The sequence below is a fragment of the Pinus tabuliformis genome, chromosome 2_1, assembly GCF_031772625.1.
Source record: "Pinus tabuliformis cultivar Carrire ecotype Pingquan chromosome 2_1, CPIR1, whole genome shotgun sequence".
In the NCBI taxonomy this organism is placed as follows: Eukaryota; Viridiplantae; Streptophyta; class Pinopsida; order Pinales; family Pinaceae; genus Pinus; species Pinus tabuliformis.
In genome coordinates, this window is record NC_142299.1 from 312,789,138 (window position 1) to 312,861,226 (window position 72,089).

The 72,089-nt window shown below is 37.8% G+C and overlaps 1 protein-coding gene across 1 annotated transcript; it reads left to right on the top strand.

Moving 5' to 3' along the window:
- Positions 1-29,525: 29,525 nt before the first annotated feature.
- On the top strand, positions 29,526-33,139 carry LOC149200100 (uncharacterized). The gene is made up of 2 exons (XM_089400845.1): positions 29,526-29,857; positions 30,193-33,139. Exon 2 carries the CDS (start codon positions 30,215-30,217, stop codon positions 33,137-33,139), a length of 2,925 nt encoding a protein of 974 aa, XP_089256971.1. The 5' UTR covers positions 29,526-29,857; positions 30,193-30,214.
- The last annotated feature ends 38,950 nt before the right edge of the window (positions 33,140-72,089 follow it).

Below are 72,089 nucleotides of genomic sequence, written 5' to 3' on the forward strand. Positions count from 1 at the left end.
TCAAAGAATCAGCAGAGCTGAAGATGATTGAAGTTACGAAGTGATCCCATGATTCAGGCAGAGAACACAGCAAGGTTATGGCTTTATCTTCTTCCTGTATTTTGACTTCCATATCTGTTAATTGACAAATTAGTGCATTAAAAACATTCAAATGTTCTGCAACGCTTGAACCTTCTTTCATTCGAAGACTGTATAACTGTCGTTTCAGATAAATTCTGTTGGTTAATGATTTTGTCATATAGAGGTTTTCAAGTTTTTCCCACAACCCTGACGCCGTAGTCTCTTCAACAATGTTGAAGAGAACTTCATCCGCTAGACATAACCGGATGGTACTGAGAGCTCGGGCATCCAAGTCCTCCCAGTCTGAAGTAGTCATGGTTGCAGGTTTCTTAGTTACCCCATCCAATGCCTTGTGCAACCCTTGTTGCACAAGCAGATCCTTAACCTTCAATTTCCAAAGAGCAAAATTGCTCTTTCTGGTGAATTTCTCCACCTCGAATTTTGCATTCGACATCTTGGCCATTTTTTAAGACTTTCAATCTTCAGTCTAGGGTTTAAAAAAAAATATATTTCAATTTCCTTCTTCCCCAAAAAAAATATCCAATGCCAACAAAGGATTTCCAAGTTTTAAACTCTCCCTACTTCAGTTGCTGAATAATTTTTCCAGGGAAAAACCTTTGTTTTTTTAATTTTCCAGGGAAAAACCTCTGTTTTTTTTTTTAAATTAAAAGAAAAAACCCTTTTTTAAGAAAAAACTTCTTTTCTCCTTTCCAAAAAAAATTGTCTTCTTTTCTCCTATTTTTCTCACATTCACCCCCTTATTCAAAAACTTTCTGAAACAAAATTTCTTAAAAAAAATATACTTGGATTTTAACAGCAACTTCGGCTCAGTCACGCAGCAATCTGGCTCTATTTTCCTTGCTGAACTGCAATGTCTTCACACAGTCACACAGCAAACTGGCTCTGCGTTTGCGTGAAGGAGAAATGTTGTCTACATTCTGTGCGTTGAAGGTTGTGCATTTACGGCTGAGAAAGAACATGGCTATGCGTTGAAGGACAGCTGTGCAAAGGCGTGAGGTTGAAGGCTGTGCGTTCTGTGCGTTGGAGGACCAGCGTGTTTTCTGTGCTGTGAGCGTTGAAAGACCAGCGAATAATCTGCGTGTTGTTGTCCAGGAGCCCATCTCAAAGAGCGCGTGAAAGACTGAGGGGAGGCATTGAAGTGCGTTGAAAGGACCAGCATGTTTTTTGTGCTGTGACCTCTGACGTGGCTGTACATAAGCCCATACGGTGTGCTCTACTCTCTGCGTTGTAGAATATGCGTGTTGAATGTCCAGAGGTGTGCTGAATGTCCAGAGGTGACTTGAAGCTGCGTTGAAGACGTTGCAGTTCAGCCTGCGTAGTGGAGTTGTTGTGTGTTGCAGTTCAGCAAGGAATGCAGAGCACTGTCCAGCGAGAAACGCAGAGCCAGTTTGCTGTGTGACTGTGTGAAGAGTTGCAGTTCAGCAAGGAACGTAGAGCCAGATTGTTGTGTGACTGAGCCGAAGTTGCTGTTAAAATCTGGGTATTTTTTTTTAAGAAATTTTGTTTCAGAAAGTTTTTGAATAAGGGGGTGAATGTGAGAATTTGAAGAGAAGAAGACAGGGTTTTTTTCTTTGAGGAAAGGAGAAAAAAAGGTTTTTTTAAAAAGGGTTTTTTTTTTAATCGAAAAAACAAAGGTTTTTTCCTGGAAAAATTATTCAGCAATTTTTTAAAAAAAATGAAGTAGGTGTTAGGATATTCCGACACATAGGAAATAGTTAAGTACAACTTGGTCTAGTATAGAGTTAGGTATAGAGTTAGGTAAAGTGTGTTTCTTTACCGTTGTACATTTTGTAACTCACAATCCGACGGTCACGATATGTAGTGATCCGACGGTTCATTCTCTCCTCGGTATTACCGACACTTGATCTGTGGCTTGACACCCGATTGGTCCATGAATTCTATTTAAAGCGCATGGAGGGTCATTTGTAGGGTAATCCGTGCATGAGAGAAGCTTATGTAAATTTTCATTCTTTGATTAATAAATTGCCTGAAGTGGCCGCGTTGGCTCAAGCCGTGGACTGTTTCCCTCTTTGAGGGTTTTAACCACGTCAAAAATACTAGTGTATTGATCTGTGATCTGGTTGTGAGCGGTGTCCTTTTGGTGTTCTTTCTGAGGAACTTACCCTGTAAATTCCTACATGGTATCAGAGCTATTTGAGGGCCGCGTCCGTTGGTGATCCAAATCTGAAGCCGGTAGAACTGCATCCGACTGCCGTTTCCTAGATCTGCTGTTTCTGACTGCTTTCGGGCCGAGAGGACTGCTCTGTTGTGTTGGGAGCATCTGTTCCAGTGAGGAACCCCTTTCGTTTCACGCGAAAAGGTTTCCGGTAGCCCTAGCTGCGTCATTTTTAAGATCTGGAGGTATACAGTGTTTATTTGCAGTTTACTGTTATTTTCTCTCTGCTTATTTCGGTTTCGGTTTATTTAGCTTTTTTTTAACTGGATCTATACCTTTCATTTCTGCGTATTCTCTTTGCCCTGCGACTCTGTGCGATCTGGGCAAATCAGAAACAGAAAGGAAGGATTTTTCTCATGCGTATGCTCTTTTCCCTGCACCTTAGTGTGATCTCGGAAAATCAGAAACATTGAGAAAAATATTTAGTTTTTCGGCTAAAGCTAACTTTGAGCCGCAAGGTTCATTTTTGAAAATATTTAGTTTTTCGGCTAAAGCTAACCTCGAGCCGTAAGGTTCGTTTTCTTTGCATGTCCGTGTTGGGTTTTGTGTTTTTTGTTTTGTAGGGAAAAAGAGCTTTCTCAAAGCAAGCACGCAACCCAAAGCCCCCCCCCCCCTCTCTCTCTCTCTCTCTCTCTCAAATTTTTTGTATAGATCAATTGGTTCAAAGCTATTTTAAGAGAGTAGAGGTCTTGGGTTCAAGTCTCCATTTTGTGGGGGCGGACTTTTTCATTTCCGCACATTCCCGCACTTCGTCGGCAACTTCAACAACTTTTTTTTTAAAAGCCATAACTTCTTCATCCGGAAGCCTTTTTCAGAGCCATTTTTTTTAAACCAGCCTAATTTTTTGAGATCTATCCATTGGAACACTTACTTTCAGCATCTTCAGCTTCAGTTTCTGTTGAAATGGAAAGTCAATACCAAGTTACCCTTGACAGCACCAACTACTTCCAATGGTTGTCCTACATTGAGGATTTACTTAGAAGTAAAGGTCTCTACAGAATAGCCACAGGCCAAGAAAAGAAACCGAAGGATGAAGATAAGGTTGCTAAATGGGAAAATAGACAAGATCAAGCACGTGGTTTGATAGGGATGTCTATTTCTCCTGATCTTAGATTCCATATTGCAGAACTTGATACTCCTAATGAAGCATTGGAACAAATCACTAAAGTTTTTGGGATTAAAAATGAAATTAGAGCCCATCAACTTGAAAATGAGTTGCTCACATTGGACCCTAATAATTTTTCTTGCATTGAAGATTTCTTGTCCAAGTTCAAGACCCTTAGATATCTCTTGGAAAGTGTTAAGGTTAAGAAAGAAGATAGTAACCTTATTTATTCCATCCTTACTAAGTTGGGACCAGCCTACTCTGTATTTGTTTCCACCTTCCATTCTACAAGAGAAGCCTTCATTTCTCAAGGAAAAGACTACAAGCCCCTTTCCTTTGACTCTTTTTGTGATTCTTTAATAAGAGAACAAGAAAAACTCTTACACCTTGGTCTTCTTAATCTTGGAAACTCTTCCAAGAAAGCGTTAGCCGCCCAGCAGCAACCAAATTCAAAGAATCCTAAGAAGTCATATCCTCAAAAGAATGGTCCTAAACCAAACAAGGGTCCTAAGCAATTTCAGCCCCAAAATGAAAAATCATTTCAACAAAATGATAAGACAAATAAAAACAAAGGGAAGAAGACTGATAGACATTGCAATTTTTGTAATCGAGATGGCCACTTAGAATCAAAATGCTTTAAAAAGATGGAAGCCTTGGAAGCAGCAATGAAGAAGCATAACATCCATTTGGGGCAATCTTCAACTTCAACTTCATCTTCAGGAATGGCACTTTCTGCATGTGGTTGTCAAGCATCTCGGTCTGGCTATGCATTAAATGTATCTTCTTCTTCTCATTCTCATGAGTGGCTCATCGATTCTGGAGCTTCTTATCACATGGCCAAAAACAAAGCCATGTTTTCTTCTTTAAATGATTGTAACACCAAAAATATATATGTTGGTGATGATAGATCTCTTAATGTTGTAGGGACTGGAACTGTTCATCTAGACAATGGTCGGTTTAATGATGTATTATGTGTTCCAACCTTATCCTGCAACCTTCTATCTGTATATCAGATAACTCATTCAGGTGAAGGTAAAATCGTTGAATTTTCACCTCATGATGTTGTAATCAAGGACTTAAAAGATCCTAAACAGATTTTGGCTACTGGCATTGCTGATGATTCTACAAGGTTGTATAAGTTTCACAACTTTGGGTCATCAAATCTTCCCTCAGTATTTGTTGCTCATAACGATGAAGTGAGCAAACTTTGGCATGAGCGATTTGGTCACTTAAACTATCGCTCCCTTCAGCATCTATGTAAAGAAAATACCGTGACAGGTCTTCCTATGGTATCTTGCAGAGATGGTGTTTGTTCCGGATGTGTACTCGGAAAACATCATCGGGACAGTTTTGAAAAACGTGCCTCTTGGCACGCCTCAGCCCCTTTACAGCTTGTGCATAGTGATTTATGTGGTCCACTTCCAGTTGTGTCATTCTCTGGCTGCAAGTATTTCTTAACTTTCATTGATGATTTCTCCAGACGCACTTGGGTATACTTCTTAAAACTCAAGAGTGAAGTATTTAACACTTTTTTGGCCTTTAAGGCCTTTGTTGAAAAACAATCTGGACATCAAATTCTTAAGTTAAGATCTGATAATGGCGGAGAATATGTTAAAAACACATTCATCAACTATTGCACTGAGAATGGAATTCAAATGCAACATACTGTTCCATATACTCCACAACAAAATGGTGTAGCTGAAAGGAAGAATCGCACCTTAAAGGAAATGGCTAATTGTATGCTACAATCTAAAGGACTTGGTCTTAGTTTTTGGGCAGAAGCAATTAACTGTGAAAATTACATAATAAATCGCACTCCTACTAAGGCTTTAAAGAATATCACTCCAGAAGAAGCATGGAGCTCAATCAAACCAGATGTAAGTCACTTTCGTGTTTTTGGAAGTGAAGCATGGGCACATATTCCAGATGAAAAGCATAAAGCTTTAGAACCTAAGAGTGAAAAATGTACTTTTGTTGGATATTCTGAAGATGTCAAAGGCTATAGACTTATTCCATTTAAGTCCAAAAATGTTATCATTAGAAGAGATGTAAAATTTGATGAAAATATATCGGCCTGCGAGCCTAGTCCGGCGGATGTGCCACCTCTCCCTATCTCTTCTACCTTTGAAAAAATTTCTTCTTCAGATGATGAAAGTGAGGATGACAATCCTCCCCCACCATCTCAGGATCCTCCTTCAGCTCCTGAGCTTCCAAAATGGGTTCGTGCTACTCGAGATGCAGCAGGTGATCTTGCCGGTGATCCTACAGATCAGCGACGCACACGTTCTCAGTTCGAGAGAGCCTCTTCTTTACTGACTCAAGCTCCAGTAAATTATGATCCTGACACCTTTGCAGAAGCTTCAGGCCATCCAGATTGGGAAGCAGCTATGAATGAAGAATATCATTCATTATTGGCAAATGATACATGGGATCTTGTTCCTTTACCAAAGGGACGAAAACTTGTTAGATGCAAATGGGTTTACAGAACCAAGTATGGACCAGATGGGAAAGTTGATAAACATAAAGCTCGTCTTGTTGCTAAGGGCTTTTCACAGGTTGAAGGGATTGACTACACTGAAACCTTCTCCCCTGTTGCCAAAATGAACTCTATCCGCCTTGTTCTTTCCCTTGCTGCCTCTTTCAAATGGGAAGTCCATCAGATGGATGTTAAATCTGCCTTCTTGCATGGGGACTTGCATGAAGAAATCTATATGGAACAACCCATTGGCTTCATACAAACAGACTCCAGCCTTGTTTTTCGACTTAAGAAATCCCTTTATGGTCTCAAGCAAGCTCCTCGGGCTTGGTATGCCAAAATGGATAGCTTTCTTTTAGAATCTGGCTTTTCTAGGTGTCATTCTGACAATACTGTCTACACCAAGAAAGTGGGCAACTCTCTTATCATCCTTGTTCTTTATGTTGATGATCTTATCCTTACTGGTAGTGATCCCAACCTTATAAACCATGTGAAGTATAGCCTCAAAAGGAAATTTGAAATGACAGACTTAGGACACTTACACTGTTTTCTCGGTCTTCAAGTCTTGCAATCCAAGGAGGGTATTTCCCTTTCCCAGTCCAAGTATGCTTGTGATATTCTACGCCATTTTCACATGGAAGACTGTAAGCCAGCCCCTTCTCCCTTTCAGTCTGGAGTCAAACTCTCAGTCACTTGTACTTCTCCTGAAGTTGATGCTACCTTATACCGTCAACTTGTAGGAAAACTTTTGTATCTAACCCATACTCGTCCTGACCTTTCCTTTGCTGTTGGCCTTGTTGCTCGGTTCATGCAAAACCCCCGTGAAAGTCATTGGAAAGCAGCTAAAAGAATACTTCGTTATGTTCGAGGTACAGTTCAGTTTGGGATTCATTACAGTGCCAAAGCATCTCCTCTATTGGTTGGTTTCACTGATTCCGATTGGGCTGGTGACCCTGATGATCGGAAGTCTACTGCCGGTTATGTGTTCACTCTTGGTTCAGGACCTATTACATGGGCTTGCAAGAAACAGGGTGCCATTTCTCTTTCATCAGCAGAAGCAGAGTATCGTGGTGCCGTAGAAGCTAGTAAGGAAGCCTTGTGGCTTCGTCAGATCCTGTCAGAATTTGGCTTTCAGCAGCAGCATTCGACTACACTTTGGTGTGATAATCAAAGTGCCATTCAGCTATGCAAAGATCCAGTTCAACATCAGCGCAGCAAACACATTGAACTGCACATGCACTTCATCAGAAAGCTCATTCACGACCATGTTCTTGAAGTGCAATATTGTTCAACAGATGATCAAGTTGCAGACATCTTCACAAAGGCTCTCACAGAGGCGAAGTTCACTAAACTTCGATTTATGGTTGGAGTTCAGGAAGTTGTCACTAAGGGGGGATAGGCTCTAGTGCCTCCTTCCTTCTCCTATTGTGTCATATTTGTAAATCCTTCAATCCTATCCCAAGTTGTTCTTAAGGGGGGATGTTAGGATATTCCGACACATAGGAAATAGTTAAGTACAACTTGGTCTAGTATAGAGTTAGGTAAAGTGTGTTTCTTTACCGTTGTACATTTTGTAACTCACAATCCGACGGTCACGATATGTAGTGATCCGACGGTTCATTCTCTCCTCGGTATTACCGACACATGATCCGTGGCTTGACACCCAATTGGTCCATGAATTCTATTTAAAGCGCATGGAGGGTCATTTGTAGGGTAATCCGTGCATGAGAGAAGCTGATGTAAATTTTCATTCTTTGATTAATAAATTGCCTGAAGTGGCCGCGTTGGCTCAGGCCGTGGACTGTTTCCCTCTTTGAGGGTTTTAACCACGTCAAAAATACTGGTGTATTGATCTGTGATCTGGTTGTGAGCGGTGTCCTTTTGGTGTTCTTTCTGAGGAACTTACCCTGTAAATTCCTACAGTAGGGAGAGTTAAAACTTGGAAATCCTTTGTTGACATTGGAAATTTTTTTTGGAAGAAGAAAATTGAAATTTTTTTTTTAAAAACCCTAGACTGAAGATTGAAAGTCTTAGAAAATGGCCAAGATGTCGAATGCAAAATTCGAGGTGGAGAAATTCACCGGAAAGAGCAATTTTTCTCTTTGGAAACTGAAGGTTAAGGATCTGCTTGTGCAACAAGGGTTGCACGAGGCATTGGATGGGGCAACTAAGAAACCTGCAACCATGACTACTTCAAACTGGGAGGACTTGGATGCCCGAGCTCTCAGTACCATCCGCTTATGCCTAGCGGATGAAGTTCTCTTCAACATTGTTGAAGGGACTACGGCGTCAGGATTATGGGAAAAACTTGAAAACCTCTATATGACAAAATCTTTAACCAACAGAATTTATCTGAAACGACAGTTATACAGTCTTCGAATGAAAGAAGGTTCAAGCGTTGCAGAACATTTGAATGTTTTTAATACACTAATTTGTCAATTAACAGATATGGAATTCAAAATACAGGAAGAAGATAAAGCCATAACCTTGCTATGTTCTCTGCGTGAATCATGGGATCACTTCGTAACTTCAATCAGCTTCAGCTCTGCTGATTCTTTGAAGTTTGAATCAGTCGTGGGAGCTCTTCTGTCTGAGGAAGTACGAAGGAAATCCAGCACTGAAACGGCTGCATCAGAAGCCATGGTCGCTAGAGGACGCTCAAAGGAAAGAGGAGAAAAACCAAGGGGGTCTTCCAGGTCGAAATCGAAGGGCAAGAAGTGTAAGGCAAAATGTTGGAACTGTGGTAAAGTTGGACACTTGAAGAAGGACTGTTGGAAACGGAAGGAATCTGAAAACCCGAAGAACGAAGTGAATCAGGTCGATTCAGGTATGATAGACGAAGTTTTATCTGCTGAAGAATTATGTATGGTACATGAAACTTCACCTGAATGTAATGTCTCTCGAGATTTTGATAGCTGGCTGTTAGACTCTGGTGCTTCGCATCACATGTGCCCACATAGAAATTGGTTTACTTCGTATAAAAATGTAAATGGTAGTTCTGTGTTTATGGGTAACAATGTGTCATGTCAGACTGTTGGGATGGGAGATATTAGGATTAAGATGTATGATAACACAGTTAGGATATTAACTAGTATTAGACATGTACCTGATTTGAAGAAAAATTTAATCTCTTTGGGAGTGTTGGATTCAGATGGTTATAAGTTTATAGGTCAGGATGGCGTCTCGAAAGTCTTTAAAGGAGCCCTTGTGGTTATGAAGGCAGAAAAGGTCGGAAATCTTTACAGGTTAAGAGGAAGTACTCAGATCAGTGAAGCAGCTGTTGTGTTAGAAAAGGAAGAAGCAGGTACTCGTCTATGGCATCAGCATTTGGGTCATATGAGCGAGAAAGGTCTTCAGATATTGATGAAACGTAAATCTCTTTCCGGTCTTAAATCCTTAAATTTAGATTTCTGTAAACATTGTGTGTATGGCAAACAGTGTAAATAGAGATTTAAAGTTGGAATTCATAATAGTAAAGATGTTTTAGACTACATTCATTCTGATCTGTGGGGGCCTTCCCCTGTTGTGTCATATGGAGGTGCATTGTATTTTTTAACGTTCATTGATGATTACTCCCGTAGAGTTTGGGTCTATATGCTAAAAAGGAAAGTTGATGTATTAAATGTCTTTAAACAATTTAAAGTAATGGAGGTGCATTGTATTTTTTAACGTTCATTGATGATTACTCCCGTAGAGTTTGGGTCTATATGCTAAAAAGGAAAGTTGATGTATTAAATGTCTTTGAACAATTTAAAGTAATGGTAGAGAAAAGAACAGGCAAATCTATTAAATGTCTAAGAACTGACAATGGTGGTGAGTTCACTTCTGTTGAATTTGAACAATACTGTAAGGATGAGGGCATTGTTAAACACAAAACTGTTGTTTATACTCCTCGGCAAAATGGTGTTGCTAAGCGTATGAATCAGACTCTTATGGAAAGAGCCAGAAGCATGATCAGCAATGCTAACTTGCAAAAGGAGTTTTGGGCAGAAGCAATATCTACTGCTTGTTATTTAGTTAACAAATCACCTTTAGTAGCAATTGATTGTAAAATTCCTGAAGAAGTTTGGACACGTCAGTCTTGTGACTATTCTCATTTGAGGATATTTGGCTGTGATGCTTATTCTCTTATTCCGAAAAATCAGCGTTCAAAATTAGAGCCAAAGTCGAAATGTTATGTCTTTGTTGGGTATGACTATGCAGTGAAAGGATATAGGTTGTGGGATCCTACATTGCGGAAGATAGTCATTAGTAGAGACGTAACATTTGATGAATCCTCTTTGTTAAAGTCAAACGTTGAAAGAATTGAACAGGAACAGGTATCGCTAAGTCAACGAGTTCAGTTGGAAGCTAGATCTTTCGGTGACAGTCGAAAGGAAGGAGAGACTTCTGGAGAAAAAGGTGTTGAAGACACAAAGGAAGCCGTTGAAGCTTCTGAACCAGTGCAAGTTTCTGAACCAGTTCAGCAACCAGTCGCTCTGAGAAGGTCTACAAGGGAAAGGAAAACTCCCAAAAGGTATGAAGATTCTGCTTCATCTTTTGCTTTGATTACTGAAGATGGGGAACCTTCTTGTTATCAGGAAGCAGTAGATGATACAGATAGCAAGAAATGGAAAATGGCTATGGAAGAAGAAATGGACTCCTTAGCCCAGAACAATACCTGGGACTCCTTAGCCCAGAACAATACCTGGGATCTTGTAGAGCTTCCTGAAGGGAGAAGTGTTGTTGGATGTAAATGGGTCTTCAAGCTGAAACGGAAAGTTGATGGTAGTATTGAAAGGTATAAGGCGCGACTGGTAGCAAAAGGGTATTCTCAGGTTGAAGGTATAGACTTTCATGAGATTTTTTCTCCAGTTGTAAAACTTGTTTCTATACGTACTGTGTTGGCACTAACTGCGTTTCTTAATCTTGAGTTAGAACAGTTAGATGTTAAAACAACTTTTCTACATGGTGATTTGAACGAAGAGATATATATGGAACAACCATAAGGTTTTGTACGAGGTCGCAGTAGAAGATTAGTTTGCAAGCTCAGGAAATCATTGTATGGTCTGAGGCAGTCTCCCAGACAATGGTACAAGAAGTTTGATTCCTTCATGGTGACCCAGAAATTTATAAGAAGTGAGTATGATCATTGTGTGTACTTCAAAAGTTTCAATGGCATATTCATTATCTTAGCTTTGTATGTTGATGATATGCTTATTGCAAGCAAAAACATGGAAGAAATCAACAGGTTAAAGGCTCAACTCTTTAGGACGTTTGATATGAAGGATCTTGGAGCAGCAAAACATATCTTGGGCATGGAGATACACAGAGACAGGAAAAATGGTAAGCTTTGGTTGTCACAGCAGAAGTATGTGGAGAAGGTACTTGAAAAGTTCTCTATGAATAATGTGAAACCTGTTAATGTTCCTTTAGCTTCCCATTTTAAGCTTTCTTCGGTTTTGAGTCCTAGAGCTGATGAAGAAAAGCAGTATATGTCTCATGTACCATATGCAAATGCGGTAGGCAACTTAATGTATGCGATGGTATCTAAAAGACCTGACATTTCACATGCAGTTGGAGTTGTCAGTAGGTTCATGGCAAATCCAGGTAAAGAACATTGGCAAGCAGTGAAATGGGTGCTTCGATATCTAAGAGGCACAAGTGATCATTGCATCGTCTTTAATGGTAGTGAAGGATCAGTCTGTGGATATGTAGATGCTGACTATGCAGGTGATTTGGAAAAAAGAAGATCTACTACAGGTTATGTCTTTACTCTTGCAGGTGGAGCAATTAGTTGGATGTCAAAGCTTCAAGACACGGTTGCATTATCCACTACCGAAGCCGAATATATAGCTGCTTCAGATGCCAGTAAAGAAGCAATCTGGTTAAAGGGTCCGCTCAATGAGATTGGAAGGATGCAAGAGAAAGTGAATGTACTTTGTGACAGTCAAAGCACTAATCACTTGGCTACAAACCCTGCCTATCACAGTAGAACCAAGCACATTGATGTAAGGTATCATTTTCTGAGACATGTGATCGATGGCGGAAAAGTAGCTCTTAAAAAGGTCCATACACGAGAAAATTGTGCAGACATATTCACAAAGCCAGTTACAGTAGAGAAGCTGCGGTGGTGTTTAGCTTCTCTTGGCTTGCAGGAAAGATGATGAATGGGAAAATTGTTGTCAAGGTGGAGTTTGTTAGTTTGACAACGAATTAGTAACTTTAGGTAAAATGTAAATAGACAGTTTTATACCGAATAATTAGTTATGTAATGATGGTCGACGATATAAAACTATCAATTGCCCATGAAATGTATCTCGGAGAATCATTGATGAATAACAAATTCAGTTTCTAATTCAGTTTCTTATCTTGGTCCGAGGGAGGTAGCCTGGGCGTGAAGGAGAAATGTTGTCTACGTTCTGTGCGTTGACGGCTGAGAAAGAATGTGGCTATGCGTTGAAGGACGGTTGTGCGTTGAAGGAAAATGCGTGAGGTTGAAGGCTGTGCATTCTGTGCGTTGGAGGACCAGCGTGTTTTCTGTGCTGTGAGCGTTGAAAGACCAACGAATAATCTGCGTGTTGTTGTCCAGGAGCCCATCTCAAAGAGCGCGTGAAAGACTGAGGGGAGGCATTGAAGTGCGTTGAAAGGACCAGCGTGTTTTCTGTGCTGTGACCTCTGACGTGGCTGTACATAAGCCCATACGGTGTGCTCTGCTCTTTGCGTTGTAGAATATGCGTGCTGAATGTCCAGAGGTGTGCTGAATGTCCAGAGGTGACTTGAATCTGTGTTGAAGACGTTGCAGTTCAGCCTGCGTAGTGGAGTTGTTGTGTGTTGTAGTTCAGCAAGGAACGCAGAGCACTGTCCAGCGAGAAACGCAGAGCCTGTTTGTTGTGTGACTGTGTGAAGACGTTGTAGTTCAGCAAGGAACGCAGAGCCAGATTGCTACGTGACTGAGCCGAAGTTGCTGTTAAAATTTGGGTTTTTTTTTTTTAAGAAATTTTGTTTCAGAAAGTTTTTGAATAAGGGGGTGAATGTGAGAATTTGAAGAGAAGAAGACAGGGTTTTTTTCTTTGAGGAAAGGAGAAAAAAAAAGTTTTTTTAAAAAGGGTTTTTTTTTAAATCGAAAAAACAAAGGTTTTTTCCTGGAAAAATTATTCAGCAATTTTTAAAAAAAAATGAAGTAGGGAGAGTTAAAACTTGGAAATCCTTTGTTGGCATTGGAAATTTTTTTTGGAAGAAGAAAATTGAAATTTTTTTTTTAAAAACCCTAGACTGAAGATTGAAAGTCTTAGAAAATGGCCAAGATGTCGAATGCAAAATTCGAGGTGGAGAAATTCACCGGAAAGAGCAATTTTGCTCTTTGGAAACTGAAGGTTAAGGATCTGCTTGTGCAACAAGGGTTGCACAAGGCATTGGATGGGGCAACTAAGAAACCTGCAACCATGACTACTTCAGACTGGGAGGACTTGGATGCCTGAGCTCTCAGTACCATCCGCTTATGCCTAGCGGATGAAGTTCTCTTCAACATTGTTGAAGAGACTACGGCGTCAGGATTGTGGGAAAAACTTGAAAACCTCTATATGACAAAATCATTAACCAACAGAATTTATCTGAAACGATAGTTATACAGTCTTCGAATGAAAGAAGGTTCAAGCGTTGCAGAACATTTGAATGTTTTTAATACACTAATTTGTCAATTAACAGATATGGAAGTCAAAATACAGGAAGAAGATAAAGCCATAACCTTGTTGTGTTCTCTGCCTGAATCATGGGATCACTTCGTAACTTCAATCAGCTTCAGCTCTACTGATTCTTTGAAGTTTGAATCAGTCGTGGGAGCTCTTCTGTCTGAGGAAGTACGAAGGAAATCCAACACTGAAACAGCTGCATCAAAAGCCATGGTCGCTAGAGGACGCTCAAAGGAAAGAGGAGAAAAACCAAGGGGGTCTTCCAGGTCGTAATCTAAGGGCAAGAAGTGTAAGGCAAAATGTTGGAACTGCGGTAAAGTTGGACACTTGAAGAAGGACTGTTGGAAACGGGAATCTGAAAACCCAAAGAACTAAGTGAATCAGGTCGATTCAGGTATGATAGACGAAGTTTTATCTATTGAAGAATTATGTATGGTAGATGAAACTTCACCTGAATGTAATGTCTCTCAGGATTTTGATAGCTGGCTGTTAGACTCTGGTGCTTCGCATCACATGTGCCCACATAGAAATTGGTTTACTTCGTATAAAAATGTAAACGGTAGTTCTGTGTTTATGGGTAACAATGTGTCATGTCAGACTGTTGGGATGGGAGATATCAGGATTAAGATGTATGATAACACAGTTAGGACATTAACTAGTGTTAGACATGTACCTGATTTGAAGAAAAATTTAATCTCTTTGGGAGTGTTGGATTCAGATGGTTATAAGTTTACAGGTTAGGATGGCGTCTTGAAAGTCTTTACAGGAGCCCTTGTGGTTATGAAGGCAAAAAAGGTCGGAAATCTTTACAGGTTAAGAGGAAGTACTCAGATCAGTGAAGCAGCAGTTGCGTCAGAAAAGGAAGAAGCAGGTACTCGTCTATGGCATCAGCGTTTGGGTCATATGAGCGAGAAAGGTCTTCAGATATTGATGAAACGTAAATCTCTTTCCGGTCTGAAATCCTTAAATTTAGATTTCTGTAAACATTGTGTGTATGGAAAACAGTGTAAACAGAGATTTAAAGTTGGAATTCATAATAGTAAAGATGTTTTAGACTACATTCATTCTGATCTGTGGGGGCCTTCCCCTGTTGTGTCATATGGAGGTGCATTGTATTTTTTAACGTTCATTGATGATTACTCCCGTAGAGTTTGGGTCTATATGCTAAAAAGGAAAGTTGATGTATTAAATGTCTTTAAACAATTTAAAGTAATGGAGGTGCATTGTATTTTTTAACGTTCATTGATGATTACTCCCGTAGAGTTTGGGTCTATATGCTAAAAAGGAAAGCTGATGTATTAAATGTCTTTAAACAATTTAAAGTAATGGTAGAGAAAAGAACAGGCAAATCTATTAAATGTCTAAGAACTGACAATGGTGGTGAGTTCACTTCTGTTGAATTTGAACAATACTGTAAGGATGAGGGCATTGTTAGACACAAAACTGTTGTTTATACTCCTCAACAAAATGGTGTTGCTGAGCGTATGAATCGGACTCTTATGGAAAGAGCCAGAAGCATGATCAGCAATGCTAACTTGCAAAAGGAGTTGTGGGAGAAGCAATATCTACTGCTTGTTATTTAGTTAACAGATCACCTTCAGTAGCAATTGATTGTAAAATTCCTGAAGAAGTTTGGACAGGTTAGTCTTGTGACTATTCTCATTTGAGGATATTTGGCTGTGATGCTTATTCTCTTATTCCGAAAAATCAGAGTTCAAAATTAGATCCAAAGTCGAAATGTTATGTCTTTGTTGGGTATGACTATGCAGTGAAAGGATATAGGCTGTGGGATCCTACATTGCGGAAGATAGTCATTAGTAGAGACGTAACATTTGATGAATCCTCTTTGTTAAAATCAAACGTTGAAATAATTGAACAGGAACAGGTATCGCCGAGTCAACGAGTTCAGTTGGAAGCTAGATCTTTCGGTGACAGTCGAAAGGAAGGAGAGACTTCTGGAGAAAAAGGTGTTGAAGACACAAAGGAAGCCGTTGAAGCTTCTGAACCAGTGCAAGCTTCTGAACCAGTTCAGCAACCAGTCGCTCTGAGAAGGTCTACAAGGGAAAGGAAAACTCCCAAAAGGTATGAAGATTCTGCTTCATCTTTTGCTTTGATTACTGAAGATGGGGAACCTTCTTGTTATCAGGAAGCAGTAGATGATACAGATAGCGAGAAATGGAAAATGGCTATGGAAGAAGAAATGGACTCCTTAGCCAAGAACAATACCTGGGATCTTGTAGAGCTTCCTGAAGGGAGAAGTGTTGTTGGATGTAAATGGGTCTTCAAGCTGAAACGGAAAGTTGATGGTAGTATTGAAAGGTATAAGGCGCGACTGGTAGCAAAAGGGTATTCTCAGGTTGAAGGTATAGACTTTCATGAGATTTTTTCTCCAGTTGTAAAACTTGTTTCTATACGTACTGTGTTGGCACTAACTGCGTTGCTTAATCTTGAGTTAGAACAGTTAGATGTTGAAACAGCTTTTCTACTTGGTGATTTGAACGAAGAGATATATATTGAACAACCATAAGGTTTTGTACGAGGTCGCAGTAGAAGATTAGTTTGCAAGCTCAGGAAATCATTGTATGGTCTGAGGCAGTCTCCCAGATAATGGTACAAGAAGTTTGATTCCTTCATGGTGAGCCAGAACTTTATAAGAAGTGAGTATGATCATTGTGTGTACTTCAAAAGTTTCAATGGCATATTCATTATCTTAGCTTTGTATGTTGACGATATGCTTATTGCAAGAAAAAGCATGGAAGAGATCAACAAGTTAAAGGCTCAGCTCTCTAGGACGTTTGATATGAAGGATCTTGGAGCAGCAAAACATATCTTGGGCATGGAGATACACAGAGACAGGAAAAATGGTAAGCTTTGGTTGTCACAGCAGAAGTATGTGGAGAAGGTACTTGAAAAGTTCTCTATGAATAATGTGAAACCTATTAATGTTCCTTTAGCTTCCCATTTTAAGCTTTCTTCGGTTTTGAGTCCTAGAGCTGATGAAGAAAATCAGTATATGTCTCATGTACCATATGAAAATGCGGTAGGCAACTTAATGTATGCGATGGTATCTACAAGACCTGACATTTCACATGCAGTTGGAGTTGTCAGCTAGTTCATGGCAAATCCAGGTAAAGAACATTGGCAAGCAATGAAATGGGTGCTTCGATATCTAAGAGGCACAAGTGACCATTACATCGTCTTTAATGGTAGTGAAGGATCAGTCTGCGGATATGTAGATGCTGACTATGCAGGTGATTTGGACAAAAGAAGATCTACTGCAGGTTACGTCTTTACTCTTGCAGGTGGAGCAATTAGTTGGATGTCAAAGCTTCAAGACAAGGTTGCATTGTCCACTACCGAAGCCGAATATATTGCTACTTCAGATGCTAGTAAAGAAGCAATCTGGTTAAAGGGTCTGCTCAATGAAATTGGAAGAACGCAGGAGAAAGTGAATGTACTTTATGACAGTCAAAGTGCTATTCACTTGGCTACAAACCCTGCCTATCACAGCAGAACCAAGCACATTGATGTAAGGTATCATTTTCTGAGACATGTGATCGATGGCGGAAAAGTAGCTCTTAAAAAGGTCCATACACGAGAAAATTGTGCAGACATATTCACAAAGCCAGTTACAGTAGAGAAGCTGCGATGGTGTTTAGCTTCTCTTGGCTTGCAGGAAAGATGATGAATGGGAAAATTGTTGTCAAGGTGGAGTTTGTTAGTTTGACAACAAATTAGTAACTTTAGGTAAAATGTAAATAGACAGTTTTATACCGAATAATTAGTTATGTAATGATGGTCGATGATATAAAACTATCAAATTCCCATGAAATGTATCTCGAAGAATCATTGATGAATAACAAATTCAGTTTCTAATTCAGTTTCTTATCTTGGTTCGAGGGAGGTAGCCTGGGCGTGAAGGAGAAATGTTGTCTGCGTTCTGTGCGTTGACGGCTGAGAAAGAATGTGGCTATGCGTTGAAGGACGGCTGTGCGTTGAAGGCAAATGCGTGAGGTTGAAGGTTGTGCGTTCTGTGCGTTGGAGGACCAGCGTGTTTTCTGTGCTGTGAGCGTTGAAAGACCAGCGAATAATCTGCGTGTTGCTGTCCTGGAGCCCATCTCAAAGAGCGCGTGAAACACTGAGGGGAGGCATTGAAGTGCGTTGAAAGGACCAGCGTGTTTTCTGTGCTATGACCTCTGACGTTGCTGTACATAAGCCCATACAGTGTGCTCTGCTCTCTGCGTTGTAGAATATGTGTGCTGAATGTCCAGAGGTGACTTGAAGCTGCGTTGAAGACGTTGCAGTTCAGCCTGCGTAGTGGAGTTGTTGTGTGTTGCAGTTCAGCAAGGAACGCAGAGCACTGTCCAGCGAGAAACGCAGAGCCAGTTTGTTGTGTGACTGTGTGAAGACGTTGCAGTTCAGCAAGGAACGCAGAGCCAGATTGCTGCGTGACTGAGCCGAAGTTGCTGTTAAAATCTGGGTATTTTTTTTTTAAGAAATTTTGTTTCAGAAAGTTTTTGAATAAAGGGGTGAATGTGAGAATTTGAAGAGAAGAAGACAGGGTTTTTTTCTTTGAGGAAAGGAGAAAAAAAAGTTTTTTTAAAAGGGTTTTTTTTTTAATCGAAAAAACAAAGGTTTTTTCGTGGAAAAATTATTCAGCAATTTAAAAAAAAAAATGAAGTAGGGAGAGTTAAAACTTGGAAATCCTTTGTTGGCATTGGAAATTTTTTTGGAAGAAGAAAATTGAAATTTTTTTTTAAAAACCCTAGACTGAAGATTGAAAGTCTTAGAAAATGGCCAAGATGTCGAATGCAAAATTCGAGGTGGAGAAATTCACCGGAAAGAGCAATTTTGCTCTTTGGAAACTGAAGGTTAAGGATCTGCTTGTGCAACAAGGGTTGCACAAGGCATTGGATGGGGCAACTAAGAAACCTGCAACCATGAATACTTCAAACTGGGAGGACTTGGATGCCCGAGCTCTCAGTACCATCCGCTTATGCCTAGCGGATGAAGTTCTCTTCAACATTGTTGAAGGGACTACAGCGTCAGGATTGTGGGAAAAACTTGAAAACCTCTACATGACAAAATCATTAACCAACAGAATTTATCTGAAACGACAGTTATACAGCCTTCGAATGAAAGAAGGTTCAAGCGTTGCAGAACATTTGAATGTTTTTAATACACTAATTTGTCAATTAACAGATATGGAAGTCAAAATACAGGAAGAAGATAAAGCCATAACCTTGTTGTGTTCTCTGCCTGAATCATGGGATCACTTCGTAACTTCAATCAGCTTCAGCTCTGCTGATTCTTTGAAGTTTGAATCAGTCGTGGGAGCTCTTCTATCTAAGGAAGTACGAAGGAAATCCAGCATTGAAACAGCTGCATCAGAAGCCATGGTCGCTAGAGGACGCTCAAAGGAAAGAGGAGAAAAACCAAGGCGGTCTTCCAGGTCGAAATCAAAGGGCAAGAAGTGTAAGGCAAAATGTTGGAACTGCGTTAAAGTTGGACACTTGAAGAAGGACTGTTGGAAACGGAAGGAATTTGAAAACCCGAAGAACGAAGCGAATCAGGTCGATTCAGGTATGATAGACGAAGTTTTATCTGCTGAAGAATTATGTATGGTAGATGAAACTTCACCTGAATGTAATGTCTCTCAGGATTTTGATAGTTGGCTGTTAGACTCTGGTGCTTCGCATCACATGTGCCCACATAGAAATTGGTTTACTTCGTATAAAAATGTAAACGGTAGTTCTGTGTTTATGGGTAACAATGTGTCATGTCAGACTGTTGGGATGGGAGATATCAGGATTAAGATGTATGATAACACAGTTAGGACATTAACTATTGTTAGACATGTACCTGATTTGAAGAAAAATTTAATCTCTTTGGGAGTGTTGGATTCAGATGGTTATAAGTTTACAGGTCAGGATGGCGTCTTGAAAGTCTTTAAAGGAGCCCTTGTGGTTATGAAGGCAGAAAAGGTCGGAAATCTTTACAGGTTAAGAGGAAGTACTCAGATCAGTGAAGCAGCGGTTGCGTCAGAAAAGGAAGAAGCAGGTACTCGTCTATGGCATCAGCGTTTGGGTCATATGAGCGAGAAAGGTCTTCAGATATTGATGAAACATAAATCTCTTTCCGGTCTGAAATCCTTAAATTTAGATTTCTGTAAACATTGTGTGTATGGCAAACAGTGTAAACAGAGATTTAAAGTTGGAATTCATAATAGTAAAGATGTTTTAGACTACATTCATTCTGATCTGTGGGGGCCTTCCCCTGTTGTGTCATATGGAGGTGCATTGTATTTTTTAACGTTCATTAATGATTACTCCCGTAGATTTTGGGTCTATATGCTAAAAAGGAAAGCTGATGTATTAAATGTCTTTAAACAATTTAAAGTAATGGAGGTGCATTGTATTTTTTAACGTTCATTGATGATTACTCCCGTAGAGTTTGGGTCTATATGCTAAAAAGGAAAGCTGATGTATTAAATGTCTTTCAACAATTTAAAGTAATGGTAGAGAAAAGAACAGGCAAATCTATTAAATGTCTAAGAACTGACAATGGTGGTGAGTTCACTTCTGTTGAATTTGAACAATACTGTAAGTTGAGGGCATTGTTAGACACAAAACTGTTGTTTATACTCCTCAGCAAAATGGTGTTGCTGAGCGTATGAATCGGACTCTTATGGAAAGAGCCAGAAGCATGATCAACAATGCTAACTTTCAAAAGGAGTTGTGGGCAGAAGCAATATCTACTGCTTGTTATTTAGTTAACAGATCACCTTCAGTAGCAATTGATTGTAAAATTCCTGAAGAAGTTTGGACAGGTCAGTCTTGTGACTATTCTCATTTGAGGATATTTGGTTGTGACGCTTATTCTCTTATTCCGAAAAATCAGCGTTCAAAATTAGATCCAAAGTCGAAATGTTATGTCTTTGTTGGGTATGACTATGCAGTGAAAGGATATAGGTTGTGGGATCCTACATTGCGGAAGATAGTCATTCGTAGAGACGTAACATTTGATGAATCCTCTTTGTTAAAATCAAACATTGAAAGAATTGAACAGGAACAGGTATCGCCGAGTCAACGAGTCCAGTTGGAAGCTAGATCTTTCGGTGACAGTCGAAAGGAAGGAGAGACTTCTGGAGAAAAAGGTGTTGAAGACACAAAGGAAGCCGTTGAAGCTTCTGAACCAGTGCAAGTTTCTGAACCAGTTCAGCAACCAGTCGCTCTGAGAAGGTCTACAAGGGAAAGGAAAACTCCCAAAAGGTATGAAGATTCTGCTTCATCTTTTGCTTTGATCACTGAAGATGGGGAACCTTCTTGTTATCAGGAAGCAGTAGATGATACAGATAGCGAGAAATGGAAAATGGCTATGCAAGAAGAAATGGACTCCTTAGCCAAGAACAATACCTGGGATCTTTTAGAGCTTCCTGAAGGGAGAAGTGTTGTTGGATGTAAATGGGTCTTCAAGCTGAAACGGAAAGTTGATGGTAGTATTGAAAGGTATAAGGCGTGACTGGTAGCAAAAGGGTATTCTCAGGTTGAAGGTATAGACTTTCATGAGATTTTTTCTCCAGTTGTAAAACTTGTTTCTATACGTACTGTGTTGGCACTAACTGTGTTGCTTAATCTTGAGTTAGAATAGTTAGATGTTAAAACAGCTTTTCTACATGGTGATTTGAACGAAGAGATATATATGGAACAACCATAAGGTTTTGTACGAGGTCGCAGTAGAAGATTAGTTTGCAAGCTCAGGAAATCATTGTATGGTCTGAGGCAGTCTCCCAAACAATGGTACAAGAAGTTTGATTCCGTCATGGTGAGCCAGAACTTTATAAGAAGTGAGTATGATCATTGTGTGTACTTCAAAAGTTTCAATGGCATATTCATTATCTTAGCTTTGTATGTTGACGATATGCTTATTGCAAGCAAAAGCATGGAAGAGATCAACAGGTTAAAGGCTCAACTCTCTAGGACGTTTGATATGAAGGATCTTGGAGTAGCAAAACATATCTTGGGCATGGAGATACACAGAGACAGGAAAAATGGTAAGCTTTGGTTGTCACAGCAGAAGTATGTGGAGAAGGTACTTGAAAAGTTCTCTATGAATAATGTGAAACCTGTTAATGTTCCTTTAGCTTCCCATTTTAAGCTTTCTTCGGTTTTGAGTCCTAGAGCTGATGAAGAAAAGCAGTATATGTCTCATGTACCATATGCAAATGCGGTAGGCAACTTAATGTATGCGATGGTATCTAGAAGACCTGACATTTCACATGCAGTTGGAGTTGTCTGCTAGTTCATGGCAAATCTAGGTAAAGAACATTGGCAAGCAATGAAATGGGTGCTTCGATATCTAAGAGGCACAAGTGACCATTGTATTGTCTTTAATGGTAGTGAAGGATCAGTCTGCGGATATGTAGATGCTGACTATGCAAGTGATTTGGACAAAGGAAGATCTACTACATGTTACGTCTTTACTCTTGCAGGTGGAGCAATTAGTTGGATGTCAAAGCTTCAAGACACGGTTGCATTGTCCACTACCGAAGCCGAATATATTGCTACTTCAGATGCCAGTAAAGAAGCAATCTGGTTAAAGGGTCTGCTCAATGAAATTGGAAGAACGCAGGAGAAAGTGAATGTACTTTATGACAGTCAAAGTGCTATTCACTTTGCTACAAATCCTGCCTATCACAGCAGAACCAAGCACATTGATGTAAGGTATCATTTTCTGAGACATGTGATCGATGGCGGAAAAGTAGCTCTTAAAAAGGTCCATACACGAGAAAATTGTGCAGACATATTCACAAAGCCAGTTACAGTAGAGAAGCTGTGGTGGTGTTTAGCTTCTCTTGGCTTGCAGGAAAGATGATGAATGGGAAAATTGTTGTCAAGGTGGAGTTTGTTAGTTTGACAACGAATTAGTAACTTTAGGTAAAATGTAAATAGACAGTTTTATACCGAATAATTAGTTATGTAACGATGGTCGACGATATAAAACTATCAAATGCCCATGAAATGTATCTCGGAGAATCATTGATGAATAACAAATTCAATTTCTAATTCAGTTTCTTATCTTCGTTATTCTATTGAGTTTCTTGTTTTCTTCATTATTCCAAAGCCCCTCTACCCAATGGGCCAATCTATCACCTCTCCATTCTGGAAAATGCCAAGTACAAGCAGCGACATGATCAGCATCAGGTACCACACAAGTTTCAGGTGGGCGATAAAGTCTGGTTGCATCTGCAGAAGGAACGCCTTACCAGAGCCCATGAGAAGCTCAATCCACTCCGATATGGTCCTTACACCAGTGCCAAGGCTATGGGAAACAATGCTTTGGAGCATAGCATTCCCCCATTCCTTCGCTTGCACCGAGTGTTCAAAGTGGAGCACCCTCAACCAAGCTTCCCACCATTACTGGACACATCAGAGGTTGCAGAACAGCTCACCAGGGACCAAGTTTAGCAGAAGTTTCCTCATCTCATGGAGGAACTCAACGCAATGGGTACCATTTCTTCCTAAGGGGGCAGGAATGATCCAGGTGTATGTTGGTGGCCACCCACCTATCCCACTTGGACGCCCACAACTATCTCTTTGAGTTTTCCAGTTTCCTTAATTGTAGCACAATTTACTATTTTTAGAAATTTTTCGAGCCCTGAACTTCTGGAGCCGTTTTAAGGCCCTAAACAATATTTTTTGGGAAAAATGGGAGCAACATTGGTCATTCCTCGGATAGATATTTCTAACGAGGTATTGTGCACATCAAATGAAGATCGTATGCCAAAGTTATGACCCTGGGAAGTTGATGTACCAATTTACCCAAAACAGGGCCCATAGTTTGGTGCTTCATCTCCTAGGGTTAGGTTTTTGGATGTTTAGGGTTTTCCATCATTTCTCAATAATAAATGGGCCTTCGAGCCTCATTGTAACATAGTTTAGAGGCATGTAGCCACCACATCTCTTCTCAGAGATAAGCTACCAACGCCCTAGTTGGTTGATTTCCATTTCTGTTTGTAAGCATATTTCAGTATTTTACATTAATGAAATGAAGTATTATTTCTGCCGCATCTTTGTATTTATGGTTATCTCTATAATTTGTTGTGTTCCTGTTTAAATCCGGATCAAATAATTTCCATGGAATTTGTGGAAAGTTTACCGAAAATTGGGAAGGGACATGACTACATGTTCGTGGTAGTTGATAGGTTCAACAAGATGTGTGTTCTGGTGCCCTATAAAAAGACCATTAACGGACAAGAAGCATCAAACTTGTTCTTTGGACAGGTCTAAGTGCACTTTTGCATACTAAGGCACAACATTTCAAACATGAATACAAGATTTCTCAATGCATTTTGGACTACATTGTGGGAATATATGGACACAAAATTGAAGAGATATACAGCATTCCATCCACAAACAGATGGGAAGATAGAAGTAGTCAATAGGACTTTGGTGTAGCTTCTGAGGGAATACAACCAGAAGCATCTGAAAACTTGGGATGAAAATTTGGTATATATACAACATTCTTACGACATAGAGATCCACACTTCTATAGGAAAGTCCCCATTTGAAACTTGTTTAGGATATTTTCTACCTTCACCTTTGGATATTGAATATGGGTGAAAAGGAGGAGTGAGGGAAGATCTTACAAGAGATGCTTTGAGGGCTGAAAATTTTATAGAGAGGATCAAGAAGATCCATCTACAAGTACAAGAAACACTACAAAAGTCACAAGAGAAGTATATGGCCAGGGATGATTAGCACAAAACAGATAAATCATTCAAGGCGGGAGATAGAGTATGGCTATAGTTGAACAAGGAGAGGTTGTAGGGGCCTGGTAGGAAAATCAAGGCTCTGAGATATGGTCCCTTTGAGATACTGGAAAAGGTGGGTGATAATGTCTATCGACTCGTTTTACCACTGTATATACACATTTTCTCAATTGTGAATGTGGATAACTTGAAACTCTATGAGCCTTCCATGTTAGATTAGGAAGAGGAACAGGTCCCACCTTCTATGGAGGATTTGGTACCAGACACTCAGGAAGAGTTGACAGAAGATATATTTTTGCAGAAGAAGTCCAGAACTACAAGACAGGAGCAACATGACCTTTGACAAATTGGGTTAAAGGGACAAGTTCCAAGCAAAGCTAAATGGTACACTAGAGAGAAGGTGGAGGGAAAATTTCCTCACCTCATTTAGTAAAATCTTTTTGGGACAAAAATCCTCTCAAAATGGGGAGGTGTGATCCGTATTTGATCATTATATTGTTTTCGTCCATATTGATGCATTCGGAGTGGAAAAAATGGAGGAATCAACTCACGAGACCGTTTTTACCAGCAAGACTGAGATTGGCAAAAACTTGGTCTGAAACCTTATGGGATCGTTTTGAGGCATCAAATGAAATTTTAGAGGGGGTAAAACTTTATCGCTTTAATGCAGCATCTTTCAATGCTATTTTACACATAGATATATTTCTAATGGTGTAAGAATTACGTCAATCGGAGTCCATATGCAAAAGTTATTCACTTAAAAGTTGACCTTCCTATTTTCACACCTATAGTTCGGGAGGATGTCGCGCCAGCCCCCATTAATCATGGAAAAGGGGCTAGCCACGTGCTTTTGATGTAAAAGACTCTAGAAGAGTCTATGTTGTAACTCTATTTAAGAGTTGATGTAGTCAAACTTAACCACTAGTAGGCTATCGGGCTGTGTTATAACCGAGCCACTAGGAGGAAGAGGCATTCCATTCTTTTGAGAGAATTTTGTTCCATAGTAAAAAACAGATATCCAAGAGAGAGAGGAGGTAGAGCACATAGAGAGGATTTGTACATTGTAACAACCCATGGGCCACAAGCATTACTTCTTTGTACTTGGAGTGATATCCTTTCACTCGAAAGTTTTAGAGTTAGGATAAAAAGAAGAGCAGCAGATTCTCCCTGCTTGCTCTTCTCTTATCATCATTCTTCAACCCTGATGATGGATCCCACTTGGGATTCGAAACGTTGGTTCAAAAATGTTTATACTGTGGATTCTCCGATCAATTCAAAAGATAAAAACCACAGATCTCTCAAATCCAAAATCTTATCCCTGTACGGAGGGGATACTTGGAGTGATATCCTTTCACTCGAAAGTTTTAGAGTGCTTTCTTCAACCCTGATGATGGATCCCACTTGGGATTCGAAACGTTGGTTCAAAAATGTTTATACTGTGGATTCTCCGATCAATTCAAAAGATAAAAACCACAGATCTCTCAAATCCAAAATCTTATCCCTGTACGGAGGGGATACTTGGAGTGATATCCTTTCACTCGAAAGTTTTAGAGTGAGGATAAAAAGAAGAGCAGCAGATTCTCCCTGCTTGCTCTTCTCTTATCATCATTCTTCAACCCTGATGATGGATCCCACTTGGGATTCGAAACGTTGGTTCAAAAATGTTTATACTGTGGATTCTCCGATCAATTCAAAAGATAAAAACCACAGATCTCTCAAATCCAAAATCTTATCCCTGTACGGAGGGGATACTTGGAGTGATATCCTTTCACTCGAAAGTTTTAGAGTGCTTTCTTCAACCCTGATGATGGATCCCACTTGGGATTCGAAACGTTGGTTCAAAAATGTTTACACTGTGGATTCTCCGATCAATTCAAAAGATAAAAACCACAGATCTCTCAAATCCAAAATCTTATCCCTGTACGGAGGGGATACTTGGAGTGATATCCTTTCACTCGAAAGTTTTAGAGTGCTTTCTTCAACCCTGATGATGGATCCCACTTGGGATTCGAAACGTTGGTTCAAAAATGTTTATACTGTGGATTCTCCGATCAATTCAAAAGATAAAAACCATAGATCTCTCAAATCCAAAATTATCATATTTGTTGTGATGAATTGTCTAGTGGAATTTCCACAACAGTTTATGGATAAGATCCCCTAAGAGTGGTTGTGTTATGGGTTGTAGGTGTTGAAATTAGGAACAAGAAGATATGTTTAGGTCATATGGTGCAAGTGTTTTCCTCCCCTAACCATGGAATTTAAGCTCAATAAGGTTCAATTAGGGATGAAGCACCTTCCCCCCCTTAACCATATATTTAGGTGATAAGACACATTTCCACTATGTAAAACATATTCATGGCATGTGCATCCACTCAAATGCTAAAAAACACCAACCATGGTCTTAAGAGGCATTGTTAATGTGGACCCAAGACACATTATTGTTTAGGGCCTATGTTGTGGTTTAATCATGACACTCATATCACTCTAATGGGCTAGAGATAATAAGGTTCCATGTAGTTATTAAAGGATGCATTAATGGAACTATAGCCTAAAATATGGTTGATGGGTTGTAGATGTTGTTCATAACTCTTGAATATGAGAAGCTTCACTAAAAAAGAAAGGTAATTATTGTCCTACCTTCAACTTGATTAAACCTTGAGAAGCACTCCTAGTTCATAAATAATATATCCATGGTGTCACATGTAGGTGAATATGTCGTATAAAGGTCCCATGTGATTATTTAAGGGTTGTTCCTTGGATCCTAAGCATGAAGCAAGGTTTAGGGCTTCAGGATCTTGTTTCCCATTCTTAACTTTAGCGAAGGACTTAAGACCCATTATTTATGGTCAAGACTTTGTAATAGAATCCATATTCAACTCAAACCTCAAATACTACCTAGAGAGGGCTTCTGACATGGTTTTTAGGCGTTGTTCATGGAATTTGAGCTTAAGAATATTCAATTCACGTATAAGGCCTTATTTCCCCTCTAAAACATGTTTAAATCGTGACATCCATTTCCATTTAACAAAACCTACTCATGGTGCATGTCTCCTAGTCGAAATTTGCAAGGAACCACTACAAAGAACTCATATGTTTCTTTGAGGACTCATTCATTACTCTTGAGCTTGGGAAGAATAATAAAATCAAAAAGAATTTTTTTACTTCCTTAGCCATGCTTATGGCTCCATGAGCCATCCTTGATGCACATAACCTTGTAATGGTGTCCATATCCAAGTCTAATTGCAAAGATCCCCTAGATTGTTTATTACGATTTGCACATGTTGTTCATGATGTGGTTTTAATGGAAAGCACACTTTGTAAACATGGATTGAAATTAATGTGGAAGCCAACATAGACACCTGTATAGGTCATCCATCAAGATTAGGAAGCGTTGAAGCAATTCAAATAGGAATAAGGATTTCCTAAAACATTTGCACATTCTTGATATTTTCAAAAAACATGCATTCCTTTTACAACAATTTCAAAAAGCGACTTTATACACCTATCATTAATTACTAAATGACCATGACTATATTTATAATTTTATCTATTAAAATTGAAATTTTTAAAAATATATAAATTGAAAAATTGACCTAAAATATACTTAGTATCAAAGGTTATATATATATTATTTAATTATTATATTATCACTATCCATATCTCTTAATAAAGGGCTTAATGGTTAAGAGCATATGTTTCCTCCTAAAAAATCACTATTTCAAAACTAAAAGAGATTAAAATAGTGTTTAGAAAATCTTCGGCAAAATCACATAATCAATCTTTTGTCGACGCGTTTCGAACCAACCAGTGTGGTTCATCGTCAGGACAAGTTGAAGGACTGATCTGGCTAAGCTTGATTAAATAGAGTGTGCAGAGATCCCAACGGTTATATTGCAACGGCTAATTTTGACTTAGTCAAACTAATAATTTTATTATTAACCGAAACCTACTATTATTAGTTAATTGAATATAATAAATATAATGTTTAAATATAATGGTCATTATATTTATTAAAAATCTATATTTATTATTATTCTTAAATTAATTAATTCCAAATAAATAGTATTAAAATACTATTAATCTTTAGAATTTAGTTACAATGGTAATTGGTATTTAAAAATTGTTTATACCTAAGGATCCAATGGTAAAGATATAATAGTTAATAAATTATGGTAAATTCATAATGGTAAACTACCTATAATGGTCATTAATAAATTATATTAATATTCCCAAATTATTTAACTCTAAATGGTAATAAATTACTATTGTTTTTAGAATCAAGTTATAATAGGTAAAAGTTTAAACCAAAAAATCATTTTAATTTAAAATTTTTTAATTGTAAAGGCCCATTCGAAATTAAATTAATAAGTACTAACTACTAATCTATATTTTCTTAATAATTTATAGTTCTAATAATATTAAAAAACAATAAATAGTATTTTAGTTAAATTAATATTCCTAGAATGTAGTTTACCTAAGGTAAATGCCCTAATTAACATACATGTTTATTAATAATAGTATATTCATTAACCTAATATTATTGGTATACCATATACTTTTCTAATAACTTCTTGTTTATCATTTAACCTTAAGGGTTATTAGGTAAAATTGGATTACCTCTTATCATTAATTATATTCAATAATTTATCAATAATAATTTACTAAAATTCTAATTAGAATTAATTATGTTATTAGTTATTAATCTTATTACTTATAAGGTTTAGAAAAGGAAGGCCTTTATTAATTCAATATAAGGAAATCAGTTAAAAGTAAAAATCAATGAAACAATCTAATCTAATTTAAAATACCCCTTGGAATAAGGTTAATACTAACAAACTAAAACCTCAAGCACTCCAGATTAATAAAGCAACCCGCCAAAACCAGAACTCGAGGAGAGAGAAGACAGAGACCCTAAGAAGGAACAAAGAGGGAAGGGTGGAGGCTAGGAAGACAACGCTGGGACCCAGCAACTGCTAATCTTCCAGCCATCATCCCTATTAAGATTGTTCGGCCTTTTCTCAATCTCCAGGACCTCTCTAAAATATATATGCCTTCATAAACTTAACATTGAAATCACCTTTCACCATTTTTTTAATTGTTGAATCCCCTAAATTCACTTTTGCTTGAATCGCATACTTGCATTGGGTCGACACTTCCCTACCCAAACAAAATTAATACGTTTTCTAACCTTAAAACGATCGATTACTCATATATATATAGACAGTAATAGCTTTCGGACTGATTGGCTTCTATTTCTTCGCAGGTCTCACCTTGAAGCTTCCGCAGTAAATTTCCAAAAGGCTATTTCGCAGGTGAGTGACAGTTGAATCTGCAAAGGGTGATTTTGCGGGGAACTGACACTAGAATTTGCAGAGGGCAAGAGGCTTTTTGGCAGTGTGTCGTCGAGGCTTGAAGAGTAGAAGCCATTCCAAAATTTGAGCTAGTTGAGCAGCAATTGAATCTGCAAAGGGCGATTTGGCTGGGGAGTGACAGTAGAATTTGCGAAGGGCGGGAGGCTTTTCGGCAGAGTCTGTCGTCGAGGCTTGAAGAGTAGAAGCCATTTTTTTTTGCGAAAGAGGTATTTATTTCAGTATACCATATCTTTTTCTTTAGTCTGCTTTAGTCTATTTAAATTTGAAATTTTAGATTCTTATTTGTTTTGGAATTTTGAGAGATTTAGAAGTTGCGAAAGTTTGATTTGTTATTTGCGAAAATTTGGACTTCGTTGTCTTAAATTGCTCTGTATCGACTCTGTATTTGGACAGTTTTTAAGCTATTATTCCTAATGTTTGTATTCTGGTTCTGGTTCTGTGAGTTTGAGTAATATGAAAGCAAATTTTATCACCAATTCCGAATTTTGATATTTAAAATCGATTTACACTAATCCCTATCCCTAATTCCTGGCGCACGCAGGCCGACCTCGCAAGCGAACAAGATGGCGGGCAATAAGAAGGGCGGGAGGAAGAGATGTGAGCAACAACAAGCTAAAGCTGCAAATGATCCCTCTTCCACGCGAGGAGATGATAAAGTATCGAAGTTGACCGACCTCAATCAAATCCTTATGAAAGAAATCACTGGCTTAAGAGAAGAAAAAGCTGTTTTGTCCACAAATGTCACTGCATTAGGATTAGAAATTGAATCTACAAGGAAAATGACTGAAGAATGGAAGGAGGTTGAGAAAGAATTGAGAAAAGAACTTGCAAAGAAAGATGCCGAATACGAAGCTGCGATTTCTCAAATACACAGGCAACTGCAGGAAGCTGAGAAACAATTGAATTCCGAAATTTCTGCGAAAGAAGAGGAGTGTAGAGCAGTTAATCTTGATCAAAAGAATCTGGAGGCAACTGTTTTGCAGTTGAAAGATAAAATTGAAGAGATATCTGCAGACTTAGAGGTAACCGCTAAACATGCGAAATGTGAAAAGGAAGTGCTTTTATCCCAGATTATAGCAGCCAAAAAAGAGACTGACCAAATCACCAGCAGTAGCCAAATAGCAGAGGATGCTTGGAATTTGGAGAAGGAGAAAATGCTGAGCAGGTTTGCAGAGCTAGAAGCTAACCTTGAGTTGATGTCCAGCGAGAAAGGCTCACTGAGCGAGACAAACAGAGAGCTAAGGACTGAAGCGGAATCTTTGAAGGCCCAGTTGGTATCAGAAATTGAATCTGCAAGGAAAATGAATGAAGAATTCAAGAAGGCTGAGAAAGAATTGAGAGAACTTGGAAAGAAGGACGGGGATTACCAGGTTGCGATTTCTCAAACACTCAAACAATTGCAGGACGCTGAAGCAAGATTCAATACCGTAATTTCCGCTAAAGAAGAGGAGTGTAGAGCAGTTAACCTTGATAAAAAGAATCTGGAGGATACTGTTTCGCGTTTGAAAAATCAAATTCAAGCTAGATCTTCAGAATTAGAGGCAACCAATAAAGGTCGGAAATTGGAAAAGGATGTGCTTTTATCACAGATCGTAGCAGCCAAAAAGGAGACGGCCGAGATCACTAGAATTAGCCAAATAGCACAGGAAACTTGGAATGTGGAGAAGGAGAAAATGTTGAGCAGGCTTGCAGAGCTAGAAACGAACCTTGCGTTCATATCTAGCGAGAAAGGGTCACTGAACGAGACAAATAGAGAGCTAAAGACAGAGGCGGAGTCTCTGAAGGCCCAGTTCGTGTCAGAAATTGAGTCTGCAAGGAAAATGACTGATGAATGGAAGGAGGCTGAGAAAGAATTGAGAGAAGAACTTGTAAAGAAGGATGACGAATACAAATCTGCGATTTCTCAAGCAGTCAAAGAATTGCAGGAAGCCAAGGAAAGATTCAATGCCGAAATTTCTATGAAAGAAGACGAGTGTAGAAGACTTAACCTTGATAAGAAGAATCTGGACGCAACTGTTTTGAAGTTGAAAAATCAAATTCAAGTGATATCGTCAGAATTAGAGACAGCCAATGAAGATCGGAAATTGGAAACCGAAGTGTTTTTATCGCTAGATATTGCCAGAAAAGAGACTGCCGAGATCAACAGAAGTTACCAAATGGCACAGGAAGACTGGAATGCTGAGAAGGAGATCCTGCTGAGCAAGCTTGCAGAGCTACAAGCAAAGCTTCAGTTGGTGGCTAGCGAGAAAGGGTTGCTGAGCGAGATGAATAAAGACCTAAAGACGGAGGCGGAGCCTTGGAAGGCCCAGTTGGTATCAGAAGTTGAGTCTGCAAGGAAAATCACGGAAGAATGGAAGGAGGCTGAGAAAAAATTGAGAAAAGAACTTGAAAAGACGGATGAGGAATACCGAGGTGCGATTTCTCGAGCACTCAAACATTTACAGGAAGCCAGGAAAAGATTACATACTGAAACTTCTATGAAAGAAGAGGAGTGTAGAACACTTCATCTTGATAAGAAGAATCTGGAGGCAACTGTTTTGAAGTTGAAAAATCAAATTCAAGTGATATCATCAGAATTAGAGACAACCATTGAAGATCGGAAATTGGAAAAGGAAGTGTTTTTTTCACTGGAAGTTGCCAGAAAAGAAACTGCCGAGATCAGTAGAAGTTACCAAATGGCACAGGAAGATTGGAATGCTGAGAAGGAGATACTGCTGAGCAGGCTTTCAGAGCTACAAACGAAGCTTCAGTTGGTGGCTAGCGAGAAAGGGTCACTGAGCGAGATGAACAGAGAGCTAAAGACTGAAGCGGAGTGTTTGAAGGCCCAGTTGGATGACTATAAGGATAAATTGGTTGGTATGGAAGATGAAGGGCAGGACTTGAAAACTGCGTCTGTAAGCATTGCAGAGAGGTTGGAGGCTTTGCAGGTAGATGAAAATGTCAAACAAAACTCTGACGTAATTCAGGAGTACAATGTGGAGGAGTTGAGTAAAAGAATTGTAGAGTTGCAGGAAACACATGTCAAGGTATTGCAGGAATTTGAAACACTTCATGCAGAGGCTATCAGGAAATGTGAGGAGATGACAGAAAAACACTCTGAATTGTTCAGCGAAAAAGAAGAACAGGGGAAGAGAATTAACTCATTGCGAGGACAGATTAATTCTCTTATGAACGAAAAGAATTTGCTTTCTCGAAATCTCAAAGAGGCAACCAAAAAATTTGAAGATTTTGCAGAAAGATGTTTACAGATTGAGCATTCAACTATAGCAGAGGAAGAAAGGAGTGCGTTGGTTGATATTGCAAACCGTATAGATGTGCATGAAAAGCCAAAACAGAGCAACTTGAAGGGAAATCAAAACCCAAGCGATGTCAATGGAAAGCCAAACCCAAGCGATGTGATTGAAACGCAAAGTATGCAGGAAAATATAAAGCCCAATGGTGCTTATCAAACAAAAACGCCAAAGAAGTCGCAGAGAAAGAGAAGGTGAGAACCAAGTTCTCACATAAGGACTGAATTTGTTTCTGCAATTTTCCGGTTATATTCTTTCCAACTATGTAAATAATTTTATTTTTGTTGTGATGCTGTAAGTGTTAGTTTATGCCTGCTGCAGCCATGTGCGATGGTTTTAAAATTCAGAACTTCCCAGGATTACTTATCTAGTTTTGCTCAAAGTGAATAATGTTTCACTTTGAAGGTTATACTGAAGTGTGTCATGTACTTTGTTATTTTTGTGGAATTTCAATTTAGATTTATAATGTGGGAATCTGATTTCTCCAATTAAATGATTTATATAATTATAATGATTTATATAATTATAAATATTGTTGTGAAGTTATTTCATATTTTTTTTATCTTTCTGATATTTATATTCATAATATTGTTGTGAAGTTATTTCATATTTTTTTAATCTTTCTGATATTTATATTCATAATCTAGTTTTGGTCAAGTGCAGATGAATGTTTAGCTTTCAATGTTATAATGAAGTGTGTTATGTAGGGATGTTTCACTTTGAATGTGTTAATGAAGATGAATGTTTAGCTTTTGAATGTTATAATGAAGTGTGTTATGTAGGATGTTTCACTTTGAAATGTTATGTAAGTTTTATTTTTTGGAATTTTAATTTATATGTATATTTATTTTAAATGTGTTACTGAAATGTGTTATGTAGTTATTTTTTGGAATTTCAATTTACATGTATATAATGTATATTTGTATATAATGTGTTATGTATATATGTATATAATGTGTTATGTAGTTATTTTTTGGAATTTTAATTTATATGTATATTCACTTTAGATGTGCTATTGAAGTGTTAGTTGTTATTTTTTGGAATTTTAATTTACATGTATATTGTGGGATTCTGATTTTTTTAATTATAATTATCGTTATGAAATAAAGTTGTTTCATTTTTTTTAATTTTTATATTTTTATTGATAAATTAAATTATCAAATAGGAAAAATTAATTAGATGACAAGAAAGATTTAATCATTTATGATTATTTTGTATATGATTAATAGTTTGGAGGAAGTGTTTTCAAATAAAAATGTTAGTAAAAAGTTTAAATGTAAATTTAAAAAAGGATAAATGAAGATGCAAAGTATTATGGAGTTGGAAACTAGGGTTTATGACATGTCTTTTTCTTCATAAAATGGAGTCACAATCCTGGGATTTGAATCTCTAAATTATCTCAAGACTCAAGAATCATTGGGACATGGTCTCAAAATGACTAATTAAAATTATTTACGTATAACAATTAGAAATATATTCACCTTATAAATAGATGACGAATGTTAATTATATAAATATAATTTAATAATTATCAATAATTCTTAGGTGGATGGTAGGGATTTAACCCTTTGGAAAAAAACACTGATATATTATGAAAAAGGTATCCAATACAAATATTAGAGATTGTTCAAAATAGTTCAAAATAGATCGCAACATTAGAGATTGTTCAAAATAGTTCAAAATAGATCGCAGCATAAGGGCGATGTCTATCACACTCAAAACAAATTGTTTCATGTAAACCATATATCCCTAATGTCAATCACAGTCCAAACAAATTGTCTCATGTAAACCATATATCCCTAGTGCCTTGAATATTGAGTGTTATACAAAACATTACATCATATTGAAATACCAAATAAGAGTTATCTATATCCATCATTATAAGACTAAAAATGTAGCTTATGGAAGAGGAATGGAGCCCTCATCTTTAATTTTAACTTATCAAAGATTAAGATATAACTATAGTGTTATGAAATGAGTTATGATTTTTTGAGCATACGATATTGATAAGTCATAGTATTGTAATAAATTTTATTTATGAACTAGAATCTCTATGGTAAAGTGGAGGTAAATTTTTGTGAATAAGAATCTTCTTCCATGTTTTTTCAAGTGTATATATAATTTAGTTAATTTTATGATTTTAATTTTAATAGCTTGATATGTTTATTATAAATGGATGCATATTAACATTTATGAACCATTTAATTTATATAGTTATCCCAATAAAAATCAAAATTTGTAAATTATGAAAAATACTCCTCATTCATTAATGATACAAACATCTTTAATATATCAAAAACATTTAACATTCAAAGCATTAAACTATTTATATTACCAGCATAAATAGCCCCACCGCCGAGGTTGCTGATTGTACACTATTTCTCTTTTTAAGTGAATAAGAAGGATTGTACACTATTTCTCTTTTTAATTGAATAAGAAGGATCTGCTCTTGCCTTAAAAAAAAAAGAATTGGATAATACAACAGGCTAATTCTTGTACTAATTTGTTGGCAGACATTGGTACACATCACTCTCTTACTTTAATTCTTGATGACCTTGTGGTGTTTGATGGTGAGAACACAAATTCTGAGAGTGGCATTCATGAGTCAATGTAGGGTTAGGGTACTAATTTGTTGGCAGAGATTGGTACACATCACTCTCTTACTTCAATTCTTGATGACCTTATGGTGTTTGATGGTGAGAACGCAAATTCTAAGAGTGGCATTCATGAGTCAATGTAGGGTTAGGGTACTCTGATGGGTACTGATGATAATTTATGAGTGACACTCATGAGCTAATCTGGGATTAGGGTATTGAGATGGGTACTCATAATTGTTTGTGAAACTACAAAGTAGAATTGTTTTCTAAAACGCCTTGTGATGAGATTTATCTAAACTCAAATACTCAATGCTTAAGCTCAAATACCATGGAATATACATGGAAATACCATGGAATTTGTAGTCATGGAACATATTATGAATATTTTACATTATTTATGAGTTGAAATATGTTGTATCATTCCTTTTAATGAATTACAATATGGTTTGTAATTTAAAATTATCATTTTGTTTGAAATATAAATGTATTGTATTTTAATATAAAATATCAAAAATACAATTATATAGTTACAAAATTGTGGAATTGAATATAAAGTTATAAAGTTATGGAGTTAATATTGAATAAAATGTTATATGGTTGATGAATAGTATACTTAACGGATTATATGATATTAATTTTAAATTTTTTATTATTTTAAAAAATATATATGTTTAAATTAAATTAATTTAAAATATTTTATAAAATATTATATAAATTTATTTTAAAAGATGTTAAAAGATTTTAGATTAAGTAGTTTGGTGAATAATTTGTTTCTCAAGCGTGTATTCAAGTTTTGAGAGATGTTATGGTTGGCTTATTAGTAGTATTTACGAAAAGTTGTAACTAATGTAATAGTGGTAACTTATATTTTGAAATTAGTAATTCTCTAGAGATTCTTATTATTGTTTTAAAAGAAAATTTTGAATAAATATAAGAATTTAAAGTTATGCAAATTTTATAATATTAAATATTATAAAATAAATATAAATAAATGAGAAAAAAAAAAAGATTAATTAAAATATTTGTATTTCAGTAGGATATTCTCTATCTACATTAAAAAAAAAGTACATGTTGAATAAATATTTTTTATCAAAAATTAAGAAAAGTATAGAGAAATGAAAGAAGATCTATTTATAATAGTTATCTAGATAAAAGTTGCGGATTATTTACTCTAAAAGGGAATATTGAAGCCAAGAGATTAAAATCATTATCAACATTAATGATAATTGATTTGGCAAATCAATTATCAAATCTAGAGTCAAATATAGGTAAAAAGGAAAATATTTTTTGCATGAAACAATATGAAATCAAGGAATTGCAAGTGAATTGATGATTATGAATGCATATCTCAATTTATTGTTATGACTATGTGTATTAAAAAAGATCAACATAATTGTTGAATTAACATGGTTTGGAACACATAGAAGAAGGTCACACTTCAAGACATTACAATGAAGTCAAATTCAATAGTATCTTTATCAAAACACCTAAAATATATATTGAAGGTGATCATTCAAGAAAATAAAAGTCAATTGAAAACATACAAAAACAAGTTGACATAATTATTGTAGGAAAAAATGAAGAATGTTTTTGCCTTAGGAACCATAGTGAAAAATTGCTTAGATAAATGAAAAAACTGATAAGAAGTCATTACAAAACATAGTAGAACAACTTATTGAAAAGAAACCATCAAAATATTTAGATGTGAAAATGCAAAGTTGAGGAACAAGGAACAAATATAGATCCACTTAATATCATAACTCAAGAAGATGCCAAACCAATTGAGGTAAAAATATACTCAAATGTTGGTGTACAAAAGATATAAATTCTGAGTGTACTTATTAATAGAAGCACATACATTAATAATGCAACATTGTTGCATGAAAAAATAAACCTTTAAAAGAAAATCAAAAAAATGTTGCAAAGTTAGTTAATCTACATCCTAATCACAAGAGCAAGTACATTAACTAGTCAATATATAAGCATCAACCAGAAAGGAAATAATTAATCTATCTTCCCAAGAATATTGATATCAATATCATTTAGTCTCACGATAACAATTCACCTAGGGAAGCCTATAAGCATAGTGTTCCACAGAATATCAAATTAGGATGGTCAAATCATGTTATAGTTTGACAATTTTGCTTAGAAATTAAAATTTCATACATTTTGTTTGATCAATAATGACAACATGGAAAAACAAAGAATCAATTGAAACTATTGCAAGTAGAAGTAAAGACATAAATTAACACAAATATATATAAATTAATATATAATAATTAATAATTAATTAATTAATAGTTAATGAAGAGACATGTTAAAGGACATGTCTTCGTGAAAATACATGACTTCTTATTAAAGGGTACTCTCACCTAATAATCATAATATTTATAACAAGATTCTCATTTGTAGTAGCATACCATTTTTTTAAAGAAACAGGAAGCTTTATATATTATCAAACTGGAACACGGGTCAAAACCCTTACATTCACAGGCTGTTCTTCAACTATTGCAAACCAAAATTGGTCAAAATGGATTTTGCTCTATTTTTCCTATATCCTATCTTGCCTCTAACTAAGTTTATTTTAGGCCATTATATAGCATTGATTTACAAAACATTGTTCAAAAAAAGAGAGAAGACAGAAATAAACTATATTCCTAGAAATTTTCCATTTTCCATGGAATTTTCATTTGCTGCCTCCTCCTACATTGAGACCTTTGTTTCTGCAAGTTCCTCAAGCTTGCTCGAATTATCCGTGGCGGGAGGTGAAGGATCCTACAAGACAAATACTTCTTTAAGAACCCCCATGTTCGTTGCTTCCACTGTTACTTCTATCCCCTCCACCTTGGCTGAGAGGTTATCAGTTTTTGTAGCCACATTTTCCATTGTAAGCCTTAGTCTCTCCACATCTTTCATCAACTCAACTTCACGCATCTGCAACGAGAAGTGGATTTGTGCCTCCTCCAGTAACTTCTCCCTGATACACTCCATTTTGACCAACTTCTCCTCCAGTGAGACGACATCATGTACTTCTCCCAACCACTCTTCAATTACCTCACCTAGGAATGCCATTCTTGCCTTCAGATGAACTTTAATTGATACTCGACGCAATTTCTTTGCAGTTGCTCTCAATTTATAGCAATTCGACTTACTCATATCATGCTTTGCCTTCATTGTTATGCATTTAATGGTTGTGTTGTTCTTTCGCATGGTTATACCTGTTGGGTCGTACAATGGGTATAAGTTTACTCTTGATTACACTGTCTTTTTCCTTCATTTTATGTATTTGTGCCTTGATATAGTAAGATGTTGATAAAACTTCGATGAGAAATGAATAAAATTTCTTTTGATACGGTTCGACTAAGCAAAGCTAACTTTCGTTGTTTTTATGCAGAAATTAGCAAAGGGAATAGTTGTTGTTCAAAAGATTGAATAGAAAATGCTAAACAGAGGAAAAGGAGCAGGTCTTATGTGGACGAATCAAGGAATAAATCAAGAGGATCAGCACAAGTTGGAATGTTGTCTGATAATAGCATTTAGTTGGGAATTCCTCAGGATCTCCTGATCCTGAGGAATCACATTTATCTCTTTTACTTCTTGATTATAAAAGGGAACTTCTCTCCCTTTTGAGAGGAGTAATTTTAATATACGAAGTTTAATCTTGAAGAAGATAGGGCGTTGTAATGACATTTGAATTCGATGATTAATACATTAATTGAGTTGATGTTCACTCATGATATTCTGAAGTAGTTAAGCATTATTCGCTAGCAACTTCGGCCCGGTCACTGGTGGATTCCATTATTGTTCCCTATGTTTTTACTTTTCCTCTATCGCGAGTTTATTTACTCTGTTTTACAGTTTTACAGACAGTTTACTTTCATTGGTGTGGAATTCGTGTATGTATTTCATTACTTCTTAATTTTGTTAATCGATTTCATTTACTTATGTTGTGGATTGAATTCATCATTAGGAGAGAGCTATTTCCAGTTCATTAAAAGATAGAAGTGTTATTGATTGGATTGAATGCTTTATTCCTCCGCAGTAGTTTAGAATCAGCTAGAAGAGCTCTATTACTGCTACAGTGCACCCAGTTGATGCGATTGTAATTAGAATCTCTTGATTAAGATTGAGTCTTGGTTCTGATTAAGGTTGAGTTTTGATGCTTAGATAGATTATTTTCCCTGAAGTTACAAGCTTGAGATTTATGATTTAATTCATTTACTCTTGTATTGAATTTAATAAATTATCTCAAATCATTACTCTCCATAGATATTGCATTTGCACATATTGTGTACATTCTTGGAACATAAATACATACCCAGGTTGATGATTAATGTGAGGCAATTAGGAATTTTTAAAGATGCCTTATAGCACCCAACATTTTGGTGTCGTTGCCGGGGAGAGTGTTGCCATTTCACAGAAGAGTGATGTATGTTTGATAGTTGCTGCTGGGAAAGAATTGGGTATTAAAAACAGAAGGTAAGAACCTGCGTATGAGTAAGTAAAGTGCTTGCTCTCTCGCCCGCTTTTCAACACAATTAGGTAGGAATTGAAAGTAGACATATAAATTTGATGTTTATTTGCTGTGAAAGAATTGGGTATTAAAAATGGAAGGTAAGAACCTGCATACGAGTAAGTAAAGTGCTTGCTCCCTTGCCCACTTTTCAGCAAAAATTGCTTAGGAATTCAAGTAGAAATGAATGTTTTTATTTTTGTATGAATGAATAAGAAGAAAAGAGCAGAAAAATATATAATTCCTCCATCCAAATCCGAAAAATCCAAGGGACCAGTGACCCCTTGGACGATCAACCTTCATTGACGAAATCATAAGAAAAGTTGAATCTCAATCATCAGTAGGACCCTGAATCATTTCTACAAGAAATCCTATTGTAACCCTTCAGGCCGCAGGATCACCATCTATAGCTAACACTAAGATTCATAGCAGAACTAAAGGGTCTGAACAGAGTTTTCAGAATACTGAAAATTTGCAGTTTAGCCCTTTACAAGAAGGGAATTCTTGCAACCTCCGTGAAGGAGGAGGAGAAACAGGTAGTACTAAATTATCAGAACCCAAATCTCCTCAAACAGTGGTTGAACAGAGGACCCCCAGTATTCCAGACCAAGGAAGTGTTGTTAAAATCATTTTACAAGTCTCTTCTAGCCCTCCCAGGAACAAATCTCCAGCTCCAAAAATCCCTGAAGAGTATTGGCATATTTTTTACCAAATGGCCAATAATCAGCGACAACCTCAAACCTCTACATTACAATATCCTATTGTTGACACAGCTGTCAATGCTCCCATGAAAGCCATCCCGTTACAAAATATTCCTACCTTTCATGGGCTAACTTCAGAGGATCCCGATGCATTCCTTTTTTAATTTGATGTTTTATGTAGGGGTTATGATTACACTACTGACCCCCAGAAACTGAAGCTGTTTCCTTCTACTCTGAAGGGAGAAGCTTTGCGTTGGTTTATGGGGCTTGGTGGAGGTACCATTAACGATTGGGAATAAATGAAAACAACCTTTCTGAAAAAATACCAAGATTTTTGCCAAAGTAGAGAACTGAAGGATGAAATCTTTCAAATGGTAGCTAAGAGTAACGAGCCTCTTGAAGAATATGTAGAACGTTTTCAATATAATCTGCAAAGATCTCCTTATGCAAATCAACCCTTAAAGTTCTTAGAAACACAATGATTAAAGGTATGAAAGACCAATGGGTAGAAACATTAAACTTAATGGGGAAAGGGGATATTTATCAAGAGGATTTTAAGAATATTGTACAATTGTGTATCAGGTGTTCTAGAGGCAGTACAAGGCTGAAACCAACCGGGTGCGATGTGATCACTAGAGATAATAGGACCTCAGAAGGAAGCATTACACGAGTTGGAATTGGTAATTTGCTTGAATATTTCAAGACTGGTATCTTGGGAACCCTGACAACACAATTTGATATCATGCAAGCCAAATAGAAACAGGTTGAAGCAGAACAAAACCTAGCCATTTTCTGTCCATGATGTAGGAAGAAACACAATCATAGAGAATGTCTGCTAGATATGATACAGACATGTGCCATTTTCACTAAGGATCATGCTACAGGAAAGTTGTCCATCGCTTCCTGGGTTAAAAGAGGTCTTCAAGGAAGCCGAGGAGGAAGTGGAACCAGTGTATCTGATGAACCAGTGCCATCAACGGCAAGCACGACCGACAGATATGCCTACAGACCCTTCTTCATTCTTTCCTTCCTCACAATATAATTCTCAGTAGTGTCTAGGGACAACATGGCAGAACCAACCACCCTTCTCTAATTGGCCACCTCAAGCCTTTTCTATGCCATCATGGCCCAATCAATCAAATTGGTCAAATTCCTCTTATCCTTCACCATTCTGGTAGAGCAACCCCTATCCCTCGCAGTGGTCCCCTTCTACCTCATAAAATCATAACTGGTAACTAAATTTGCAATGATCAGTAAACCAGCCTATTGGAACAGTTCCTCTATCTCAGCCAACTTTACCAGCACCTTATGCATTGCAGCAAAATCCTCAATCTAGTATACGACCACAACTCCCAGCCCAACCAAATCCAAATCCTAACAACAGACCCATCCAGCTAGTACAAATTATTCAGAGTCTACACCCTGAAGTTGAGTCGAGATAATGTAATGAACTTAACTTAAGATCTGGACGCATAATTGCCCCAGATGAGGATAAAAATTTGCAACCTGAAATCAAAGAGACATATCTGGATAAGCCTTCGACTTTAGATAGCCAGCAAACAATGCAGGGAGAAGATACAGTCAGACAGAAGGATCCCGAGCAAATCATAACTTCTTCTCCCCCATTCCCAGAAAGATTGATAATACCTCGACTAATTGAATATCTTGATTTTGATCTTCTGGGAGAACTCAAGAATATCTGTATAAAAATACCCCTCCTCTAGGCTATTCAAGACATTCCGATATATGCTAAAACTATTAAAGAATTGTGTATAAATAAGTCTGTGAGGAAAGCAAAAATAACCCCAACTGTCCATGTTGTCGGGACTTTGTCTAATTTATTACTAGGCAAAGAGACACCTGTAAAATATGAAGACCCGGGAAACCCCATTGTCACAGTCCAGATAAATGGTCGCTCTTTTCCCAATGCTTTAGTCGATTTAGGGGCAACCATTAACATTCTCACAACAACAACTTGTGAAATGCTTGGCATCACAGCCTTGGAACCAACAACTACCTTTTTGGAACTTGTTGACCGCTCAGTCATTAAGCCAGAAGGAACATTACTAGATGTGATGGTTTCTGTAGACACTTGGGAATATCCGACAGATTTTTTTGATTATTAACCCTAGGAACTGGCTAGATGGACATCCCTTAATATTAGGAAGGCCTTGGCTAGCAATAGCTGATGCTTATATCAGCTGCCGGACAGGCAGTATGACCATAACCCGAGGAAATGATGTAAAGAATCTAGTCTTATACCCTCCCACTCAGCCAAGCCTAACCATTGTAAAAACTTGGAAACAACCTGTAACATATTTAACAAAAAATATTCGTTCACCATTGACTGTGGCAGATGCCCTTGAATTCAAAAACCAAATAGAAGACGATGTCATTAATACTTTTATGAATCACCTTGCTACGGTGTCTAATTTGATATGTCACATGATTAAAGCAGTCCTTAACAATGAGATTGAAGAAGATTCCCTGAGATATATCAATGGCCAACCAATACCAACAACCATTGTCTATAATAGCAAGCCTATCGAAATCGAGGAAGGGAAGATCCTGAACAGCAACAGTAATCTGAGTAGCGACCAGCAACAGAAACTTATCCAAGTCCTTAGGAAATACAAAGGAGATTTTGCATGGGACTACCCAGACATGAAAGGAATTGACCCTCAGTTATGCATGCACCACATCTACATTGAAAAGGATGCAAGACCCATTCAACAACCGCAGCGTAGATTGAATCCTCATCTAAAGGATATTGTGAAAGAAGAACTTCAAAAATTATTAGATGTGAATTTTATTTATCCTATATCTGACAGTAAATGGGTTTCCCCATTAGTCGTTGTCCCCAAAAAGAATGGAAAATGGAGGATATGTGTTGACTACAGAGAACTCAATAAAGCAACACAAAAATACCATTTTCCCCTTCCATTTATCGATCAAGTCCTAGACACACTGGCAGGGAATAAATTCTTCTCTTTCCTGGATGGCTTCAGTGGCTACAACCAAATTCAGATTGCCCTTGAAGACCAGGATAAAACTACTTTTACCTGCCCATGGGGAACATTTGCTTACAGAGTATTGCCTTTTGGATTGTGCAACGCACCTACTACATTCCAAAGAGCCATACTCAGTATTTTCGCAGACTTGATAAATGAAGGATTGGAGGTGTACATGGACGATTTTACACCCTATGAGGATGACTTTGATCAGGCATTACAAACATTGGAGAAAGTCCTAGAATGGTGTATTGCTACTAGGCTATGCTTAAGTCATGAGAAATGTCATATGATGATGACAGAGGGCCTGATTCTAGGTCATTACATTTCAGCAGCTGGAATTCAGGTAGATCCAGCAAAGATACAGGTAATCCTCTTATTAGCTACTCCCTGCACTCAAACAGAGGTACGTAGTTTTTTGGGATTTGCTGGATATTATCGTAGATTTATAAAGAATTTTTTGCAGATTGTTGCACCTTTATATGTCTTGACAGGGAATGTTGATTTTATATGGACTGATAAATGTGACACTGCCTTCACAGATCTTAAACAGTTAGTATCGACAACACCAGTATTACGAGGGCCGAACTGGGATATACCTTTCCAGATTTCATCAAACGCATCAGATATAGCTATTGGAGTTGTTCTTGGCCAAGAAGAAGACAAGAAACCCTACACTATATATTACATCAGCAAAACCCTAACTCCTGCTAAGTTGAACTATACAGTCACAGAAAAAAGAGTTTCTAGCTGATATTAACGCTATAAACAAATTTAGACACTATACAACTGGATATCTTGTCTTTCTGTGTACTAATCACTCTGCTATTAAATATTTAGCCAACAAACCTATCACAAATGGAAGAGTGACACGTTGGTTACTACTTTTGTAGGAATTTGACATAACTATAAGGGATCGACCAGGGAAGGAGAACCTGGTGGCAGACTTCCTCTCCCGAGTACCAAGAACAGATGATACAGTGGTGGTGGAGGATCAGTTCCCGGATGAACATTTGTTTGTTGTGGCCATAAAAACACCATGGTATGTGTTATCACTCAGGTTGTTCCCCAAAAGTTGTAGAAAAGGGAATACGGCCGAGGTAACCACAGACCAATCTTTTAGACACAGATTCTAGCCTATCTGCATCCAGAGAGGGCTCTCTCTTTATAATTTAGCGTTGTTTTGAGTTATATTAGGCTAGTTATGAAGTACAAAGGTTTGTTTGATTTTTGGATGGTGATCTTCAATAGAACAGGGGTGTAAATCTGAGAAGTTCAGTCCATTGGGCTAATGGAGTCTATGAGGATAAACTGTTGGATATGGTTTCTTTGACAGAGGGAGGTACTACAGAGCAAGTTAATCAATCATGGAACAATTTATAAGCTGGAATCAGATGGGATGGAGTCAGTGGGTGAAGGGAAATTAAGAATCCTTCATCATGCAGACAGAGGGAAAGTGGATGATTATTGCTAGGGAGCAGTTAAGAATTCCTTAGCTAATATTCAAGATGTAAGAACCAGGGGAAACAGGAGCAGTTAAGAATTCCTGCTTATGCTAATTCTGAAGAAAACATTAATAATAACAGAGATTGAACACAGAGTGCAAACAAGCAAATTCTGAGTTATTCTTTTTCTCTATTATTCAGATCATGAAACATATATGATATAGTAAACACAGAAATTGAAAACAAGTAAAAGAGACTTATTGATCCGTAAGATCATTCAAGAATTCTGTAACATGGTCCTCTGCTATCAATTCCATATCCAGAAATTCCAGCAACAATGGATTCCAGCAGCTTTTGTATTCAGAAGGTTTTCAGAGTTACAGCGCAGTCTAAGAAATGTATCACCAACCCCGAATATTTCGCTTGGGGAGGTATTTGTATAAAATTGTTTACAAAATATCTCAAATAGATAATATCTAGTAATAACTCATTCTACCTACTTTTATAGGAGAAGTAAATGATCTTGAAAACATGGAGAAATAAATGAAGAAGTAAATGTTGTTGTGTTGGCTGCTCAGTTGGTGAGATCTGTTGACTGTAAGCTGGATGAGTCGGCTGGTGGTTGTTTCCACTAATATTCCGCGCGGCTGCCTTAGCTTTCTCCGGCGTATTTAATTTTGATTTGATAGATTGTTGCCTCGCGTGACCCTTATCCGTTCCTATTCTCCACTTTCTGGCATATGGTACCAAGGCTTTTGGTTTACCAAGGATATAAAAGATACCAAAAATATGTTTATAGAATTTGCAACATGCTTTGCCACCAATGCTCCTCTGGTAACTGATGTCTTTGCAGCTTTCTCAAAGTCTCATCAGCATTTGTGTACCTGAATAAGTTAGGTTGGACTGTAAAAAGATGTTTCAGTTCATGATCAATATAAAATAGATTTTCCAAGTTGCTTAGAGAGTTTGGCCAGATGGAAGGGCCTTCTCTGCTGAAGTACTTGATGATGCATTTACTTGATCAGCAGCATGTCTATCCAACCTATGTGTGTACTCAACTTGTCTCAACAGCTGCTCATTGCTTCCCAACGGACTTGGCAAGCCCCTTTCAGCAAAACTGCAAATCTTTCTATGAAAGATTCTATCTCCACTTGCATATCCTGGCACCTCCTTTCCAAATTCTTCATCAAGGTTCTCTTGGTCATAACTCTTTTGATTGTTAGGATGGTGCATGTCCTGTCTCTAATGTCCAGTGCTGCTAGTTCTTCACTGGTCTTAGTATTCAAGAAATGGATTAGCCTGTTGGCCTGTTCGGGCTTGTGTCCCAATAGAGTTCTGGCCTTTTGAATTTCCACTTGGGCTACTGCTATCAAGTCAATCTGCTCATAAATGGTCTGAATAGACCTCCATACATCACTAATGGATTGACTGATGTTAGCCCACAAAATGCCTTTGATTTCTCCCAGAGGCTTATCTAAAGAGAGGTCCCTTTCCAATGCTTTTACCCTGTTCTCTAATTCTTTCACCTCTCTTGTCTTTTCTACCACAGTCATTTTGGATTTATCATAGCTTATTTCTAACTTTGCCAATTTCTCTTTGGCCTCTTTTAATTCTGACACTTGGAGTTTTAGCTCCTCCATGGCTTTTATTAACTGCTCTGTGGTCATGGTGGTACTGCTGCCTGCTGCTGGGGTACCTGTGGTTGTTTCAGCTGTGGATGCTGGAACCGTGGGAGGCACTGCTGTTATACCTGTAGGAGGAGCAGTTGTGACTGTTGGAGCTATTTCAGGTGGCTGGGAGGTCGACTCTCCCTGCTTATCTTGTAGTGCTTTCTCCAAGGCTTGCTCTGTCTCACTTAATCTTTCATTCATTCTCATCAGCAAGTCCATCATGTCCTCCTCTGCTTTTTGTTGTACAACCTCTGTAGTTTGTGGATGCATAGTAGTAGGCAGCTTCAATTGTTTCCTGAGGGCAGCAATGTCCTCTTCCTTCTTCTTAATTAGTGCTTTTATTCCTTTGGCATCCTTGGGATCATGTCCCAGCTCGATGATAATCTCTTCCAAGGACTTTATTCTGTTGTCTTTGGCTAAAGAAGATGCCTTCTCCAAGTCTAGTTGGGCCGATGTGTTGTTCAATGAGTTCTGCAATTTGTGAGCCAACATTGCCTTATCCGCCAATGTAGAGTAGACCATCTCTCCAGTTTGCTTATGTAGCTCAATTTGGTCCATAGGATGAATGTCTTTGGCAAGGACCTCCAGATTTGTTCTAATGTAGTCAGCTGCTGACTGTGGCTGCTGCACTTTAGGCTTAAAGTGGCTCAAGATCATTTTTCCTTCTTTTATATCATATGCAGACATTAACCTTTGCTGGTTGGCGGGGGTCATTTTGAGAAATTGATTATAAAGTTGCAGCCTCAATGGGTCATTCTGGGCCTTGATGTCCGTGAATGTTCTTTTGATATCAGAACCTTGCTTGCTTTGCGGCCTTGTGGATGAAACTTCCACACTGTGTTGCCTTTCTGGGTCCTGCCTATGAGAGCTGGTGGATGTTTCTATTACCAGGGAGATCTGTGGGCTGGTTGCCTTCTCACCTCTTAGGCTTTCTATGGTTTCCTCAATAATTTCCTCCTCAGGTAGAGGATTTATTCTTTTCCTTTTTGCCCCTGGTTGCTCTGCTGGTCCACTTACAGGTGTGGGCTCTTCTCTGTCTCTTTTCTTGCCCCTTTCCTCATTTAGAGGAGTCTGTAATGTTGGTATCTCTGGTGCTTTGGTCTGGATAGGAGGAATTTTTCCTTGGCCCTGTTCCTTTGATGTTGTTGGTTGATCTGTCATTATGTGTTGCTCTGTATCTAGCACTTCTTTTCCCTTTGATGTCCCTGCAGCTGGTGTAGTGCTTTCTTGGGCAGGTTGCTGTGAAGTTCCAGCAGATGATGTACCGACTCTGGTTTGCTGAGACAGCTTGAAAAATACTTGTCCAAAAGAGTCCAGGTCAAGAGTCTTTTCTAGATTTTTCATAGCTTGTTCCATTTTCTCTTGCTCAGTAAGCTCTTCTATCAGTGTGCCCTCTAACCACTCATCTTAATGAGCAAATTTCTCTATTTCAAGGATTCTACAATGTTTATAGGCTGATAGCCTGTTTTTTACTTTTCTTTCACTAATAAAGCCATTTGGGTCATAGGGTACCCACCAAAAGCTCTTCTTTAATTTGAGTTGTTCTCCCAATATCTTGTCAGCATCTTCCCATGCTTCCCTTTTGTTAAGGATAAAAGGGCCTAGTTGGTTTCTTATTTTCAGCTGGGCCTTTTTCTTTGCACTGTAGAAGTGAGTTAGATCTAAATTTATTAGTTGCCTGAAATATTCCAGAGCAAATAATCTCATAGGCACATATTTTGGCAGTTTATAGGGGCACAGGTCACAGCCATATATCCTGATCTCAGTGTGATTCTGGTAGAAGTACCAGTCACCTATCCTGTAATTCTTGGAGAGCTGTAAAAATTTCCTCATGTCACCAGAGAGCCTAGGAGGAGAATTTCATATTAATAGAGAGGAAGCAGGATGTATAAACAGGTCAATGAACTCACAATAGGTGTAAGGAGTTTCACCAATTCTGTGGAAAACAAAGGTCCAAAAGATTACAGACCTCCTCTCTCCCTTGGAATCCAGTTTCCTGATGGGAAATATAAAAATGTTTGGATGATAGTACAACAGTAGATGATATATGAAACTTGTGTATTTAAACACTCCTTCTCTTTCCAAATTCATAAATTGACCATGAATTTTGTCAGTAATGAAAGAGGCATAGTCATACTTAATAGCAGGGGGCTGTCCAGGAATGAAGGTAGATAGCAGAACCAGGACCGTTTCATCCACAAATTCACTGGTCCTGAATCTGAAGATTACTGCTATCATGTCAAGAATAATTCTTCCAATTTCATTGAACCAGACATGTAAATAAGGAGGAAGACTTCGGGGCTGGCAATCTGGCTTCATGAACATCTTAGCAATCCGGCCTATTTCTGCAGTGGATAGTTGAGAGCCTTGCTCCAGTAAAAATCCCATGGACAGAGGAGCAAGAGGCTGAACTGGATGGAATTGTAGCATTTCATTAATAGAATCAGCAGTTATGTGGAAAAGGACATCTTGTGATGGAGAGAGGACTGCCTTAGTGACAGGGTCATAATTTGCACAGTAGTGGCGAACAATATCTGGGAATATATTGACTGAGGGTAGGTAATACTTGGAGAGATTGGATTCCCATACTCCATAGATATCAGAATTGTTCAAATGACTATTTCTGATTAGGCAGTATGTTTGCAAATGATTTTGTATACCAATTGGGTCTTGTATCTGAAAATCTCTATCAGCTAAGGGCAAATGATGCTGGTCAGTATGAGGAGCATTGAGAGGAGCAACATTGAGGGCTACGGGAGCCTCCATTTTTGGTTTTTGTGGTTTTTGTAGCAAAAGTAGGCAAAGCAACAGTTCTGGGGCTTTTCTCCGAGAATTACAGACCAAAGTTGATTTAAATTTAGCTCACCAAGTGAAATCTATAGCGAAAAACGAAATTTGCAGGGTTTTTGGTAAAAATGGGTAGAAGAGCAGTAGTTCTGGTGCGCTTATTTGAAGGCAGTACGGTGAATTCAACTAGAATTTGGCTTCTTTGGAAAATTTTGCAGAGAAAACTGAAATTCATAGGGTTCGGAAACCGAATTAAGGTAAATACCTGTCTTTGAAGACGAAATGTACAGTTTGCAGGTTGCGGGATGAGCTGGAGAACAGGACTGTGGACTTGATTTAGCTGGGTGGAAAACTATATGGTCGAGCAGCTGCTTTGGACGTAAACCGCATGCAATAGTCGTGCAGAGAAAAACAAGTGAAAATGACATTTTCGCGTCTTTTTAACAAAAAATTGACTTTGGCGGGCTTTTGACGCTTTTCGGTCGGATGACGTCAGCATGACGAAGTATTTTGTCGTGTAGCGGGGTGACGTGGTGATGTCGTGGCGATGATGTCATGGATGATGTGGCGATGACGTCAGCGGGGGGGTCAGCGGGGGTGGTAAGCGGTATTGGCCCGCACCGCTTTATCGGCTAAGGTGGTATCGGAGGAGGGGCAGCGAGCATTGTGGGAGGGCACCACACGTCCTTGGTACGGCAGAAATACCACCGTTCCCCGGGCAGTAACGTACAGGCGATGGAGGGGTTGCGATATCGATCTGGGCCGTTGGATGAGGAGGGCCAGATCCAACGGTTGGTGGTGAATGAAGTTGGCGGAGGGCTACAGTGGACCCACCATTAAATCCATGATTTTAAACACATCGGGGGCGCGCTGATTGGCTGTCGGGGCGCTTAATGGTTAATTAACCAGATGTTGATTAACCTCAAATATATGAGCGCGGGGAGGTTTTTAATGCATTCCGGGTGAATCATTAAACCCTCATCTCTATAGTGTTATGATTATATATTAATCGGGGTGGGATAATATTAAAAATATGGGGTTTTATATTTAATATAGTATGGGCATGGGGAAAAGTATAGGGGTTTATATAATATGGTTAGGAGCCAATATGAATTTTGAAATTGAATGCGCTAAGCATAAAGTTTGACAACTTAGGCAAAAGGGAAAGAAAAAGGATTTTACACAAGAAATGTGGCTTTGTGCCTAAGCAAAGTTGTGACTTCACTTAAACTTTTTCATGAAATGGAGTGATCTAGGAGTATTGAGCAGATCCCAACATATTTGTGGGGAGGTTAGTAAGTGATTTTGGGAAAAGGGTGACGGGAAGTTAGACATGCCTCTCTTGATCCGTAGCCAAACAGCTGCCATGGTATTCATGATAACAATTAGATGAATATCTTTGAGAAACAAAATTAACCATAAGCATGCTTCTGCAACACCAAAACTGCCTACCCAACCTACTATACCTAACATTTTTTCTTCCTTTTTCCTTAGGTGCATTTAAACTAGCAAACCCTTACTCTCTTATTTTCTTTTAACTGCCATCCTATATAATTCTACCCTTATTTCTTCCAAGGGCTCTGATTTAGCTGTTGAGCTCCTTTGCTTCTCTACCTAACTACTTATCTGCCAAGCTTGAACTGTTTGGACAGATTTTGTTCTCTATCTCTAAAACAAGAAATTTAAAACATGAACTGGCCAAGATTAAGTTGTTTGGCCATCCATCGACTATGACAAGAGTCAACTGATTGCACACAATGAGATTCTTTGCAAAAATAGAATAGTAGTGGCATTTTGGACTAGCACACTTTCCTGGTCTTCTTCATTTGGGGTTCATTTCCTTTCTTTTTGACCATTTCATTCTTTTATTGCCCTTAGATCTTTCTTTTAGGGCATACCCTCTTTTCATTTTTTCATTTTTTGATTTTTTCAAAATATGGAACCTTTGCAGTATGGAAAGGATGAACATATTTGGGATTTTACCAGTCGATCATGAAATATGACACCTATTGGTATAGGAGCATAACAGTATGTAGATGTGGTGAATTACTTAACAGTGGGAAAATTTCCCAAACATCTGACATCCAGATAATGGAAATTGATTGTGCAGCGCAACACTCGTTTCTCCTGGATTGGAGAATATTTTTTCCACACAGGGGCTGACATGTACATCCGTAGGTGCATCAAGGAGGATGAAATTTATGATATCTTAAAAGCTTGCCATGAAATAACTTGCAGTGGACACTTTGCAGACCATGGAACTGGACATAAAATTCTACGAATGGGCTTCTATTGACCCACTATTTTAAAGGATGCTAAGAAATTTGTTCAGGCATGCGATAGTTACCAAAGGATGGGCCGCCCTGGGCAATCTGATGAAATGCCTCTGCATCCACAGCTGGTGATAGAACCTTTTGAGCATTGGGCATTAGATTTCGTTGGGCCGATCAAACCATCATCCAACCAGAAATTGTATATATTGGTCGCAACAGAATATGTAACTAAGTGGGTGGAAGCAATAGCATTACCAAGAGCAACAGAGCAAACTGTTATTTGCTTTCTTTTCGAAATTTTTGTGCGTTATGGTTTACCGAGAGAAGTGATTACTGACGGGGAGGCGACAATTCGTGGATCACAAGATTGCTGCTACACTGAAAAATCATCACATTACACACAGAATTACCTCTTTGTATCACCCGCAGGCGAACGGGCAGGTAGAGTGATCTGAAATGAAGATCTTAGATTAATTTTAAGGTATTACAGACTCATGTGCATATATTGTCCTATATTACTTAGCGCAATGGATCGATAAGATTGCGAATAACATAGACAAGGAAGCAATTAAAGAAACATAATAGACAAACACACATAAACACAACAAGTTTAATATGGAGTTCACCCAAAACTCCTAGGCTACGTCTCCTGGTCCAGCCTTTAGTGGTGACCTTTCAATTATGTCTTCAAGAGCAAAGTTTTACAAAAGAAAGCTTAATTTGAGTCTCAACACAAAGGTACAAAACAACAGGATTTTACTTGAATCCCTCAAGTCCCTCTGAGTACACAGACTCGCTCTCTGTCTCTGTTTTCTCTCTATCTCAACACTGCTTTTCTTCGTCTCTGTCATTCTGTGGCTTTTAAATCCAATCAGCGTTGTTTGTTCGTTTCCCCTTCTCGGGCTCTCTGGCTCCCGGCCTCTGTCTGCTCGAATCCCCTTCTGAGCGTTAGCAATCATGGCATAATGTCTTTAGGGGAGGCGGCCATCTGTTCTGCAATGGAAGGGACCATCGGGCCTTTGAAATCCTTAAAAATAGTGTTCTCTGTTTACACAGAGAAACACTATAAAACACGGGAAAAATCTGCTAAATCACTATTTATCAGACTTCAAATATTATGAATTCTGCCCTATATTCCATCGGATCCGCCTTTGAATCACTATCGCATGTTGCAAATGCTCGTTTCGTTGTTTCCCTTTATATTTGAAAAATACATTAAAACATCGAAAATCCGACGAAATGGCTCATATCGGATCTGAAATGTTATATACTCAAATCTATAAGTTCCATCGGGTCTGGATATATATATCGCAAGTCGCGTATGTATCGTCCCCACTCCGTGGTGTTGCTCCAATGCGATATTGTGATATCGCAATCACAAGTCGCACGGTCTTCGGTCCTCTGTAAGCCTTTCCCTTTGTGTTTCTCCGACACGATATCGTGATTCAACTTGGGTCGTCGATCTGCGCGCTTGATCGACGGTCCTTGTTGACCATGCCAATCATTGTCGCAATATCTATGGGGTAGCCTTCAATATCCTCCGCCGATTGCGATATGCCAATCGGATCTGGACCATTGATCGGCCAGATCCAACAGCTCCTGTGCATCATTGTCCAAGCCACTGATAATCTATTTTTCCACTATTTATTCATGTTTTTTCCCTCTCGATAGTGTAATCTACCATTTCTAAGAGTTCTTCTTTTTGAAGACTTAGAGGGTTTTCTAGGATCCATTTTGGATCACGCCTTCCCACTGAAAAAGCTTTTGGACCACCAAAAGTTGGTTTTTAAGCATCGATCAAGTGAGGATACAGCTTCCTCACTTGTCCAATTTCCATCCATCGTGCACTACTTGGTTTTGAACCTTTGAGTCCAATTCTGAGGTACTCAACATCCCCTCTGCGCGTAGTTCTCACCTTCCTGTCCAGAACTGTATCTTCCTACAACTCATTGAGATATTCAGGCAACAGATCATCAATAGAAGGCAACTGACTTTGCTCTTCGGGATATTCAATCAATGAAGGTTCAAACAGTCTCAAGTTCTCTGCATTAACTACTAAATAGATATGCATGTAAGCTGGCAAATCAAGGCGAAAAGTGTTTTCACCAATTTTCTCAAGTATCTTGAAAGGCCCATACCTTATTGGCTTCAGCTTCTTACCTTCACCTTGCATTCTATATTTGCTGATGTACAACCAGACTTGATCACCAACTTGGAAGCTATGCTCAATTCGATGCTTATCATGCCTTGCCTTGTACTTGGCCTGGCTCTTTTCCAGTTGTTCCTGCACTGCCTGGTGAATTTCTTGGATCTTTTCAATGAACTTAGTTGCTTTGTCCACATCACTGTGTCCATCAACTGCTATGTCTTTTCCAAAGACAAAATCCAAGGGAGACTTTGGTGTAAAACCAAAACAAGTCTCAAAAGGAGATATTTGTGTAGAAGAGTGTTTAGCACAGTTGTAAGCATGTTGCACATAACACAAATGTTCATCCCAAATCTTGGGATGTTTGTTGCAATAGCCTTTGAGTAACTGGATCACTGTCTTGTTGACCACCTCTGTTTGGCCATCTATTTGTGGATGAAAGTTTGTGCTTTTTTTCAGTCTGGTATCCATCTATTACCATAGACTTGACCAAAACTTCCCAACAAATCAAGAATCTCGATCAGATACAATGGAAGTGGATAACCAAAAATGAACCCAAACATGCTGAAAGAACAACTTCGTTGTTTCTTCAGATGTAATCTTCTTGTTACAAGGTATTAAATACACATTTTGTTGAACCTGTCCACAATAACATATAAATAGTCATGACCTTTTCTAGATTTTGGCAATCCCCCAACAAAGTCCATGGAAACACTTTCCCAAGGACGAGAAGGAACTGCTAGTGGAGTGTACAAGCCTAATTTTCTATTTTTGGGCTTGCTTTTAGCACACATGGTACACCCTTTAATATATCTAGAAACGGTTTCATGCATTCTTGGCCAATAACAGAACCTTTGCAGTTGTGCAATTGTTTTACTTACACCAAAATGACCGGATATAAGAGAAGTATGTGCTTCTCGGATTATGTTAACTCTTTCAATTTGTGGAATGCATAACTTTCCCAAATGATACAAGAGTTGGTCCTTAACATAATAATCCAATTCTTCTACTTTTTTTCCATGACTTAAAGTTGCATATACATATTTAAAATCTATATCTTGAACATATTATTCAATGTAGCTTTCATGCATTGCTGAGTTATGCTTAAGTATAGTAGATGCATTTGTGATTGGACTGGACAACATATCTACAACTTTATTGTGTATGCCCTTCTTATATCTGATGACTAGATGAAACTGCTGTAGAAAACCCATCCACCTATAGTGTCTTGATTGTTGCAATTTAGTTTGTGAGTGCAAGTATTGAAGTGGTTGATGATCTGTATGTATAACTGTTCCTTTGCCCATTAGGTAATGTTTCCACTTTTTCACACTCTGTACTAATGCATACAATTCTTTATCATATGTGGGATAATTAACCACTGTAGAAGTAAATGTCTCAAAATGATAACATATGGGTTTACCATGTTGCGTCAACACTACTCCATGGCATAGTCACTAGCATCTGTTTCAATCTCAAATGGTAGTTGAAGATCTGGCAGTGCTAGTACTGGTGTTGTACTAATTTTTTCTTTCAAGGTGTCGAAGGATTTCTGTTGTTTGCCTCCCCACTGAAACACCTTGTTCAATCCTGTTAAAGCATGTAAGGGAGCTGCAATCAAGGAAAAGTTAGCAATGAACTTTCTCCAATATTGTGTTGCTCCTAAGAAGCTCCTAACTTTTATAGCAGATTTGGGTTTAGGCCAGTTCACAATGACTTCAACCTTAAAGGGATCTATCTTCAATTCACCATCCCCTATAATATGACCTAAATAATTTAAAAATGTTTTGCCAAATTCACATTTTGATAACTTAACATAGAGATTTTCTCTTTTCAAAACATCTCAAGTCCGCTTTACATGCTTCAAATGTTCTTCCCATGTTTTACTGAAAACAAGAATGTCATCTAAATATACAATTACAAAATCATCAATAAAAGGCCTGAGTACATCATCATAACTCTCACGAAAGTGGCAGGAGCATTAGTTAAGCCAAAAGGCATAACCAGCCATTCATACAGCCCTTGCTTTGTTTTGAAAGCAGTCTTCCATGCATCTTGTTCTACTACTCTTACCTGATGATAGCCACTATGCAAGTCCAACTTGGAAAAGTAAACTGCTTCTTTCAGCTAATCTAATAGATCATCAATGTGAGGAAGAGGATAACGATTCTTGATCGTTATTTTATTCAATGCTCTGTAATCAATGCACATCCTCCACGAACCATCTTTCTTCCTCACCAACACGATTGGAGATCCGCATGGTGATGTGCTTGGTCTTATGAATCCTTTCTCGAGCAGCTCCTGTACCTACTTCTTGATCTTTGCATTCTCTAAAGCAAATAACTTGTATGTTCCGATGTTAGGCAATGGAGCATCTTGCTGCAAGTGAATATCACGTACAATTTCCCTTTTGGGTGGCAGACCTTTAGGTTCTTGAAATAGGATATCATATTCTGAAACAATTGTTTCTAAATCAGCTTTCTTTTTAGCATCACATCCCTCAAATACATTAGTTTTATCAGGGTTCTTTTCCTTTATAGCCATTAGTAAAAATTGCTTGCATGAATTTAAAATTATTTTCATTTGCCCTAAATTTATGAGAGTAATTATTCTTGAGTTTATGAGCTCTTACAATATATTCCATTCCATCTTTAGTGAGTTGATACTTATTTTCAGCTCTATAGAAAATGGCTTTTCTATCATACAAGTAAGGACTTCCTAAAATAATTCCACATATATCCAAGGGAACTATATCTAACTCAACCTCATCTACAAATGCTGACCCAATAGCAAACCTAAGTTTACATTGTCTAGTCACTTGTAGCTTTGCTTTATCACATACCCAACCTAATGGATATGGCTTCTTGTGAGGTGTGATTAGTAATCCCAACTTTTTTACAATTGCTTCAGAAATCAAGTTTACTTGTGATCCACTATCAAATAAAGTATCAATCTTTTGATGCTTGGAAATAACTCTAATATGAAAAAGCTCATGTCTTTTCCTCTCATTTTCTTCATTATGAATAGATTGTGCAGAACTACTAGTAGATGCTTCATAATTTTTACCTTTTATAGCTATGGTTGTGACTGTTGTTTCATCACCTGAGTCTAACCCCAAATCTTTCTGAATAGCAGCAGCAGTCTTCTTCTTCTTGCCATCGAACTTCTTGGGTTTCAGCTCTGGATGCAAAGACCAGCAATGTGCATCATCATGTCCATCCTTCTTGCAGTGAGTGCATGAAGGTTTGTCTTTCTGTACAGCATTTGTCTTCCTCTCTTTCCATTTCTGCTTCTTATTTTCCTTGTTCTTGCTTGCAGTGGGTTTTAATGATCCCCCAATCTCTGGGTTCACATTCTTGCCTCTAGCCTCTAGATGTGTAGCCTGAACTGATACCTCATCTATGCTAGTAGGGTTAAACATAAGAATGGTGTGCCTCAAATAGCTATGCAGACCACCTATATACTTCAACAAAGTTTCAGGTGAGTCTAGAGAAATGCCTAGAATTAAAGCTCTTTTTCTAAATTCTTGGGTATAACTTTGTACACTTTGCCCCTTTAATTGGTGAAGAGTTTGCCAACTCATCATTGCTTGCTGCATATAAGCTAGTGGATAGAATTGTTTTTTAATGGCAGAAACAAATTCACTGTAGGTAGAAATAATTTTATCATGCTTCTTCAAATCATCTTGTGTCCTGCCTTCCCACCACACTAGGGCAGTTCCTTCAAGGCAAAGGTTGGCTAGCTAAATATTTCTCCTTCCTGAATCGATGTTATGCACCTTGCAATATACATCAATCTATCTAATCCAGTTATCTAGTTTTTCTGCATTTAATTCTCGATCATAGATTGGCAAATCAAACTTTACATCTAATTTAATCAAAGATGTTTTCTTCTTTTTATTTTCAGGGCTAGAAGGAGGTGTTGATGGAGGAGGCTCTTCCCCTTTCCCTTTGCCTTCTGAATGGGAAACTAGAAGAGGTTCCTCTACTCCTTTGCCTTGTTTGGGTGTTGAGGTGCTTTCACCTCGACCCTTCTTAAATTCCCAATACATCTCTTCTACCATGGCTCTCATGGTCATGAAATTGTCCATGAACTGAGATTCTAATTCCAATGGGACTTGTTTTTCCATTTTCCTCCTAGGATAGACTCTTCCAATTTCTGGGTTAGCCTCAACCAGTTCTCCTTCTCCTAATTTGAGCTTTGACCTAGTTAGCATTCAACAATCTAGCACAAGCTTGTCTAACCTTAGCAAACCTAAAGCTCTGATACCACTTGATCTGAAATGACGATCTTAAATTAATTTTAAGGTATTACAGACTCATGTGCATAGATTTCCCTATATTACTTAGTGCAATGGATCGATAAGATTGCGAATAACATAGACAAGGAAGCAATTAAAGAAACATAATAAACAAATACACATAAACACAACAAGTTTAATATGGAGTTCACCCAAAACTCCTGGGCTACGTCTCCTAGTCTAGCCTTTAATGGTGACCTTTCTATTATGTCTTCAAGAGAAGAGTTTTACAAAAGTGAGCTCAATTTGAGTCTCAACACACAAATAAAAAATAGCAAGAGTTTACTTGAATCCCTCAAGTCTCTATGAGTACATAGGATTGCTCTCTATCTCTGTTTTCTCTCTGCCTCAGCACCGCTTTTCTATGTCTCTATCATTTTGTGGCTTTTAAATCCAATCGGCACTGTCTGTTTGTTTCCCCTTCTCGGGCTCTCTGGCTCCCGGCCTCTGTCCACTCGAATCCCCTTTTGAGCGTTAACAATCATGGCATAACGTATTTAGGAGAGGTGGCCACTCGTTTTGCAACTGAAGGGACCATCGGGCCTTTGAAATCCTCAAAAATGGTGTTCTTTTTTTACACAGAGAAACACTGTAAAACACGAGAAAAATCCTCCAAATCACTATTTATCGGACTTCAAATATTATGAATTATGCCCTATATTCCATCGGATCCACCTTTGAATTGCTATCGCATGTCGCAAATGCCCGTTCCGTGGTTTCCCTTTGTATTTGAAAAATACATTAAAACACCGAAAATCCGACGAAATGGCTCATATCGGACCTGAAATGTTATATACTCGAATATATAAGTTCCATCGGGTCCGGATATATATATCGCAAGTCGCGTATGTATCGGCCTCGCTCCGTGGTGTTGCTCCGATGCGATATTGCGATATCGCAATCGCAAGTCGCACAGTCTTCAGTCCTCCATAAGCCTTTCCCTTTGTGTTTCTCCGACAAAATATTGCGATTAAACTTGGGTCGTCGATCTGCGCGCTTGATCGGCGGTCCTTGTTGACTGCGTCGGTCACTGTCGCGATATCTATGGGGTAGCTTCCGATATCCTCCACTGATTGCGATATGCCAATCGGATCTAGATCGTTGATCGGCCAGATCCGACGGCTCTTAGGCATCATTGTCCAAGCAGTCGATACTCTGTTTTTCCATTATTTCTTCATGTGTTTTCACTCCCAATAGTGTAATCTGCCATTTCTAAGAGTTCTTCTTTTGCGATAGCTTTGATCTTTAGCAGACTTTAAAGACTTAGAGGGTTTTCTAGGATCCATTTTGGATCATAAAGAGCACCAACAAAGTTATTGAAGCTATTCTAACAAAGACAGTCTCATCACATAGACGAGACTGGACTGCTCGACTGCTAGAGGCCTTGTGGGCGTATCGCACAACTTGGAGAAACACTACTGGATACTCTCCATATCAGCTAGTATTTGGTAAGGAACCCATTTTCCCCATAGAATTTGAAATACAAACACTAAGGACAACCTAGGAGGTAGGACTGGACTTAACTGAAGCCCAGGTTAACAGGTTACAACAAATGAACGAATTAGATGAAATTCGACTATTGGCTCTACAGCATACTGCACTTATTCAACAGCAAAGAGCCAAATGGCATGATGCCCTTATTAAGAAAAAGACATTTCATGAGGGCGACTGGGCACTTCTATATGATTCCAGGTTCCAAGACTTCTCGGGAAAACTGCAGACTAGATGGCTAGGCCCTTACGAAATAAAGAAAGTACATGACAATGACACCCTTACGTTGGCCACCATTGATGGGTCTGGTTCTTCTTTTAAAGAAAATGGGCATTGGGTATGCCTCTACCAAAAACCACTTACCAGAGAATCTTTCTACCAGTAGATACGTGAGGACCCCACCATGCAAGTTTTAGCTGAAGAGGGCAATCCCTCAGCAGCTTCATGATGATAAAAGTTATTTCTTCGTTGTAAATATGTAATTATGATTGTTGATTTTCTTTTCTTTTCTTTCTTTTTCTCTTTTTTTGTTGTTCAAACTTTTGAACAGCACTTTTCTTCTGTGTTTTGTTGTTCAAACTTTTGAACAACACTTTTTGCGTATTTTTGTTGTTCAAACTTTTGAACAACACTTTTTTTGTGTCTTTGTTGTTCAAACTTTTGAACAACACTTTTTGCGTGTTTTTGCTGTTTAAACTTTTGAACAGTTGTTGTTCAAACTTTTGAACAACACTTTTTTTGTGTATTTTTACTGTTCAAACTTTTGAACAGCTGCTGCTCAAACTTTTGAACAACACTTTTTTGTGTGTCTTTGCTGTTCAAACTTTTGAACACCTGTTGTTCAAACTTTTGAACATCACTTTTTTTGCGTATTTTTGTTGTTCAAACTTTTGAACAGTTGTTGTTCAAACTTTTGAACAACACTTTTTTTGTTTATTTTTTATGTTTAAACTTTTGAAAAGCACTTTTTTTGCGTGCTTAGCTGATGTTCAAAGTTTTGAACAGCACTTTTTTGTGTGTTTAGTTGTTGTTCAAACTTTTGAGCGGCACTTTTTTGCGTGTTTTTGCTGTTCAAACTGTTGAACAACTGCTATTCAAACTTTTGAACAACACCCTTTTTTTTGCGTGTTTTTGTTGTTCAAACTTTTGAACAACACTTTTTTTTTCCGTGTTTTGTTGTTCAAACTTTTGAACAGCACTTTTCTTCTATGTTTTGCTGTTCAAACTTTTGAACAACACTTTTTGTGTATTTGGCACTGTTGTTCAAACTTTTGAACAACACTTTTCTTGCGATTATTTTGTTGTTCAATTTATTGAACAACACTTCTTTTCTTTTTGTGTGATTTCTCTTAGCTTATCTCAGCCCCATTTTATTTTTCATGGCATGAAGTACACTACTTTCATGAGGGCAAGAAGTATGGATCCTATTGAAGGGAGTTAATACTATTGACGTTATGATATTTAACAGGACAGCCTCTTGATGATAGATTCTTTTCAAGAAAAGGGACACAATTATTTATATACTACTCTACTGCATTGTTTTTTGTTGTACCTGATACTGATGGATCATCTTGAATACCGTGTTGGTTCTACTTCTCCCGGTTATAAACTCCTCTGTCTATAATAAATAAGACTTTTTTCTATTGACATATTCAACTTTTTCCGCCAGCCCTACTCTTAAGGAGTATTAAGCCTCCCTCTATTTATCATAAAAATATGTAATAATAGCAAAATTTTGTTTGCAGATGGAGGATATGGGGTCTCATTAAGAGCCAACCTACCATGTTCATAAGGTTGTAGCAAAGTGGCATTCCCACTATGGCCACCACACCACAGTTAGGATCCACTAGACAGCTAGAATATCCTTGCAACAAGAGGTCTCATCACGATCCGGCCTGATCACTTTTTCTACATCCCAGTGAATGGCAGTGTGGTCATCTGGTTACCACGCTAACACACTGATCTCTTATGTAGAACAGCAATGGAATTTCTCACTTATAAATTGAGGATCCTCACTCATAAGGGTTAAAAAGCAACCCTGCCGAGGCTATGAATGCATGTTGGCAGCAGAGGCTCTGCTTATGGTATTGAAGTGATATCTTAATGTCAATAATCATTATAATACCCTCTTCTTATTCCTTCTTTTTCGGAGAAATTATTTCCTTAATTTTTAGAACTTTTATGCATGAGATAATGTTTTTTTTTATCAATCGTATCATTCCCAGCTAAGATACCATAAGTAGAGCATCTTTTTGGCATATTGTTGTCCTTTTTCGCATAATCTATCATCAACCCAAGGCGTCTTATCTTTTATTCATAACTACCTTTATACACTCCACTCTCATTATAACCATACGTCTTGCCGTCCCGCCATTGATATGTGTACTCTATCTCATTTACTGTCGTACCCTTCACCCTCTTGCCTTGCCGTCAGAACAACACATCCTTGTCTATTCGGTTGTAGGCGACCTCTCATTTGAAGGAGGAGGGAGACTCCCATTACACCCTTGCATGTGCTATATTTATTTTATTGGATTTCATATGTTGCTACAGTATCCCATGATTAAACGACAAGTGGCAATATGATAGAACCCAAATTAATAATATTAATTCTCATGGAAATGTTGCTTAACATCATGAAACTTAGCCATTACATCTACTTGTTGTTCTATCTCACCATTGTTGTTCTTTGTTGCATGTTTCTTGCTATTGTTGTTCTCTGCTACATTTTTCCTTACCTGTTAATCTCTTGAAATTGTAGGAAGAATTCAAGCATTATGGGTGGAAAATCAATGCGCCAAGAACCTTTAGTATTGGAAATTTCGGACAGAGCTAGGGAGATTCTGGTGCGCACAGGATGGATGTCATACTTCACCAGGCTTCAGGCCCCTAACAGTGAAGTTGCTATCGAATTCTTACAGCATTTATGGAATGGGCAGTCCATGGTGAAAGGAAGAAGAATCACAGTATCAGAAGCCCTGATAGCTGAAGTATCTAGGCTGCCGGTAGAAGGAACTGTATGGCCTAAAATGCATGTAATGTTGCAAGACACGGTGGAGATTTTCAGAGATGCAGGCGAGGAATTAACTAGAAAAGGCAAGGGCATTCAACCATCTTCTCTAGGAGAACCATGGCGTGAGTTGGCAAGTGTTGTCCAGAGGTACATTACCTGTGATGGATGACGAGATGTGGTAAGACCACAACAACTCAAACTCTTAGCTATTTTAAAACAAAAGCTCATTGTTAATCTGCCATCTTTCTTGAATTCATTACTGCATGATACTGCTGATAGAATAAGATGAGCTAGGCACCCCAAAATTGTAGTTAGCCACCATGGTTTGATTAGACTAATTGTTAGCCATAATCTTGTTCAATAAAACTTAACTTGGGATGGTCTCATAGCGCCTCTAGAGATTAGTCAAGACCCTGTAATCCAAAACTCTGCAATCTTGGAAATTATCCAGCAGAGCCGGTTCCGAAGAGGAAAAGGACTGCTCATTCAAAAATTGAACCCCATAAGCGCAAGCGGTCTGCAAGGTTAAAACTAGCCTAGAGGATGTTTGTAAATCCTCAAGATAGTGTTGAATGACCAGCGGAGCCATCCAGACCAATTAGTGTATAGGACTCTGAGTTAGAACTAGAGGAACAATGCAATTCTGAGCCAGAACCAGAAGAAAAGGATAATTCAGAGCCCGAGCTCGAGGAAGAGTGCAATTTTGAACCTGAACAGGGGATAGAATGTCATTATGAATCAGAACCTGAAGAAGAAGCCAATTCAGAACAAGAACCTGAGGAAGAACATAAGTCGGACTCAGAACAAGAGGGAGCACAACATTTTGATGATGAACCGGGCAATGAAGTAGGACCTCCTCAAACACCACCTATGAACCCCCAAGATGATCTTTTGCAGGATTTTGAGGAAGGGATGGCACAGGTCCTAGAAAATTTGAATGCATACATGCAACCTAGAGGATCACTCGATCCTAACCTTATGGAAGCTCAATCCTTGGAGATTCTGGTCATACAGAAATTCTTCCTTCTCCAGAAGCTGCAGACCAGGAAGAGGGAGCGAGCACAGAAATTATTCACGAATCCGATAACCAGTCTGGTGACACAGTTATATTGGAGCACACCCATGACGAGCACCAAGAACCCTTAGATACAGAGGGTATTGACAAACCTGTTCTTACAAAGAAGGCACCTCAGAAAAAGTAGGTACCTGAAACAAAACTAAAGAAGTTGAGGAAGAAATACCAAAAGCTCCATAAGACAGTTAGAAGGCTACGTTGGAAATTGAACGAAACTGCAAACGGAGAAGCCCAGAGCACTACTCATGAGGTAGTTACTGTGGCCACAAAAACAGAAATATGTGAGGGCAGGGTGGCTGAAACCCAGATCGAGTCTATTTTTACTCAAACGGTAGCCACCCAAACAAATTTGCATGCAAACTTAATGGATACAAATGTTTAGACGGAGGGTTGGTCCTCCCACAATAAAAGAACTCAAACGGAGGGTTGGTCCTCCCATAATAAAAGAACTTGGACTGAGAGCATACCCTCTCATAGCACAAGCACCCAAACTAAAGAAAAATTCAAGGATACCCCTTCAAGCAATGATCCTATTCTTTAGAAGTTACAGGAGGAACTGGCACAAGCCTAGCTTACTTTAAAGCAATATAGGAACGAGACAGTTCCTCTGTAGAAATATCAGGAGTTGCAAAACCAATTCAGATAGTTGACTATAATAGAGGATGAAACTTTTGCTAGGTTTAGACAGGTGGAAGAAAGGCTAAAGAAGGTAAAGACTAAGCTGGACAAGGTCATGGATCAAACTAACACCATTTTCTCGCTATATTCGGTTGTCTTATCTTGCAGGTCTCCCACTACAAACTATGCCCTGTTTCTATTGGAAAGATACTTATTATTGAAGATTAAAGCCATAAAGGTTGGCAAACCAATAGAATTAAAAACAACTGAAGAATTTATAATTTTTTGTAAAGAACATCGGGTAAAAGTTCAGCGACTTCTTTGTGAATTTTATTTACACAATTTTGTATTAGAAGAAGAGGTAGATAAGAATCCTAGCCCTTTTGTTAGGGACGTTCAGTTTCAAGCTTTTATTTCCTTTGCAGTTAATCAACTTAAGTGGTTTAAGGCCTATAACTCTTTCCAGAGAAAAGAACATGAAATGGATTTATGGGTAAGAAGCGAGCCTACTCACCCTTTGCAACTGTTTATTAAACACAAAAGGCTTATGACACAGGAGGGCGTAATTAAGACTTTGGGACCTATACATAAGGAAATTGTGCAAATAGGAAGGGCATATTTCCTCTCCATTCAGGAAAGGTCCTTGATTGCATCCAAGATGAGATGGACAATCTCAACTAATAGTGTCAAGAAAAGAGAACCATTTAACTACAGGAACTTCAAAGTTGTTGTAGGCCGTTTGGTCACATACAACAATATTATCCTAAGAGAAGGACCATATTGGTTGGGATGTCAATACAGGAGTGTTTGGTCAATTTAGTGTGTTCTAAATTGCTATTTAAAATGTCAATCCGGGATTCGTAAACTGACGAAGTGAAGTGTACTATATGTACAAGATAACCATTTCCTTAGTCTTTTGTCATTTTTGAGTTTTTTAGTTTTTTTTTGGATTTATCTTTTCCTAATGTGTGATGGCGAAAATGAAAGTTAAGTATGGATGGTGATGGTGATTTCTACAGTGATTTTCCCAAACTTAAAAGTGATAAAAAAGAAAGCTTTAAAACAACTGTAATGAAATCAATTCTTAAGAGGAAGTAAATGTATCAAACAGTGAACTAATGACAATGGCCCAGTATCCTTGCTGCTGAATGAAAAGAAAGTAAAAACTGAACTTAAAGCAACTCAAACTAAAAGCAAAGCAACTAATTCACACTACTTCAACTCTTCAGATCCTTTACCCTTCAGCTCAATCTACCTTGTGGGAAGCAATCATGAACAAGTCAAGCAATATGATATCTAAATGGCAAGAAATTAAATTGCATAAAGGAAACTAATCACACTACTTCAACTCTTCTGATCCTTTACCCTTCAGCTCAATCTACCTTATGGGAAGCAATCATGAATAAGTTTAAGCAATATGATAACTAAATTGCAAGAAATTAAATTGCATAAAGGAAACTAATCACACTACTTCAACTCTTCTGATCCTTTACCCTTCAGCTCAATCTACCTTATGGGAAGCAATCATGAATAAGTTTAAGCAATATGATAACTAAATCACACTACAATAAGTAATATTCTGATTCCTTACTAATAGAGTCACTTGACTATAGAAAGAAACCATAAACAAATGAGTAGTATGATGTCTAAGTAGCAGAAAAATAAATAAGCAAATCACAACTTGAAAAAGGACAGTGTTGGAATTAAACTTCAGAAAATGGAAATTAGCAGGAAGGACAAGATGATCTCATATGTCAATAGTTATCAAAAAGATGAAAATTTGCCCGGGCTGCCTAAGAAAACCTGCAGAAAAGCGTTGATCAGCTGACAGCTATAAGAAAATAGAAGTGAAAATGTAAACAGCAGTGAATTAAAAACATCAAAACAACATGTTATATACAAGCTAGTAATTATAAAAACAGAAACATAATAAAATCAAATGACAACTATACAGGGCTTTAGTGCGCAGGGGCCCTCTGCCACCTCAGCCAGTCAATGAACAGTCACAAGAACGAGCTCAAGAAAGTAGTCTTCTCATGTATTAAAGCAACAGCAACATATATAAAACAGAGTACAGTGGGGTGATAATAGAAACAGTTCAAAAATTACATTCAAAAAGCTTCTTTACAGCATTCATCAACGCGTTATTTATAATGAAAAAGTGTTGAAACTGACTAACTGAATCCTATGCTATTAACTGCGTTGCCAAAGACACGTAGATCTCCTCAGCCGAGATCTAGCGTAACTGTCATCATGTCTATTAAATCTTCGGAGTGGTAGCTGTTGGATTCAGGTTACGGGGATGATCTCCAGGTGTGCCGATGTCTCCGTGGGCTGAGGACTGTGCCACGTAAACTTTCACGTGCTCAAAACAGAGATGTGCCACCGCTAAATTCCTTGGTTGGCTTTGCCTTTGACCCTTGTTGACCGTGACCTTCTATGGATGATTTGGCTGATTTGAAGGGACACGTTCCATGTACCCGTCACCTGTAGCTTGCCCATGTGGCTCGTTTCTTCATAGGACACCTGTAGCATAGCTTTTAACAAAATAGCTACGGAATCCTGTGCTAGCTGCGGAAACCTGTGCTGGCTGCGGAAACTGACAAGTTTCCACAGCTGTTTGAACAAAAATCTAAACCAAACAACAGTCATAAGCATAGTTAGAAAACCACGTTAGAAGCTCTTTTTAGACTATAATGCAATGATTTAACAGCTTGATGGATGAAGTAAGTGGGAAAAAGAAGGCTGAGAGGGTGTATAGGAAGATGCAGGTTTGAGGCTGAACAAGGAGCCCTATCATTTGGTATCCTCCTGAAGGATATCATTCCAACTATGATTTGCCCGAAGGATAGGAAGAAATAACCTTTGCTAGTTTGATACAACAGCACGGTTTTAGGTCTGATAAAGGAACAGGTTTTCCAGCTTACTCTCTAATTGCACTACATAGGAACTACTTGTTTTTCATGAGGACATGAAACAAGGTAAGCAGGGGAGTATGTTGGGCCGTACAATGGGTATAAGTTTTCTCTTGATTACATTGTCTTTTTCCTTCTTTTATGTATTTGTGCCCTGATATAGTAAGATGTTGATAAAACTTCGATGAGAAATGAATAAAATTTCTTTTGATGCGGTTCGACTAAGCAAAGCTGACTTTCATTGTTTTTATGTAGAAATTGACAAAGGGAACAGCTGTTGTTCAAAAGATTGAACAACAAATGCTAAACAGAGGAAAAGGAGCGTGTCTTATGCGGACGAATCAAGGAATAAATCAAGAGGATTAGTGCAAGTTGGAATGTTGTCTGATAATAGCATTTAGTTGCAAATTCCTCAGGATCTCCTGATCCTAAGGAATCACATTTATCTCTTTTACTTCTTGATTATAAAAGGGAACTTCTCGCCCTTTTGAGAGGAGTAATTTTAATATACGTTGAAGAAGATAGCACATTGTAATGACGTTTGAATTCGATGATTAATACATGAATTGAGTTGATGTTCACTCATGATATTCTGAAGTAGTTAAGCAGTATTCGCTAGCGGCTTAGGCCCGGTCACTGGTGGATTCCACTGTTGTTCCCTGTGTTTTTACTTTTCCTCTATCGCAAGTTTATTTACTCTGCTTTACAGTTTTACAAACAGTTTACTTTCATTGGTGTGGAATTCGTGTATGTATTTCATTACTTCTTAATTTTGTCAATCGATTTCATTTACTTATGTTGTGGATTGAATTAATCATTAGGAGAGAGTTATTTCTAGTTCATTAAAAGATAGAAGTGTTATTGATTGGATTGGATGCTTTATTCCTCCGCAGTAGTTTAGAATCAGCTAGAAGAGCTCTGTTACTGCTACAGTGCACTCAGTTGATGCGATTGTAATTAGAATCTCTTGATTAAGATTGAGTCTTGGTTCTGATTAAGGTTGAGTTTTGATGCTTAGATAGATTATTTTCCCTGAAGTTACAAGCTTGAGATTTATGATTTAATCTGTTTACTCTTGTATTGAATTTAATAAATTATCTCAAATCATTACTCTCCATAGATATAGCATTTGCACATATTGTGTACACTCTTGGAACAGAAAGACGTACCCAGGTTGATGATTAATGTGAGGCAATTAGGAGTTTTTAAAGACACCTTATAGCACCCAACAATATCGTGGTTGTACTACAGACTTCCCATTATCCAACTTGCAACCTTACCACATTTATTTCTTCTCCTCAGAATTAAGGAACTAGTATGAGAAATGTTATATTTCAATGATGAGCCATGAGGGGACTATTTACATATATCCCTTGAGATGACAAGTGTCGTCGTCATTCTCTGCCTGGATGATCTATTTGCCTTTATTTCCACTCTTCGAGAGTCATCACTTCTCTGCTTCCTCTAATTTCACTAATGTACGAATCTTAAATTCCCACTCAGAACTCTAGTCCTTCCCAATCCCTCTAGTTCTTCAATGTTTAATGAATCTTGTCCCATATTTCTTGTCTATTTTATTTATCATGGTAAACAAAAATAAGTTTTATCTCCTTGGTTGAGTACCAAATCACCTTGTTCATAACTAGCTCCAATATTTGCTTGCTCACCTACAATATTATTGTATTCCCTTCTTATATGATAGAAACTAATAGTATCAAACTTTTGTATTTGCTCTCTTACTCTTAGATCTAGGGGAAGCTAGTATTGTTCACTTGGCTCCATATTTTTATAGATCTTTTGAATGTTTAGCATCGATTCTCCCATGACAATTATCTAATGTATACCTATATTTATGGTTGGATTTAGACCTAACCACGAAGCTAGTGCTTCCACCTAGTTATTGGTGGAAAACCCAGACCCCATGCATATTTAATCTGTATTTTTTCATTGGGGCAATAAATAACCCCTCCTACTTTTGCCTCTCTTGTAGTAGCATATAATTCATACGCACGCATTTATATATATATTATCATTTTATCCTAATGGATATATTTATATTTCGAGTGATTTTTATACTTTATTGGTAAGCCGTATTTGGCTATTACATTGAACTTCGACCTTCTCTATTTTAGCTTTGTCTTTGTAATGAGATCTTCATTTATAAATATTCTTGACTCTTTTGAGATTCAAGTTTTACCATGTCATTATTATGGTTTTTATAGTTTATCTTAACATGAACTAACCTAAATAAATTAGAAAAGAACTTAGAAAGGAGGATGAGGAATACCAAGCTATGATTTCTCAAGCAAGAAAACAATTACAGGAAATCGAGGAAAGATTTGATATCAAAACTTCTATGAAAGAAGAGGAGTGTAGAACACTTATCTTGATAGAATAATTTGGAGGCTAATGTCTCAAAATTGAAAAATCAAATTCAAGTGATATCATTAGAATTAGAGACAACCAATGCAAATCAAAAATTGAAAAATGAAGTGTTTTTATCACTAGAAGTTGCCAAAAAGGAGATTGTCAAGATCAAAATTCAAAACTCAAAATATAATTTACAGTATTGATGTTCCTAATCTCCAAAGCCTCATCAAAACTATGGTAATCTTGGAACACTATCATGATTGTATTTTAGGCATCTAAATAAGATTCTACCTTTATCTTTATCATATGATAATTTAGAAGTATATTTACTTAAAATAAGTTAGAATTAGATAATATTATTGATTGATTCTTGTGCTAGTTTGTTAGGAGACATTGGACCTACACATTAGTATCCTAGTTTAATTCTTAATGTCCTTGTGGTATTGGATGATAAGAAGGAAACTTCATAGAGTGGTACTCATCAGCTAATGTAGGGTGAGGGTACTGTGAGGGGTATTGATGACAATTTGTGAGTGACACTTATGAGCTAATTTGGGGTTAGGGTACTGGGATGGATACTAATGATTATCTTTGAAAGTAGAAAAGTAGAGTTGTTTTATAAAAATACCTTATTATGAGGCTTATCTAAAACATTGTTTAATGAGGCTTATTGTTTCTAAGAGGGTTGACTAGATCACCACCACTACTTCAATAAATAAGGTGATTCTACAGTGTCATGCAATTTTTTCACTATCATCATGGGTCTATGGTGCATAGTACAAGGGTACAATATCAACTTCACTATAGACCATCCATAGTTGTTGTATCATCCATAATTCTAGTTGGAATTTGTTGGCTCATGTTGTAATATAGGAGTCATGGTGTAGTACTTGCATCATATAATTATGTTTATCCCATCTCTCAAATCAGAGTAAAATGTTGCATTCATTTCAAGGTTTTAAATTATAAAGTCATGGAATATTTGTAGTCCCATTATATGCATATTTTTATATATCAATTATTCAATTGTTTGTTACTTCTATTTATACTTGTGCATTTCATATTTTTTTTTTTTTAAGGAATTTCAATGCATTATATCCAAATGTCAAGGAATACACATGGGATTTTCATGGTCATGGAACATATAATGACTATTGTGGTCGTCCTGAGCTACCAACATGTGAAATATTAGGAAAGTTTTACATTATTTATGAATTGAAATACGATATAACATTATTTTTATTATAATTTGATTTGTAGTTTAAAATCATTATTTTGTTTAAAGTAAAGACATATTTTAATTGTTTTAATATAAAATATAATAGATACATTTATGGAATTACAAAATTGTGGAATCTGATAGATAAATTTGTAAGGTTATGGAGTTTAATGTTGCATAAATTCTTGTGATTACTTATTTATTTTTGATACATTACTATAAGGCATAGGAAAATAATTCTAAAAGTTATATCTTGCATTAATGTGAGTATCATTATATACATGAAGAGGTGCGACCTTTGGGATTAAAATTCGAAGGTCTCTTCCCATTCTAACTACTTAAATTTCTCTGTTTACATATTTACACAATTTTGCCCAATCCATGAGGATTAGGTATATAAGATCCCCCCCCCCCCCAATCTGAAGGGGTGTTTGTGAGTCCAAGCATCATTCTGAATGTTTCAATCTTTTCTCTTCTAGGTGCTTTGGTGAATACGTCTACAATTTTTTCATTTGTGGAACAATGTTGTAGGTGAATAGTCTTGGTCACTGCATGATGTCGAATCAAATGATTATTTGTGTTGATATGGTTGGTTCAATCTTGGAATTTTGGATTCGTGGCCAATTTAATTGTAGAATTATTATTGATCAGAAGAGGAGTGGAGTTCAGCTATTTCTCTTGCAAATATTCAATAATTTTCTTGAGCCACACAATTTCCTTGGTTGCTTATGCAGCTACCACATATTCTTCCTCTATTGTGAATCTACTAGAACTTACTATTTGTATGACCTTCAGGAGACAACCCCTGATCCAAGACTCATAAAATAACCTAAAGTGGACACTCCATTCTCCTTATCTCCATCAAAGTCTGAATCATAATATCTAATCAAGCTGAAGTCATCCACTTGTGAATATTTGAGTCCAAAATATTGAGTTATTTTCAAGTACTTTAGAGCTCTTTTTGTAGCAAACCAATGCCCTTCACAAGGTTTTTGAATAAACCT

Excerpts from the sequence above, each read along its gene's own strand:
- LOC149200100 (XM_089400845.1), top strand. The coding sequence starts at position 30,215 with ATGGCGGGCAATAAGAAGGGCGGGAGGAAGAGATGTGAGCAACAACAA.